This window comes from Silene latifolia, chromosome Y, assembly GCF_048544455.1.
Source record: "Silene latifolia isolate original U9 population chromosome Y, ASM4854445v1, whole genome shotgun sequence".
NCBI lineage: Eukaryota > Viridiplantae > Streptophyta > Magnoliopsida > Caryophyllales > Caryophyllaceae > Silene > Silene latifolia.
Genome location: NC_133538.1, coordinates 89188742 through 89260830, shown reverse-complemented (window position 1 = coordinate 89260830; position 72089 = coordinate 89188742). Strand labels below are relative to the sequence as shown.

General features: G+C 39.3%; 1 protein-coding gene and 1 non-coding gene across 2 annotated transcripts; one reads left to right on the top strand and one right to left on the bottom strand.

Annotated features, from left to right (window-relative positions):
* Positions 1-40778: 40778 nt before the first annotated feature.
* On the bottom strand, positions 40779-43275 carry LOC141628498 (uncharacterized). Its single transcript, XM_074441635.1, has 7 exons — positions 42966-43275; positions 42680-42871; positions 42424-42505; positions 41946-42312; positions 41743-41882; positions 41312-41370; positions 40779-41083 (listed from the first exon to the last, which is right to left on the bottom strand). Exons 1-7 carry the CDS (start codon positions 43273-43275, stop codon positions 40779-40781), a joined length of 1455 nt encoding a protein of 484 aa, XP_074297736.1.
* Positions 43276-65697: 22422 nt separating this feature from the next.
* On the top strand, positions 65698-65804 carry LOC141634840 (small nucleolar RNA R71). The gene has a single exon (XR_012539559.1). It is a non-coding gene; the product is annotated as a small nucleolar RNA R71 (small nucleolar RNA).
* Positions 65805-72089: the final 6285 nt, after the last annotated feature.

The window sequence follows — 72089 nt, the reverse complement described above, 5'->3', positions numbered from 1 at the left end:
CTAATGAATGGATGACCATAGAAACATTACGTCGTTGGTTTTCATGAATCTTTTACGTTTGACAATGTGCCTAGTATGTGATTTTGATTTGGTGTATCCTTAACACCCCCATACTCCAAGTGCATTACCAGGACCACTCAGGTATAAAGATGCCACCATCTCGGTTACCCGAGACATGATATTCATAAGACAATAACGAAACAACTTTAAATAATATAACTTTAGTGAAAAGTACAACTGAAACCAAATCCCAAAAACAGGTACAAGTTCTCAAACCAACTGTCTACTGAGTTAACTGAAATGTTATAAAACTAATAAAACTACAGCGGAAGACTTCTATCGTCAGACGGTGGCACATCCACTATCGCAAAGATGCTCAACTCAAACCTGCTCAATTACTGCTCACCATCCCCGAATGGATCACCACAGGTTTTACAAAACAACAATCGGGTCGAGTACTAATCACACAACTTATATATATATCAACAATACGATAAATGTATAAATGCTTAACCGTCACACATACACACAATCACACCAATCCCATCAATCTCAATCACCGACTATCCACTTTGGACCGCCACGCGTGGGGGACCGCACCCGTTCCCACCTAAGCCCCGCTCATCATACCGAGCGATAACCCTGTCCCTTAATGTGCACATCCCTCCCGTGACGGGTTCCATGAAGCGAAACTAGGGCGTGAAGCCACTCCCGCAAGTGACTTCACTCAGCCGAGAACGCATCTCGAGAACCAGAGACAAACAATCACAATCACAATCACAATCACAGCCGTCACAATACAACTACGATATTAAACAATCAATCTCAACACATCAACAATCATCCCATTATGGGACTAATACTGAGTAGGAAATCCTACCTGGAAAGCACAACTATCAGACGGTCTCTACATCTGTATCAAAAAGCCTCTTCTACAAAACCTCCTCCTATCATACAAACATATAAACACTATCGAATCACCATCTACACAAAAACCCCCAAATCCCCATATTAGGGTTTAACCAACTTAAAGGAAAAGCAGTAAAAAGGGTACATAGATCTTACTCTCGATGCAAGGATCTCAACGGTATAACAAACGATGAAAACCGACCTTCCAAACTCCGGGATTTGCTAACAATGCGATTAAAGGGATGAACGTACTTGCTTTCTCTCTTTGACAGTAATTTAGGTTTTGAAAAGTGTTTAGAATGATGACGGAAAAGATTATATACCTTAATCGCATAATTAACAAAACCCGAGAAATAACTCACCGTTAACCGGCTACTCGATCGAGTAGCTAAGCTACTCGATCGAGTACCCCCTTACTCGATCGAGTATCATAGTTACTCGATCGAGTACCCAACAGGTCAGAAACTATTTTAAAACGCAACTCACCCTTACTCGACAGAGTAAGGCCTACTCGATAGAGTACCCAGAGACTCATAAATACGGAGTATTACAGTCTTCCCTCCTTTAAAAGAACTTCGTCTCCGAAGTTCAAACCACAACCAAACAAAGGTACTCCCACAACACTTCCGACTCAACAACCAAAACAAAACTCAACATACAACATGTTACTAACCTAACTCATCCCGACAAACATACCGACATAACATACAAAAAGGGTATAAAACTCTTAAAAACTCTTTGCGATTATCTCCTACCCCCCTAAAAGAAACAAGGTTACGTCCCTGTAACCATACATACCTGATCAAAAAGAAAAGGGTAACGTTCTTTCATGGCCTCCTTTGGCTCCCATGTAGCTTCCTTGGTCTCCTGGTTAGACCAAAGGATCTTAAGCAAAACTGTCTCACCACTCCTAGTCTTCCTAACCTTTCGGTCAAGAATCTGCTTAGGCACCTCAAGATATGAAAAGGACTCATCTAGCTCTAAGTTCTCTGCCTCTAACACATGTGACGGGTCACTCACATACTTCCGCAGCTGCGATACATGAAACACATTATGCACTCTCTCTAACGCAGCTGGTAAAGACAGACGATATGCAACTTCCCCAGCTCGCTCCAAGATCTCATAAGGCCCGATAAACTTCTGACTCAGCTTGCCTTTCTTCCCAAATCTCATAACCCCACGCATAGGAGACACTTTCAAAAGAACCTTGTCCCCAACCTGAAACTCTATATCCCGGCGATGTAGATCTACATAACTCTTTTGCCTATCCTGAGCTGCTCTCATCCGTTCCCTGATCATCTTAATCTGTTCGACCATCTCATGTACCTTCTCTGGTCCTAAAACTACTGCCTCAGCATTATCGTCCCAACATATTAGACTCCTATATCTCCTCCCATACAAAGCCTCAAACGGTGCCATACCAATACTGGTGTGGTAGCTGTTTTTATAAGAAAACTCTATCAAGTCCAACCTCTGTTCCCAGCTACCACCAAAATCCATCACACAAGCTCGTAGCATATCCTCAAGTGTTTTTATCTTTCTCTCAGTCTGCCCGTCTGTCGCAGGATGAAATGCTGTACTCATCTTCAAAGTTGTTCCCAACGATTCTGCAACTTTTTCCAAAACCTTGATATAAATCTCGAATCTCTGTCAGGCACTATGTCCTTAGGGACTCCATGTAACTTAAGCACGTTCTTTCGATAGGCCATAGCCAATTGTGCTTTAGTCCATGTATCTTTCATTGGAACAAAGTGAGCTGACTTTGTCAGTCGATCCACTATTACCCAAATCATGTTGTTACTCTGTTGACTCTTTGGCAAACCCACGATAAAATCCATGGAAATGGATTCCCACTTCCACTCAGGTACCGTTAAAGACTGAATCTTACCTTGTGGTCGTCGCTGTTCCCCTTTAACTCTCTGGCATGTCAAACAACGGGCCACAAACTCAGCTGTCTCTTTCTTCATCCCAGGCCACCAAAACGTATTCTTTAAATCCTTATATAACTTATCTCCACCTGGATGAACTGAATATGGTGTATTATGTGCCTCTGTCGTGATAGTCTTTTTCAACTCCTCATCTTTAGGGACACACCACCTACCGTCGAACCTCAAACTACCATCTATATGAATAGAGAATCGAGACACTATCCCTTTCTCTACTCCAGCTCTCCACTCTAGTATCTTAGGATCCAACGCCTGTTTACCTCGAATATCATCATAAAGATCAAGCTGCACTGTCAAATCACCCATGGCATCTCCTTTCTACATCACATGTATCCCAAACCTCGCTACCTCATCTCTCAACATCATCAAGGATAGAGCTGTACACAAAGAATGTACAATCTTCCTACTCAAAGCATCTGCAACAACATTGGCCTTCCCTTCATGGTAGATAATTTCCATGTCATAGTCGCCAATCAGCTCCATCCACCTCCTCTGTCTCATGTTCAACTCCTTTTGAGTGAAGATGTACTTGAAACTCTTGTGATCAGAAAATACCTTAAAGATTGCTCCATAAAGGTAATGTCTCCGAATATTGAGAGCAAACACCACTGCACCCAACTCCAGATCATGAGTAGGGTAGTTCTCCTCATAAGGCTTCAATTGCCTAGAAGCATAGGCAATCACCTTACCGTTCTGCATCAACACACATCCCAACCCATTCTTTGAGGCATCCGTATAAACCTCAAAGTTCTCAATACCCTCAGGCAATGCTAAGATAGGAGCTGTGGTCAAACGCTCCTTTAATGTTTGGAACGCCGTCTCACAACTCTCATCCCAACGAAACTTGTTCTCTTTCCTCATCAACGCTGTCATAGGTCTAGCTATCTTGGAGAAAGCTTTCACGAACCGTCTGTAGTATCCAGCTAAACCCAAGAAACTTCTGATCTCAGCAACATTCTTTGGTGCTTCCCACTTTGTCACTGCTTCAATCTTAGCCTAGGATCTGACTACTCCATCCTTAGAGATCACATGCCCCTGAAAAGCAACTTTCGCTAACCAGAACTCACATTTGGATAGCTTAGCATATAACTCATGCTCCCTCAAAGTCTGCAACACAATCCTCAGATGCTCCTCATGCTCCTCCTTAGTCTTAGAGTAGACTAAGATGTCATCGATAAACACCACTACAAACTTGTCCAAAAACTGTCTGAAGATCCTATTCCTCAAATCCATAAACACTGTCGGTGCATTAGACAACCCAAACGGCATCACCACATACTCATAATGGCCATACCTCGACGTGAAAGCTGTCTTTGGTATGTCCATCTCTCTAATATTCACTTGATGATACCCCGACCTCCAATCAATCTTGGAAAAGACTGAGGCACCACTCAACTGATCAAACAAGTCATCTATCCTTGGCAAAGGATACTTGTTCTTCACTGTCACTCGGTTCAGCTCTCTATAGTCAATGCACAACCTCAAACTCCCATCTTTCTTCTTCACAAAAAGAACTGGTCCTCCCCATGGCGATACACTTGGTCTAATGTATCCCTTCTCTATCAGATCATCCAACTGCTTCCTAAGCACCTCCATCTCCTTAGGACCCATCCGGTACGGTGCCTTAGAGATTGGCCCCTTCCCCGGTTTCAACTCAACTGTGAAATCTATCTCTCTCCTCGGTGGCAACCCCAGAATCTCCTCCAGAAACACATCCTCAAACTCTCCCACCACTGGTATCTGATAAACTGTCGTCTCTCTATCCGGTCATCTCTCACATGGCACAAGATCAAAGGACATCCCTTCCTCAGATATGACTTCAAAGTAACAGCTGCAATCAACTTAACTTTGGGTTTGACTAGAAACCCACGATAAGACACACTAACACCCTTAGGACCCCTCAAAGTCACTTTCTTTTGATGACAGTCTATCTTAGCTTTATAATTTCCCAGCCAATCCATCCCAACTATCATCTCAAAACCGTTAAAAGAAGCTCTAGCAAGTCTACAGGTAGATCAACTTGACCAACTATCATAGGTACATCCCTATATAACCTCCCACATGATACAGACTCACCCGAAGGTATAAAAACTTTCTCACTAACAGACTCATATACTCTCAAACCCAACCGTTTAACATGACTCGAAGATACAAACGACTGAGACGCCCCCGAATCAAACAAAACAAAGGTATAAATACCGTTAACAAGAAAAGTACCAGTGATAACGTGTGCATCCTCCTCAGCTGCTTTCTTCTCCATCATGAACAGCTTTCCAATGGTCTTCTGTCCACCTCCCTGGACAATACTGGCTGATGTGGTCTGCTTAGCACCCGACCCTTGATTGTTGTTGTTGTTCATCGGTGGTTTCTGATAAGAATTACCGCCATTGCAGTTACCTCCACTCTGATAGCTCTGATTTCCCCGGTTGGACCATGATCCAGTTGGTCTATTGCTCGCATAGCTCTGCGCAGGTCTCTGGAAAGTTCCCGGTGCACCTGTGCACTCATGTCTCTTATGGCCTACACCACCACAACCGAAGCAGGTCGTTCCCCAACTACCACTAACACTTCCACGGCCACGCCCAAAGGAAGCCCCAGCACTGAACCCTGACCCAAAAGAAAACCCTTTAGATTGATTGTGGTTGCCTTTCTTGTGACTAGATTGGCCACCACCCTCGCTCTCAGACTTCCTTTTCTCAACACCTAACCTCTCTTGAGCAATCTCTACCAACCTCTCAGCTCTCCCAGCCCTCTCATAAGCTTCTTTAACGTCAGTAAGGACTCCCACGGGTAACTTATCCATAATCTTAGGGGTCAAACCCCTCTCAAACCTCAGCGCCAGGTTCTCCTCACTCAAACTCATATCCTCAGCATACCTAGACATCTAATTAAACTGCCTGTAGTATTCGGCCACAGACATGTCAGATGTCATCTTAAAACTGTCAAACTCCTCTCTCAACTTACTCCTCACATGTTCTGGTACAAACTCTTTCCTCATAGCCTTACGAAACTCTTCCCAAGGTAAAGCAGGTAAACCTTGGTTCGCATACAACTCCTTAGCACTCACTTTCACCGTATCCCACCACTTGCCAGCTGCCTCCCTCTGATAGAACGCAGCATGTTCTACTCTCATCTCATCAGGATAGTGAACCAAATCTATTATGTTCTCCATCTCTCTATGCCATTTATCAAGAAGATTAGGCTCCCCAACCCCCTTGTACTCTTTCGGGTTAAACCTCGCTATATAGAGGCTGATTTTAGAATGATCTACCTCCTTCTCCTTATCCTTATCCTTATCCTTTCCCACAGTCTTTAAAGCCTCCGTAAGAGCATCCTGATGCTCCAACATCTTAATGATATCATCTATGTTCATAAGCTCAGCTCTCGCATACAAAGCATTCATCTTGGGCGGCATCTTGAAACTATATTAGAAAAGGGGTGGATATAAACATACGCGCCAAAACCTCAAAACACGAAAACAAGCTGCCCAGGCCCTACTCGATCGAGTGCCTAATGATCGAGTAACAGGCTACTCGATCGAGTGCCCACTATACTCGATCGAGTGCCCCGACTTAAGACTCAAAACAGACCTTCTGATCTCTAACATACTCGACCGAGAAGCCATGCTACTCGATCGAGTGACCCACTACTCGATCGAGTGCCCGAGGTACTCGATCGAGTGCCCAAAAACACGATTCTGGATTCAAATTCGTCAAATACCCACCCGATCAAGTCAGTCCCACTCGATCGAGTCATGCTAACTCAAAAACGCTACCCGCATGTTATATCATATCCCAACATTATAAACTACTTCATAAACTCCAACATTATATCATAACTAGGCATATAATGCTACGCAACTCCTCATATAGCTAACGAAATAACAATATCATGTTATTAAACGCCACATAGTAAAACATTCATCATGTTTCTCATTCCAACAACAGTTCTACATATATCATAAGTCTTTCTTTCACATTGTCAACCTCGTACTTCAAACATTCAACAATTACACACATTTTATCACATTCACACTCAAGCTAACCAAACAACGCATACGACCTTGACATACACCCCCTATTTGACCGGTTCAAAATTGTAGGGCAAGTTCGCGACTTCAGGACATCTCCCAAACCTTTGCATTAGCTCCTACAACCTTTACCGGGGTTTATTTTAATTGACTCCCTATATTCATTAGATTTATTGGTTACAGGTTTCAGGATCGTCGCTCTGATACCATTTGTAACACCCCTCATACTCCAAGTGGCTTACAAGGACCACTCAGGTATAAGGATGCCACCATCTCGGTTACCCGAGGCATGATATTCATAAGATAATAACGAAACAACTTTAAATAATATAACTTTAGTGAAAAGTACAACTGAAACCAAATCCCAAAATACGGGTACAAGTTCTCAAACCAACTGTCTAATGAGCTAACTGAAATGTTATAAAACTAATAAAACTTTAGCATAAGACTTCTATCGTCAGACGGTGGCACATCTCAGCTATCCCAGTACTCAACTCAAACATGCTCACCATCTCCGAATGGATCACCGCAGGTTTTACAAAACAACAACCGGGGTCAGTACTAATCACACAACTTATATATATATCAACAATAAGATAAGCAGACAGCTTAACCGTCACACATACATACAATCACACCAATCCCATCAATCTCAATCACCGATCGTCCCTTTGGACTACCGCGATGGGGACCGCAGCCGTTCCCGCCTAAGCCCCGCTCATCATACCAAATGATAACCCTGTCCATTAATGTGCACATCCCTCCTGTGGCGGGTTCCACAGGAGGCGAAACTAGGGCGTGAAGCCACTCCCGCAAGTGACTCCACTCAGCCGAGAACGCATCTCGAGAAACAGAGACAAACAATCACAATCACAATCATAGCCGTCACAATACAACTACGATATTAAACAATCAATCTCAACACATCAACAATCATCCCATTATGGGACTAATACTGAGTAGGAAATCCTACCTGGAAAGCACAACTATCAGACGGTCTCTCACAATTTGTATCAAAAGCCTCTTCTACAAAACCTCCTCCTATCATACAAACATATAAACACTACCGAATCACAATCTACACAAAAACCCCCAAATCCCCATATTAGGGTTTAACCAACTTAAAGGAAAAGCAGTAAAAAGGGTACATAGATCTTACTCTCGACGCAAGGATCTCAACGGTATAACAAACGATGAAAACCGACCTACCAAACTCCGGGATTTGCTAACATTAGAGGGATGAACGTACTTGCTTTCTCTCTTTGACAGTAATTTAGGTTTTGAAAAGTGTTTAGAATGATGACGGAAAAGATTATATACCTTAATCGCATAATTAACAAAACCCGAGAAATAACTCCCCGTAAACCGGCTACTCGATCGAGTACCCCCTTACTCGATCGAGTATTATAGTTACTCGATCGAGTACCCAACAGGTCAGAAACTATTTTAAAACGCAACTCACCCTTACTCGACAGAGTAAGGCCTACTCGATAGAGTACCTAGAGACTCATAAATACGGAGTATTACAGTATCATCCTTTCAGATGGGCGATTAACATATATTAATATGGCATGAGTAGTAGATAACAAAGATAAAATGATGAACTTGGATGATATACCTTAATTTTGTGATTACACTTAGTAAAATAAAGTGTATGTAGTGTCATGATAGTATAAAGTATTGCCATATTACGTGTGATATATATAACGATTTTCATGCATGATCGAGTCTTTCATGACTATAAGCGGGGATACATGTGTAATCATGCGGTTGATTTTACACGATACATACGTGACATGTTGAATATGAAAAAGTGATATGGGCATAATAAATGATTATTTTAATTGCGTATATATTATTATTTTGAATATGATAGTGAGCAATCTGTTGGAATAGAACCATGAGTTGGGATTACATATGAAATTACGATGTAAGTCTTGAGCTTGACTTGTAGTCTCACCACATGGAGAATCGTACGGTGGAAACCTTACAAGCGATATTACGATATAATGGAAATCATTTTAGGACTCACATATAGTAAGAATTACAATAAAACTCGGAAAAGTGTCATGGTTGATTAGCGGTGAACATCGGGACGAAGTTCTCTTTTAGGGGGAATGAATCTAAAAACTAATAATCAAATAGTGAAACTAAGGGTATGAGAATGACAATGTCAAAGGAACATTGAGTCGGGAAACGGTTGTATGTAAAAGAGTGAACACGGTAGAGACTTGGGAAAGAGAGGTGATTAGAGGGTGTAGATAATGTCAGTAACGGGACAGAGAAAGACGCTTGAGAGAATGGAGGGAAAGTGAGAGGGAGGCGAACTTCGGGGACGAAGTTCATTTTAAGAGGGGAAGATTGTAATACCCGTATATTTTGGGACCCATAGATGTAACTTGGAATGCGTGAGAGGACCATGGGATGAGATAAGATGTACTCAAGAGCAAAAGTATGACCGTACACTAGACTGAGTGAGACCTATACAAGACCTAGTGTGGCTGTAATGGACCGAGTAAGGGATTTTACCCGATCGAGTGTATGTCACTCGATTGAGTGGTCTGACATTCGATCGAGTAGGTGGAACTCAATCGAGTGAGTGAAACTCGAACGAGTGGCGCTGATTCAGAATACTGGATAAGAAATCTCAAACCTTATCTTTATTCATTCTCTCATCTTCCTTCTCACTCGAAATCCTCTCCTTTCTCTCAAAAACACCATAAACACCTTCTTCCAAAGATCTAAGCTTGCTTTAAGGGGTTTCCTGTGTCGATCCATATGATATTTCCGATCATATGGGGAGTAGGCTGAGTACAGGTTTAGTTGGTCTGGCGTGGGAGACGGGACGAGCTTTAAACTTGAAGCCGAGTGCCATCACATTAGAATAGTATAGTAGTCTTGAGTTTTATTATTTATTTCATTTAATCATTTATGGTTATGTAACCCACTAAATACTTTAATTATATTAATTGTTTCTTAATTGAAACTCCGATTTCACCGCCTCGGGAAACCGAGATGGTAACATCTCCCAATTACCTTGGCCGGGTAAGAAGGGGGTGTTAAACTAATCAAGCCAGAGTGGATGGTGAAGCTTGTCACCCTATGCCTAACGCAGTTGAAAAAAAGTTTTGAGATACGCTCCTACAGGGTTCATTCCATCATCAAGTAAATCGTCCGAGGGGCAAGAAAGGGGTGTGTTCAAATCCAATGCATATAAGTTGTTGGCTAAAGCTGGATATGCCTTTGAAAATCCCAATCCAATGGGCAATGTTATCAATATTAAGCCTTATGGCCTGAACGAGACTCAAAAGAAACTCTTTAAGGAAGAGGGGTGCTTTAGTGCTTCCAAGGTTGGTCTAGGCTATGAATCTCCTTCACCTGTAAGGATTGGTGCTCAACAAAAAGTAGACAGATTGTCCTCTCAGTGCATCACACCTGAAGAAGTAGTAGGGGATGAAAGTACAAATGACACTTCATCGCAAACACTCTCCATCTTCGATAGGATTCGACCACCTGCAACAGGAGTGGGTCCTTCTATGTTCGATCGATTAGGGGGCATAGTCGGTTACAATAAGAAATCCCTTAATGAATCGTTTTTCTATCTTCAAGAGATTGGGTGTTCAAGATAATGTCACTATTACTCGCCAATTAAGTGCCTCTTCGCATTTGAAGAAGAAAGGATTAGTACTTAAACGTTTAGGAACATCTTGTTCGATGTTTCATCGCTTAAAAGACCCCAAATGGATTAAAGATCATAAGCAATCACATAAAGCCTCAAAAAGTCAAAGTGAAGATGAGGTGAAAGTTAGTGATGATCTCAGAAGTGTTGTCCTTTCCAATTCTGCCAAGCTCATAGAGGTAGTGGACATAGTGCAAGAGCAACCTCTTAAGGTAAAAAGGCACATTGTGGTCCTTACTAATCAATAGACGTCATCAACTTTCCAATCAAATTGGAAGTCGCGAGTTGGAGAAGCTTCAACAATACCGAGTATGACTAACAAAGAAGTGTTGGAAGATGAAATAATGACATCTTATCACATCACTGCAGAGGAGGTTCCTTATGCTAATGAAGAAGTTGAATCTGATGAAGCTCCAGCATTACTAGAAAATGGAGGGCAATCAACTGTCGATGACCTAAAGTAACTCAATTTAGGGACTTCGCAGAACCCTCGGTCAATATATGTTAGTGCTCTTTTTACAAAGAAGGAGGAGGAGGAATACTTCAGCTTTTAACTGAGTACAAAGATATCTTTGCTTGGAGTTACAAGGAAATGCCAGGATTAAGTCCTAAAGTCGCAATGCATCGTTTGGGAGTTAAGAAAGGTGTAAGTCCTAAGAAGCAACCTCAACAACGTTTCAGGTCAGACTTGATTCCTGAGATTGAGAAAGAATTCAACAAACTCACTGCGACCGGTTTCATTCGAGAGGTAACATACCCAACATGGATTTCTAACATCGTCCCAGTGAGAAAGAAAAATGGCCAGTTACGCGTGTGTGTGGATTTTCGGGATCTCAATGATGCTTGCCCAAAAGACGATTTTGCTTTGCCAGTCAAAGAGCTCATGATTGATGCAACGACCGGATATGAAGCTCTTTCCTTTATGGATTGTATGACAGGATACCCCAATGATGAGTTATGTCTTGACCGTGCCTTCCCCCTCCCCCTAGCTCACACCCGTGTCACATGGTTAGCACTTGTGACACCGAGAGGACCGTAGGCTAGACCTAGTCCTCGACTTAACTACTCAAATATGAGGATTAGAGCCTCCTAGGGTCGGTACATTCATACCCGACCCCCACTTAGGATTGTGAGTAGGTCTCCTCGCGAGACGTGTTATGTCTAGACGCATAAGTATGTCATTCCGTCTTTAGACCAAGAGTTGCTTTTCTTTTATGCACATCTTATGAAACGAATTTGTTTACATATACTTGAGCCTTACATAGCCTAAATAAGCCTTGTTTCGACCTTTGCATTAGTTCCTCTTTTGATTCACCCCTTTTGAGCCTTAGCCTATTTCACTTGGCATAACCACAAAATGAACTACATCCTATAAACGACCTTTCTTGATCAAGAATGAGTCATGTTTATAGTAGTGAGCTAGGTTGTGTCTTGGGTCCTATTGGGTCGGAGTATTGGTTTCTTTTGGCATTTGCACATAAATAAGAGGTTTTGGAAAACAAATGAAAAATAAAAGAGAAAATTAGAAAAGTTTTGAATAATTTCAAAAAAAAGGTTAGTTTGTGATTGTAAATATTTGTTCTAGAAATAAATAAAGAGCAAGCAGCACCCCCTACTCATCATTTATGGGGGTAGAAAAAGCCGTTGCTAGAATAAGAGGTCTTATGATGTTTTTCCAAGTGAGTCAGGTTTACACAATTTTTGCATGAATTTGGAATACAAATTCTTTGTTAGGGTGTAGACGTTATTCATTGTGTTCAAATAAGGGCCGAGTTGAATGGTTTGTATAAGGGTTCTAACATTTTTCCAATTTGAGTCGGGTTTATGCAATTTTTGCATAGTCTTGGGTAATCAATTCTATGTTACGGTATAGACGTGTCTCATGTGTTGCAATAAGAGATTGAAAAAGCGGTATTTCGGCTATTCTTGATTTGAACCTCACGTAACTAAATGTTGCTTGCAACAATCCTGTTTCGTCCTTCTCCCTAGCCCCGATACAATCCTTATTTCATATTATATGCATTTCCCCCTTTTTGCATCTCACTTGGTCATAGGATTGTCTAACACTCTAGATTGCGGACACGTTCTCACGAGTGGTAGTAGTTGAGTGTTTCGAGTACTTTTTGTACACATAAAAACAACCTTTCTTTAAATGAGTGACGAGTGAAATCTGTGAGGTTGTCGATGGTCTAAGTCCTCTTAGCCATGGCTTCCTTTTGGTTGAATCTTGTGCGTGTCATGTCATTCTTGGAGGACTAGCCTTGCTTTCCCTTTTCTCCGCCTTAGAATGTGTTTCTTTGGCTTGTGTGAACATATTTGGGTTGCTTGTGTGACGTTTAGGGAGTTGGCACCTCGTTGAGGTTTTGAGACGGGTTCACCTAACTTAGACCTTTCAATTTTGAAGCAAAACCCCGCGTAGATGAGAAAAGTGGGTGACTTTTTGTTAGATGCATTCTATTACTTGCATATGTGCTAACATGTTGGATGCATCGCTATTTTGGCAAGACCCCACTTGCCTTGCAAAGGGGCACTTTGCCTCATAAGTGTCTTGTTGTGAGTTGAAGGGACGGAGAAGGCCCGTTAATTGCCTTTCATCGGATATTATTAGTTTATCTAGTCTTTTATATTATAGGTCTCGATTTAGTTTAAATGAGCTTACTCGAGGACGTGTAAGGTTTAAGTGTGGGGAGAATTGATGAGTAGCATTTTAGTCATATTTTACCCATACTTTTACCCCTATTCAACTCGATTTTGTGTGCATTAAATGACTTAATAGCTCATTTATTTACTAATTTATAATATTTAGTTGCATTAGTTATATTTAATATTTAATCTATTTTATATAATATTAGTATTATTATTATTACTATTTTATTATTTTAATTCAATGTGTAGGTTAAACCGGAAAGCAAGACCGAGTTTGAGAAGTTAATCGGATCAAGGCGGAAATTAACACGGATTTAAATATAGAACAAAAGATGGTGAATCAAATGATAAGCAAAGTCAAAGCCAATTTTAACTTCAACAAGCAGTGTTCAATTGTTCATATCCCAAATCCGTTTTACCAGTTCACCTGCCATCTCCATTCATTCATCATCATCAATTCAACATTCATTCACCTTCATCTCTACCTCAGCATCAAACCCAACAGCAGTCCCATCATCACAATTCACGCATATCACCATCACCAACCTCTGTCGAGCTTACCTGCAACCTGCAACCACCAGTACGACACCTCCATCACTCCTCTGCATCAACCCGACACCATGGCTCCCTTGTAACAATCATCACCACCATTCTAATCACCTGCATCATCGATCTTCAACAACAGCAGCAACGATTCCGAACTCGGAATTAAAACCTGCGTCAGTTTTCCAATCACCAGCAGCAACAACCATGCTCACTACCATCCATCATCATCATCATACTTCATTCGTCCCAAATCAACCACCTCAGCTGCTTCTCCGATGCATCACCAATGGTTCCTAGACGGCCCACCGGTGGCCGCGTCACCGGCTCCCAACCCACAACAAAATTCAAAATGGCTCTCAGCCGGTCAACCGTCTTCCGACACCCTCACCGGCTCTAAATCCCATCATTTTCACATCAAAGTTACAGAGGGTTTTGCGCCGGTGAATAGCCGGCGGCCGGTGAGCCGGCTGAGACCCATGTCGCTGCGATCTTTGCGTGATTGTCTTGTTTTGTCCCCTTTCCCCTTTTGATTGCTTTTGTTTTTGGCGTTTTATTTTGTGTCGTATGTTTGGTAATGTGAAGTTAGATTAACATTATGTTTATTATTGTTATTTGTATTATTATTATTATTATTATTATTAGAATATTAGTTGGATTATTATTTAGACTAGTATAAAAAGGTGACCACATTAGACATTTGGGGCACCACTACCTAAGCCTAGATTAGAATTAGGCTAGAAGAGAATTAGTCTCTCTATTTTTCCTCTCTCAATATTTTAAAACCGTAGAAATTATTTTCATCTCTCAATTTTTCTCTTATCAAAGTTGTAATCTTTTTTTAATTAGACTTTAATTACTCATCAAATTAGTGTAGATCTAGTTCTAGTCTTAGTTATTTGGGTTGTATTTTGAAGATTTGAAGAAATTCATTCTTCTATTATTATCCAAGCTTATTCATTTCCTCTTGGTTGGTACAATTCTCATCTTTTATTTACATTTATTTTCATTTGTTTACATTTATGTTCTTTGCTTAATGTTTTCATTCAAAGTTTCTATCTTTATTATGTTTAGCATGTTTGTGTGTGTATTGTTCCATGTTATTGTTAGTTTTTCATCCTTAAACATGTGTGAGTAGTTCTCCTTTAGGGCTTAGAGGGATCTCGGGTCTATAATGGGTACGATTTTGGGTTAGAATTATAAGGAATTGGGTGTTTTATTGGTTGTCACTTTCTTGCACATTAAGTGTTTGTAGAATTGCTCCTATGAAAGTTTGATTATTTTCTCACATGTTTAGTTGTCTTGGTATCTATACTAGTGGATGAACAATCTTAGTGTGTAGACTATTGGATGATCTTTGTGTATGTGTGTGACGGGTTTTAGTTAATCATACGATAGTGGGTTAACGAATTCTAGGTGTCTTAAGACATTAGGCATAATTCCTTGACTAATTGAACCACCTATTCCCCATATTTTCCTTGTTTCATGCCCAATTACCCGAGTGAACCCGAAAGCTCTAGTCTTTCTCATATTGATCAATTACAATTTTATTTAGTTAAATTTTATATTTATTTGCATCTTAGCTTTTAATCAACCAACCTTATTCTTATTAGGCTAAATTGGGACTAAAACGGACTAAGAATCTAACCTCCGCCATCTTTGTGTTCGACACCCGACTAAATACTACTTTTAATTGGGTTCTTTATAAATTGTTTTTGGTACCGGAAGTGACGGCAAAACCCGGTCATCAAAATGGCGCCGTTGCTGGGGATGGCGTTAGGTTGAAGTTTCTGGGGATGGCTTAGTTAGTTGAAGTTTCTAAGTTTAGTCTTTACTTGTTGTTTGCTTGTTTGAGTAGTTACTTGTTTCTTGTAGAGTGAGTGTGTTATTGTTTACCCCTAGTGCCTAAAAACACTAGGAGACTCACGGTTTGTTGAAGTATATGACTAGAGGAAACGGTAATCTTTTGCTTAGTGACCCGGAATCGAAGAGGCTCTTTAGAGCTTTAAGAAGAAGGACCTTAGCAAGGATTGAGAATTCCGACTTGGCAACTTTAAACCAAACTAGCAGATCCACCCAATTGCACCAAGCAACCTTTACCAAAGAACAACCAAACAACACAATTTATCCCTTCTTAAAAAATGAAGAAACACCAAAAATATGTATTTAATTTCCGAATTTCCTCCACATATTTATTTCCCTTGAAAATATCTAAATAAATAAGTGTGGGGAGGAAATTCTATTATTAGAAAAATACAAAAACATGTTATTTCTTTTAAAAATATTTAAAATCCAAAAATATGTTATTTCATTTTCACAAAAATTTGAAAAATACAAAGATATGTTCTTTTAGTTTCCTTTTTTCTCCGTATACTATGTTCCATTGAGGACAATGTAAATTTCAAGTGTGGAGAGGCAAATATCACTTTGTGAATATTTTTTATATTTGTACATATACATATATACTTGTTAATTTGAAAAAAATTACAAAAATGCCTAAAAAATCGATAAAATTCAAAAAAACCCAAAAATATTGCATTGTTTATATATGTTTAGCTAACCTTTGGCATATGCATTGACCATTTGAGGCAAAAAGGAGCTAAAAGTCGCTTTGTAAACTCATTCTAATCTCTTACTCCTTTACCGTTTTTTTTATATATCTTGCATATTTGAAGGAGGATGGGAAATTTTGTGCCTTGGATGTTCCTTTGGGGAACTTTTGGATTGTTGGTGTTGATGTGTTGCTAGGATTAGTCAAACTTGTTTCACGTTTCAATTCATGTTTGTTTAATTTCCGCATGTATTGTATCTTGTATATATTAGTTTGTGCTTAATTTCCGTTTGCATTGAGTTTGTGAATACATGTTTTGAACAAAAAATGTGGTCTACAGAGGGATTATGATACCCCAATGATGAGTTATGTCTTCACCGTGCCTTCCCCCTCCCCATGGCTCACACCCGTGTCACATGGTTAACATATGGAAAAATGGCATGTCCACCAATTTTGGCCGCCTTGTGAGACCGAGAAGACCGTAGGCTAGACCTAAACCTCGACTTAACTACTCAAATGTGAGGATTAGAGCCTCCTAGGGTCGGTACATTCATACCCGACCCCCACTTAGGATTGTGAGTAGGTCTCCTCACGAGACGTGTTATGTCTAGACGCATAAGTTTGTCATTCCGTCCTTAGACCATGAGTTGCTTTCCTTTTATGCACATCTTATGAAACGAATTTGTTTACATATACTTGAGGCTTACATAGCCTAAATAAGCCTTGTTTCGACCTTTGCATTAGTTTCATTTTTGATTCACCCCTTTTGAGTCGTAGCCTATTTCACTTGGCATAACCACAAAATGAACTACATCCTATAAACGACCTTCCTTGATCAAGAATGAGTCATGTTTATAGTAGTGAGCTAGGTGGTGTCTTGGGTCCTAATGGGTTGGAGTATTGGTTTCTTTTGGCATTTGCACATAAATAAGAGGTTTTGGAAAACAAATGAAAAATGAAAATTTTTGAATAATTCCAAAAAAAAAAGGTTAGTTTCTGATTGTAAATATTTGTTCTAGAAAGAAAGAAAGAGCAAGCAACACACCCTACTCATCATTTATGGGGGTAGAAAAATTCGTTGCTAGAATAAGAGGTCTTATGATGTTTTTCCAAGTGAGTCAGGTTTACACAATTTTTGCATGAATTTGGAATACAAATTCTATGTTAGGGAGTAGACGTTATTCATTGTGTTCAAATAAGGGCCGAGTTGAAAGGTTTGTATAAGGGTTCTAAAATTTTTCCAATTTGAGTCGGGTTTATGCAATTTTTGCATAGTCTTGGGTAATCAATTCTATGTTACGGTATAGACGTGTCTCATGTGTTGCAATAAGAGATGGAAAAAGCCGTATTTCGGCTATTATTGATTTGAACCTCACGTAACCAAATGTTGCTTGCAACAATCCTGTTTCGTCGTTCTCCCTAGCCCCGATACAATCCTTATTTCATATTATGTGCATTTCCTCCTTTTTGCATCTCACTTGGCCATAGGACTGTCTAACACTCTAGATTGCGGACACGTTCTCATGAGTCGTAGTAGTTGAGTGTTTCGAGTACTTTTTTACACAAAAAACCACCCGTTCTTTAAATGAGTGACGAGTGAAATCTTTGAGGTTGTCGATGGTCTAAGTCCCCTTAGCCATGGGTCTATTTTGGTTGAATCTTGCGCGTGTCATGTCATTGTTGGAGTACTAGCCTTGATTTACCTTTTCCCCGCCTTAGAATGTGTTTCCTTGGCTTGTGTGAACATATTTGGGTTGCTTGTGCGACGTTTAGGGAGTTGGCACGTCGTTGAGGTTTTGAGACGGGTTCACCTAACCTAGACCTTTGAATTTTGAAGCAAAACCCCGCTTAGATGAGGAAAGTGGGTGACTTTTTGTTAGATGCATTAAATTACTTGCATATGTGCTTACATGTTGGATGCTTCGCCATTTTGGCGAGACCCCACATGCCTTGCAAAGGGGCACTTTACCTCATAAGTGTCTCGTTGTAAGTTGAAGGGACGGAGAAGGCCCGGTAATTGCCTTTCATCGGATATTATTAGTTTATCCAGTCTTTTATATTAGGGGTCTCGGTTTAGTTTAAATGAGCTTACTCGAGGACGAGTAAGGTTTAAGTGTGGGGAGAATTGATGAGTAGCATTTTAGTCGTATTTTACCCATACTTTTACTCTTATTCAACTCGATTTTGTGTGCGTTAAATGACTTAATAGCTCATTTATTTACTAATTTATAATAATTAGTTGCATTAGTTATATTTAATATTTAATCGGTTTTATATAATATTAGTATTATTATTATTACTATTTTATTATTTTAATTCAATGTGTAGGTGAAACAGGAAAGCAAGATGGAGTTTGAGAAGTTAATCGGATCAATGCGGAAATTAACACGTATTTAAATATAGAAGAAAAGATGGTGAATCAAACGATAAGTAAAGCCAAAGCCAATTTTGACTTCAACAAGCAGTGTTCAATTGTTCATATCCCAAATCCGTTTTACCAGTTCACCTGCCATCTCCATTCATTCATCATCATCAATTCAACATTCATTCACCTTCATCTCTACCTCAGCATCAAACCCAAGAGCAGCCCCATCATCACAATTCACGTATATTACCATCACCAGCCTCTGTCGAGCTCACCTGCGACCTGCAACCACCAGCACGACACCTCCATCATTCCTATGCATTAACACGACACCATGACTCCCCTGCAACAATCATCACCACCATTCTAATCACCTGCATCATCGATCAGCAACAACGGCAGGAACGATTCCGAACTCGGAATTAAAACCCGAGTAAGCTTTCCAATCACCAGCAGCAACAACCATGCTCACTACCATCCATCAGCATCGTCATACTTCATTCGTCCCAAATCAACCACCTCAGCTGCTTCTATGACGCATCACCAATGGTTCCTAGATGGCCCACCGGCGGTCGCCTCACCGGCTCCCAACCCGCAACAAAATTCAAAATGGCTCTCAGTCGGTTAACCGTCTGCCGACACCCTCACCGGCTCAAAATCCCATCACTTTCACCTCAAAGTTACAGAGGGTTTTGCGCCGGTGAATAGCCGGCGGCCGGTGAGCCGGCCGAGACCCATGTCGCTGCGATCTTTGCGTGATTGTCTTGTTTTGTCCCCTTTCCCATTTTGATTGCTTTTGTTTTTGGCGTTTTATTTTGTGTCGTATGTTTGGTAATGTGAAGTTAGATTAACATTATGTTTATTATTGTTATTTGTATTATTATTATTATTATTATTATTATTATTATTATTATTATTATTATTATTATTATTATTATTATTATTATTATTATTATTATTATTATTATTATTATTATTATTATTATTATTATTATTAGAATATTAGTTGGATTATTATTTAGACTAGTGTAAAAAGGAGACCACATTAGACATTTGGGGCACCACTACCTAAGCCTAGATTAGAGTTAGGCTAGAAGAGAATTAGTGATACGTGCCTAATATATAGTCTTTTTAGCCTATTTCAGCACGTATTTCTATGCATTTTTATACTGTTCTTATAGTATTTTGCCCCGAATTGGCTACTTTGGTTCGTTTTGTCCATTTTGTAGAAATGAACGCGAAAGTAGTGGAATCGTACCCTTTTTCGTCCTTTTTGCATGCATTTAGAGGAGACGAGATACTGCATTTGGAAGCGTCGTGGCACGCATTACGAGGCATTTAGGCGAGGACTTGAGCTGAAATGAAGTCAAAGTACTCGATCGAGCTATTTTACCACTGCAGCCCCAATGTTTCTAGTTTGAGCTGCAGGGACAGTTTTTGCTCCAGCTAGCTCAGCTGCTAGCCCAGTTCAGGCTACCTCTTCCTCTACGGTCACCACCACAGCTAGCACTGCTGCTAGTTCCTCTTCAGCGGTGACCACAGTAGCCACTACCTCTGCACTTTTTGACCCCCGCTTTTACGCATGTGGCGGACTCGCCGCGATCGCAGTGCCTTGAGCGACCACAGTTCCTCACACCGTCGCTTCATGAGCTTCGCTTTGAGTTCCGAGGCCGGGGTCGAGATGGGGATCTCAAGCTACGCCGGACTCTGTTATCTCTACTTCCGCTCCTAGCACTTCTACATCCGTCGCTTCGCTTCTACTTACTACATCGCATTATAGTTCGAGGGGACACCTCCCTCGATCCTCACCCAGATTATCCGCAGGTATTATTCGTCAACGCTTTACACCGTACGAAATTCTATAACCTGCTAAATTGTGTACATGTACCTTCCCGTTTTCTAGAGAAAACGGCACTAGATAGACTCGGCATTTACGAGTCGGTATGTGACTTACTCGGGCCACGGGGATGCCTGGCCTCATCACTATGAGAGGCCGTGCCTTTTTAGAGCTGAGCCTTGAGTTTCTCAGCTCTTTTACTCTCTCCCCCGGGTTACACGAGGCTGCCCCCGATAGTTCTTCAGTGTCCTTCCGGTTGTTTAACCAGACCTTTCCGATGACACTAGGGGAGTTTGGTAGGTTACTTGACCTTTCCTCTACGGGCTTGACTGCTGCCCTGAGGAAGGTCTACCGTCAGCTTTGGCGGTGTCTGGCCCAGACCACTTTCAGGGAGCGAAAGCTCCATCAGGTCCACCTACCCCCTGTCCGTGTTTTCCTTAGACTGATGGGGAGCACTATCTTCGTCCGAAAGGAGCCGAACAACATGACCAACAACGAGCTCTCCATCCTGAGCGGTTACCTAAACATTGACTGCGAGGGTCCCTTCACCCTCAACATAGCTTACTTGACCGCCCAGTACCTTCAGAGCCAGGGGCTGACAGAGATGGGAACCATTGCCTGCGGTGGCATAGCCACCATTCTTGCCCGTCGCCTTTTCCCCGTTTGGCCTCGTGACTTGCAGTACCTCGCTAGAGAGAGGCTACTGAGTCTGGACGCCATGCTCTCTCAGCATTGGCTTACCCCAGACTACCAGACTTGGAAGATAGACGGCTCCTTGTCTGTTGACTTACCTTGTGAGACTCTCCCCCGTCTTGAGCCCTTGGCTACTGTTGCAAAGGGCCACCGTCTGCCACCACTACCTCACCTTCTCCTTCCACCCAAACCTACTCCTGCTGCACCCGCAGCCAAGAAGCGGCGACTTCAGACGGGAGAGGGGTCCACACCTTCAGGGAGTACCCAGCCTTCCATGGCTACTCCTGATCCGACCCCTACTCCCACTACTACTACCACTCCTACTCCTACTCCACCTCCCACTGACCAGACAGAGTCTGAGCCGATCTTATCGGCAACTTACGTACCACCTCCTCCTTTTGTGGCGCCCGCGGTCCTGGACCAAGGGGGCACCGTTTACAGTTTGTTGCGTGAGATTGCAGAGCATCAGGCTCGTATGGAGAGGGATATGGCTCTTGCCTTAAACCCTCTGTACGAGTACCACTTGCGGCGACACAGACCGATCCCGGAGGGTTAGCCACACCCTTCCTTCTTCCAGTACCCACCTGAGGGGTACCCGGTTTCTGACGAGGAGGAGGACGAGGACCCAGAGGTGGCAGTGGAGAGAGCCCGCGCTGAGGAGCGGAGGAGGAGAGAGGAGGAGAGAGACCTGGAGTACCGGGTGGTGGAGGAGATCCGTGACAGCAATGACGACGACGACGATGAGTAGCTACTGGTCTACTCACTTCCCTAGTTTTCTGGCTGGTTTGGGGAATTTCGTATTTTGTATGTATCTTTTACTCGTTTATTTTGTCTCCTTTATTTTATTGTTTTTATTTTGTTGGTTGTATATTCCCGTTCCCCTGTATATATCTGCTGGTGTATGCTGGAGGACAACGAGGGCGTTGTCCGTTTTGGTTTGAGGAGGGTATTGCATCCTTTAGAGTCTGCATTTGCATTTGTTTTTGCATTCACGTTTCTTTTTTAGCTTGCATTGTTCTTTATTTTCACAAAAAAATCAAAAAAATGAGAAAAATTTCAAAAATTTCAAAAAATTCATGTTTATTTTTGCATATAGGTTGAGTCGGAACAGTAGATTTCCATGATGACAATGCACTATAACTTGTCGTTTTACTTGAGCCTTGCACTTCTTTTGATAGTTATTAGCTTTGTCATACGCATAGTCTACGAGTTTTTGTTCAAATATAGCTGACTGTTTAGACTTGACCTGATAAATTGGCAAAGTACTTAAAAATTATGAGATATTAGAGCCCATAACTGGTGACATTCATGACCAGTTCATTAGGAATTTTGAGTAGTACTCCTTGCATAGCATGTTCGTCTATTTTGCACATTTATGACATTCAATTTCTCGTCAAATGCATATATTCGGGTTTTTGGTTGGTGTCACATGCAGGGAGGTGCTTGCAAATTTCCCTTTCCATATATTTTTCACCCATTTAGCTCCACATTAGCCAAATTTGCCTTTTTGACCCATCAGCTACATCCCAAAGTAAGCCTGCCTAGTCAAGCTAGTTAGTATGTTCTTTTGTGTTATGATCTTCCATTGCAGTTTGGTCCGTATTTCTTGTTATGGAGTTGGTGTAAAAATTGAGGAAGGAGAAAAAAAAGGAAAAAAAAGAAAGACGTGAAAGGAAGAAAGAAAAGAAAAAAAAAGCTTGAAAACGTGAACAGAAGAAGAAAAAGAAAGAAAAGTTTGAAAAAAAAAGTTTTTGTTTCAGTTGGTTATTTCAGACGGTGTCTAAAAAAGGGAAGTTTGTGACCGTCTGACTCCTCCGTTCTATCCCATATTTTTGAGGAGATTGTGTTTGAGTTTAGTGAGTTGTGTGCCAAATGAAGGGCACTTGTACTTAGTTTTTCAGTCAGTTGAGATTCGGATGGTTTCATTATGGTCCTGTTAGGAACTAGCTTGACGCTTTTACCTCCACATTTCCATAACATGTTTTGCCTTTTCTCACCTGAACCTCACTTTTCCAAAACTATTTGTAAGTCCTCGGCTGTGACGGACATTGTTGGTTGGAGTGTGTGCATTACTACTTGAATTGTCTTTCATTTTTATTGCATGCATGCTATGTAGGTCGCAGTTAGGTGAGTGACTGTCTTTTCTTCTCTCTTTTACATATAACATTCACCCCTTGCTTCATGAGAGAAGAGTGACCACGAGAGAGTCCGATTTTATTGGTCTTGCAAGGTCGATAGGCAAGCTATATTTCTGAACAGCTTATAACTCGTTTGCGTATTGACTTCTTAGCTTTAACTGTTAGTTTTTGTTGCATTAAATTGGTTCAAGTAGCCAAGTTAAGCTAGCTCTGAGTTATGGTTTCCGTTCCATTAGTTTAGTTTTGAGTTTACTCGAGGACGAGTAAAGGTTTGGTTTGGGGAGGTTTGATACGTGCCTAATATATAGTCTTTTTAGCCTATTTCAGCACGTATTTCTATGCATTTTTATACTGTTCTTATAGTATTTTGCCCCGAATTGGCTACTTTGGTTCATTTTGTCCATTTTGTAGAAATGAACGCGAAAGTTGTGGAATCGTACCCTTTTTCGTCCTTTTTGCATGCATTTAGAGGAGACGGGATTTTCCTGAGTGAGATACTGCATTTGGAAGCGTCGTGGCATGCATTACGAGGCATTTAGGCGAGGACTTGAGCTGAAATGACGTCAAAGTACTCGATCGAGCTGTTTTATCACTCGATCGAGTGGTTTCTACATCCCAGAGTGGTCGATCGAGCACTTTGTACTCGACCCTTAACTTGCAGAAAGATCATCTACTCGATCGAGTGACTTTCTGGTCGATCGAGTAGATTTGGCTGAGGATTTGGTCGATCGAGTAGTTTTAATCCACTCAATCGAGTGGTTTTGATGGTTATGGGCTTTAATCAGCCTGTGTGAATGTTTATTTCGCTAAACTCTTTTACTTTGCTATTTAAGCACGCTTTAATAGTTCATTAGGACTATCTAGCTTTTATCTTAGTCAGTTTACATAAAACTTTTACTGCGTACTTCATCCTTCTCCACTGTAACCTTGTTTTGGGATTATTATTGCTCGGATTCGATTGTTCTCTACGCCGGATTCGCATTGATTGTAATTCCTTCTCTTCCTTTAATAATAATTAACCTTTTGTTTGCTTTAATTCTTTGTTTGTCTCATTATTTCTTCTGCCCTAATTTCTCTTTTATGCAATTTATTGTTTATTTCATAATGTTTATTGCTGAGAATTTAATTGCTGTTAGTTTAATTAGCGATATGAGTAGCTAAACCCCTTTCATGTTGGGATTAGGGGATCTGCGGTAGAAATGTGACGATGTAGTGAATGAATTAGATGAATTAATTGTGAGACCCTGTCACCATAGCAATTTAATTGTATTTATTCGACTTAGTTGAGTGCACGCTTCTATGTCATCCTTTAATCTGGCTAAAATTAATCCTATATCGAAAGATTGGACTAAATAGGCCTGCTATGAACAGTAGACTACCCTAATGAGAATGAAAGTTAAGTTAGTGGTAATTTAGGATAGAAAGTGGACCGAAAGGACCTTTCAACATCTGTCTTACATTAATTTGTCTGAGTCATTTACAGCTGAGTCACTAGACTACCGTAGTGAACCGAATTCCCGACATGTCCCTTCTCTCTTGATAGTTTAAACTTATTTCCTTGCTTTTAGTGCTCTTTACTTTATTCCTCTTCTTTTAAATCTCGTAGTTTAGCAACCAATTCAAACAACTCCCATTTGTTACCTTAAGATTAGAATTAGGCAACTGATAATTACACCGCCTCCCTGTGGATTCGATACTCGACTGCCTCTACTACATTTTAGTTGAGACCGTTAGGTTTTATCTTTGATAGGGTACACGATAGCTGTGTCAAATTTTGGCGCCGTTGCCGGGGAGGCAATTGTTTAAATTAATAGTTGTTTTATTTTTAGTCTTTCTTTTAGTTTAAGGGGCATCCGTTCCTTAAACTATTCTTATATTCTATTTGTAGTTTCTTCTTATGTGCAGGTCACGGGGTGGTGAACTACTACCGATCAATCCTGAGATTGAGAAGACTTTGCGTGAGTTGAGGCGATTATCTAGGATATTGCCGATAGAGGAAGAGCTGAGTACTCTGTCTAGTTATTACGAGAACGCTCTGTTTGAGGAGGATCCACCTTCATCTCCTATTTCTAATTTATCAGTTGAGACTGTCACTTCTCCGGACTTTCTAGAAATGGCCGAAGAAGCTACTAATGCCAGTCACTCTGAGCCGACAGCTGCGAATCTCTATAAGGGATTTACATTACCTGGGGAGGCGAGAAAATTCGAGCCGAAGCCGTCCTATATCAATTTGGTTGAGAGAAACCAATTCGGGGGAGCTGCAAACGAAGATGCAGCCAATCATATGGAGACTTTCATTGATTACTGTTGTTCCATACCCCCACCAGCAGCCGTGACCCCGGATCAGATAAAAGAAACCATGTTTATTTTCTCACTCCGCAATGCTGGAAGGGAGTGGTATAGGGATCTGGTCCGAGCTGCTCATGGGATAACTTTCATGAGGCATGGGTCCTGATGAGAACTTCTCTGCCATGATGCTGGAAGTCGCTGGCTTTAGCATTTTACAAGAAGTACTTCTCTGCCTTGAAGACTAATGCCATTAGAGCTCAGATCACGACCTTTAAACAGGGTCCTGATGAGAACTTTCATGAGGCATGGGTCTGTTTCAAGAAGTTGGTGCGAACCATTCCGCACCATGGTTTCAAAAAGTGGAGTTTATGCAATCAGTTCTATAACGGGCTGTATGACGATCATAGGGCTATCTTGGATGCTGCAGCTAGTGGCTGATTTGCTGAGAACATGGGAGAGACTAAGTGGTGGAAGATCATTGATGACTTAGCCACCCATAAAGCTGAGTATGGGAATTCCAGAGGGAATCAAAAGAGGAGTGCTGAATCTCCTTCTGTAGCTGCATTGGAGGCTCTCACGGCGAGATTCGATAAGTATGAGTTGGGAGGAGCCTCGAAAGGAGGAATCTACCATGTGAATGCTGTTTCAGACGGTCCTTTCGTCTGTAAGAGATGTGGAGGAGAGGGACATGTTTCAGATAATTGTCCACATTCTTATGAGTCTTGTGCTGCCTTTTAACATTACAGGCAGACAAACACCTATTATGAGCCGAACGTCCACCCCAATTTGAGGTGGAGTAGTCAAAATGTGCTCAATCCTACTCCTCCTCCACACCAGCAGCAGCCGTATGTCCCTCCACACAAGAATCAACAAGGCTTTCAGAAGCCTCCTTCTTTCACTCCTTCTAATCAAGGTGCATCATCTTCCGGTGGGGTGAGTGAAATAAGTGAGATAAAGTCTATGTTGCAATCCATTACAAAGCAGTTGCAGCTGAGTGATCAACAGAAAGACGCGTCTATTAAGGCACTTGAAACTCAAGTTACCCAACTAGCCGCGAATCAATCCTCGAGAAAGCAGGGTCATTTACCGACTCAAAATGAGAAAAATCCACATGAGACGGTAAATCTGATAAATTTGAGAAGCGGTCTTTCTTATGAGGGACCAGAAGTGTTGAAATCAGAGCCGAGGAAGGCTAAAACTGATGGTGAACAGTGTTCTGTCAAAGAAAATAAGCTCACGGCAAAGCAAGTGCTCGATCGACTGATTACAGGTGGTCGATCGAGCAGAACTGGAGATGAAAGTGCTCGATCGAGTGAACAGGAAGAGCAGACTGGTCAATCGAGTAGTTATTCTACTCGATCGAGTGAAGCAGAAATTGGAGTTGCTCGATCGAGTGAAAATTTCACTCGATCGACTGATATTGATGAGGAAACTACTCAATCGAATGAGGAATTTGGTCCATCGAGTAGTTTTGATGACGGGAAGCTTATTCGAGAGCCTGCTAGTGCTCGATTAAGCGAGGAATCACTGGAAAGAACTCGTTCGAGAGGTAAGAAGTGTCCAAAGGATACAGAACTTCCACCGGAAGATACATTGGAAGCGAGAACAAGGGACTCGAGATACCCATCATAGTTCCCTTCCCGAGGCGGCTGCAGAATACAAAGGCCAATCAACAATTCGGCAAATTTGTCGAACTTCTGAAAAGCTTGGAAGTCACTGTGTCGTTCACTGAATTGCTGACGAAGGTACCCTCTTATCTTAATTTTATGAAAGAAATTTTATCGCGTAAGAGGACTATTAGTGATAGTGAGACCGTAGCTTTGACTGAGGTGGGGTCAGCCCTATTTCAAAATAAGTTACCTCCTAAGCAGTCAGATCTGAGTAGTTTTTCGATCCCTTGTCATATCGGTATCCATTTGATTGATATCGCGTTATACGATATAGGCGCTAGCGTGAGTGTCTTACCATTGTCTCTAGCTAAGAGATTTGGTTTGACAAAGCTGAGTTGCACTAACATGACTGTCCAGATGGTCGACCGTAGTTTATCACGGCCATTAAGTGTAGTAGAAGACGTACCTGTCCAAATCGGGAAGTTCTTTATTCCCGTTGATGTTGTTGTCTTAGACATCCCCGAAGATGCACACACCACTATCATTTTAGGGAGACCATTTTTGTCTACTGCCCGTGCAGTTATAGACGTCGGGGGAAAGACTTTGACTTTTCAGGTAGGGGACGAGGAGCTGATTTTTCATCAGTCTAAGTTCCGGAGAGCTCCCATGCAAGCCCAGCCTTGCAATGCTCTCTCTTCTATTGATCCTATTATTGACACTCCAGATGAAAATTTGGAGAATTGCGCTGCTATTGTTACCCCTCCGCCTCAGACTGAGAGCAAAAAGGAGGAAAGTTCGTCTGTTTTCCTTGCTGCATGTACAGATGAAAGCAATGAAGGAGCTGTCAAAGGGAATGGTGCAATTAAAGTCGATCAGATTGAAGATGATGACGCTACAGCTGGTGATAAAGGAGCAAAGACGAGGAAGGTTCGTGCTTATATGGATGTGAACTACTCCCCTCCCACCGTTTCAAATGATAATTCATGCTCATGGAAGTTGAAGAGGACAATCAACGTTGCTGAGATGACGTCCTCCAGTCAGGAGCCCACCGAGGGGCTACTGAATTGCATTGGGAATTGAGCGGGGAAATGCCCCGTGTAACACTTTGTAATAGATAATTTTTGAATTTCCGTTGAATTTGTTTTATTGCTTTTATTAGGACAATTAGTTTTAGACGGTTTTAGCGTAGACGTAAGACTATATTTGTTCTTATGCGTATTTGGTATTTTGGGAAATTTTTGCACGTGTTTTTATTCAGGTTTGGGGAAGTTTTACGCATTCCAAGGAAGAAATGACGAAAATTAAAGAGCTTACGCGAGAAAAGTCCTCGATCGAGTACTTTTTGTACTCGATCGAGTGAAAACTGGTCGATCGAGCACCTTTTTCTACTCGATCGAGTAACACAAAAAGGGGAACTGGTCGATCGAGTAAAAATCTACTCGACCAAGCAGCTGGACCATCAAAGTCCTCGATTGAGTGGTTTAAAACCACTTGATCGAGTGAAATGAACAGGACACAGGGAGTTTTTTGCCTTAAACTCTTTTGTTTTGTTTTTACATTCATTTTTTCGTCTTTCACCCCTTATTGCGATTAAAATCAACCCCAAATCCCCATTTTTTCTTGCCCAATCTCCAATCCGCCACCTGCAATCTCTTGCTTGCATTTTAATCTTTCAAAGCCCCTTAAATTCCCCCTCGATTGTGTTCGTTTTCTTGGTTTTAAAAGGGTTTTAGGGTTTGCGATTTTTTCGATCAAAAATCGCCTTTTTCTCTTGTTCTTTGAAGATTAATTGCTTATTGTAGGTTCATTACCATCAAGTAAGTGATTTCTTTAACCTCTTTGCATTTTAATTTCGATTTTTTTCGAATTTTATGAGGAAAAATTGAATTAGGGTTTGAAAATCCCTGTTTAGTCGAATCATTCGACTTAATTTGTGTTTGTATGCCCTTAATTATCTTGCTTGATGATCATAATTCCCCTTCCTTGCTGTTTTGCATGCTTAATTCGAATTCTACATGAATTTTTTGCGATTTGGACTCAGGATAGTCGAATTTTCGACTGTAACTTGGCTTATTGCTGCTGTAATCTGTCTAAATTAGCTTCCTTATCGCTTAATTGCTGCTATTTGAGACTGTTATCACACCATGTCGATGCCTAACATGCTTCCTTTCAAATTTTGTGCAAAAATCTCGCGATTAGGGCTGTCTCAGTCGAATTTTCGACTGTCTGACGGGTTATATGCTGCCTTGACCTAATTAACCTCAGTGTTGCTTACTTGCCACTGCTGTTAACTGTTTTTCCCATTCCCTATCGCCATTACATGCTGAAATTCGGAAATTTTGAGGAATTGTTGGGAATTGTTTGCTGTAAAGTCGAATTTTTCGACTAGTAGGGGATTCATATGCTGTCACATGCTGGTTTTACATGCTGTTTTAGCCACGGTTAGCATCTATTTTCTCATCATACCCCTGGTCTCCCTTAATTTCTGTTAGCAGGATGGATTCTAGTTCTTTACCATCCACTAGTTCGTCCTCCAGTCCGTCTTCGAGTGAGAGAGTGGCCCCAACTGTTGCCACTGTCTCAACTTTAGTGACCACTGCAGCCCCAGTGTTTCTAGTTTCAGCTGCAGAGACAGTTTTTGCTCCAGCTAGCTCAGCTGCTAGCCCAGTTCAGGCTAGCTCTTCCTCTACGGTCACCACCACAGCTAGCACTGCTGCTAGTTCCTCTTCAGCGGTGACCACAGTAGCCACTACCTCTGCACCAGCCCCTGCTTTTACACATGTGGCGGACTCGCCTTAGATCGCATGTTTGCCTTGAGCGACCCTAGTTCCTCACACCGTCGCTTCACGAGCTTCTGCTTTGAGTTCCAGAGGCCGGGGTCGTAGACAGTCTCGAGCTACGCCAGCTCCTGTTACCTCTACTTCCGCTCCTAGCACTTCTACAGCTGCTGCTTCTGCTTCTACTTCTGGCACTGTTATAGTTCGAGGGGACACCTCCCTTGACCCTAACCCAGATTATCCGCAGGTATTATTCGTCAACACTTTACACCGTACGAAATTCTATAACCTGCTAAAGTATGTACATGTACCTTCCCGTTTTCTAGAGAAAACGGCACTAGATAGACTCGGCATTTACGAGTCGGTATGTGACTTACTACGGGCCATGGGGATGCCTGGCCTCATCACTATGAGAGGCCGTACCTTTTTAGAGCGGAGCCTCGAGTTTCTCAGCTCTTTTACCTTCTCCCCCGTGGCACACGAGGCTGCCCCCGAGAGTTCTTCAGTGTCCTTCCAGTTGTTTAACCAGACCTTTCCGATGACACTAGGGGAGTTTGGTAGGTTACTTGACCTTTCCTCTACGGGCTTGATCGCCGCCCGAGGAAGGTCTACCGTCGCTTTGGCGGTGTCCGGCCCGGACCACTTTCGGGAGCGAAAGCTCCATCAGGTCCACCTACCCTCTGTCCGTGTTTTCCTTAGACTGATGGGGAGCACTATCTTCGGCCGAAAGGAGCCGAACAACATGACCAACACCGAGCTCTCCATCCTGGGCGGTTACCTAAACATTGACTGCAAGGGTCCCTTCACCCTAAACATAGCTTACTTGACCGCCCAGTACCTTCGGAGCCTGGGGCTGAAGGAGACGGGAACCATTGCCTACGGTGGCATAGCCACCATTCTTGCCTGTCGCCTTTTCCCCGTTTGGCCTTGTGACTTGCAGACATCGGCCGGAGAGAGGCTGCGAGTCCGGACGCCATGCTCTCTCGGCATTGGCTTACCCAGGACTACCAAACTTGGAAGATAGACGGCTCCTTGTCTCGTTGACTTACCTTGTGAGACTCTGGCCCGTCTTGAGCCCTTGCCTACTGTTGCAAAGGGCCACCGTCTGCCACCACTACCTCACCTTCTCCTTCCACCCAGACCTACTCCTGCTGCACCCGCCGCCAAGAAGCGGCGACTTCAGACTAGAGAGGGGTCCACACCTTCAGGGAGTACCCAGCCTTCCACGGCTACTCCCGATCCGACCCCTACTCCCACTACTACTACCACTCCTACGCCTACTCCTCCTCCCACTGACAAGACACAGTCTGAGCCGATCTTATCGGCTACTTACGTACCACCTCCTCCTTTTGTGGCGCCCGCAGTCCTGGACCAAGGGGGCGTCGTTTACGGTTTGTTGCGTGAGATTGCAGAGCGTCAGGCTCATATGGAGAGGGACATGGCTCTTACCTTACACCCTCTGTACGAGTATCACTTGCGGCGACACAGACCGATCCCGGAGGGTTGGCCACGCCCTTCCTTCTTCCGGTACCCACCTGAGGGGTACCCGGTTTCTGACGAGGAGGAGGAGGAGGACGAGGACCCAGAGGTGTCAATGGAGAGAGCCCGCGCGGAGGAGCGGAGGAGGAGAGAGGAGGAGATAGACCCGGAGTACCGGGTGGTGGAGGAGATCCGTGACAGCAGTGACGACGACGACGAGTAGCTATTGGTCTACTCACTTCCCCAGTTTTCTGGCTGGTTTGGGGAAGTTCGTATTTCGTATGTATCTCTTACTCTTTTATTTTGTCTCATTTATTTTATTGTTTTTATTTTGTTGGTTGTATATTCCCGTTCCCCTGTATATATCTGTTGGTGTATACTGGAGGACAACGAGGGCGTTGTCCGTTTTGGTTTGGGGAGGGTATTGCATCCTTTTGAGTCTGCATTTGCATTTGTTTTTGCATTCACGTTTCTTTTTCAGCTTGCATTGTTCTTTATTTTCACAAAAAAATTTTAAAAATTTCAAAAATTTCAAAAAATTCATGTTTATTTTTGCATATAGGTTGAGTCGGAACGGTAGATTTCCATGATGACAATGCACTATAACTTGTCATTTTACTTGAGCCTTGCATTTCTTTTGATAGGTATTAGCTTTGTCATACGCATAGTCTACGAGTTTTTGTTCAAATATAGCTGACTGTTTAGACTTGACCTGATAAATTGGCAAAGTACTTAAAAATTCTGAGATATTAGAGCCCATAACTGGTGACATTCATGACCAGTTCATTAGGAATTTTGAGTAGTACTCCTTGCATAGCATGTTCGTCTATTTTGCACATTTATGACATTCAATTTCTCGTCAAATGCATATATTCGGGTTTGTGGTTGGTGTCACATGCAGAGAGGTGCTTGCAAATTTCCTTTTCCTTATATTTTTCACCCATTTAGCTCCACATTAGCCAAATTTGTCTTTTTGACCCATCAGCTACATCCCAAACTAAGCCTGCCTAGTCAAGTTAGTTAGTATGTTCTTTTGTGGTATGATCTTCCATTGCAGTTTGGTCCGTATTTCTTGTTATGGAGTTGGTGTAAAAATTGAGGAAGGAGAAAAAGAAAGAAAAAAAAGAAAGACGTGAAAGGAAGAAAGAAAAGAAAAAAAAAGCTTGAAAACGTGAACAGAAGAAGAAAAAGAAAGAAAAGTTTGAAAAAAAAAAAAGTTTTTGTTTCAGTTGGTTATTTCAGACGGTGTCTAAAAAAGAGAAGTTTGTGACCGTCTGACTCCTCCGTTCTATCCCATATTTTTGAGGAGATTGTGTTTGAGTTTAGTGAGTTGTGTGCCAAATGAAGGGCACTTGTACTTAGTTTTTCAGTCTGTTGAGATTCGGATGGTTTCATTATGGTCCTGTTAGGAACTAGCTTGACGATTTTACCTCCACATTTCCATAACATGTTTTGCCTTTTCTCACCTGAACCTCACTTTTCCCAAACTATTTGTAAGCCCTCGGCTGTGACGGACATTATTGGTTGGAGTGTGTGCATTAGTACTTGAATTGTCTTTCATTTTTATTGCATGCATGCTATGTAGGTCGCAGTTAGGTGAGTGACTGTCTTTTCTTCTCTCTTTTACATATAACATTCACCCCTTGCTTCATGAGAGAAGAGTGACCACGAGAGAGTCCGATTTTATTGGTCTTGCAAGGTCAATAGGCTAGCTATATTTCTGAACAGCTTATAACTCGTTTGCGTATTGACTGCTTAGCTTTAACTGTTAGTTTTTGTTGCATTAAATTGGTTCAAGTAGACAAGTTAAGCTAGCTCTGAGTTATCGTTTCCGTTTCATTAGTTTAGTTTTGAGTTTACTCGAGGACGAGTAAAGGTTTGGTTTGGGGAGGTTTGATACATGCCTAATATATAGTATTTTGCCCCGAATTGGCTACTTTGGTTCGTTTTGTCCATTTTATAGAAATGAACGCGAAAGTAGTGGAATCGTACCCTTTTTCGTGCTTTTTGCATGCATTTAGAGGAGACGGGATTTTCCTGAGTGAGATACTGCATTTGGAAGAGTCGTGGCATGCATTACGAGGCATTTAGGCGAGGACTTGTGCTAAAATGAAGTCAAAGTACTCGATCGAGCTGTTTTACCACTCGATCGAGTGGTTTCTACATCCCAGAGTGGTCGATCGAGCACTTTGTACTCGACCCTTAACTTGCAGAAAGACCATCTACTCGATCGAGTGACTTTCTGGTCGATCGAGTAGATTTGGCTGAGGATTTGGTCGATCGAGTAGTTTTAATCCACTCGATCGAGTGGTTTTGATGGTTATGGGCTTTAATCAGCCCGTGTGAATGTTTATTTCGCTAAACTCTTTTACTTTGCTATTGAAGCACGCTTTACTAGGTCATTAGGACTATCTAGCTTTTATCTTAGTCAGTTTACATAAAACTTTTACTGCGTACTTCATCCTTCTCCACTGTAACCTTGTTTTGGGATTATTATTGCTCGGATTCGATTATTCTCTACGCCGGATTCGCATTGATTGTAATTCCTTCTTTTCCTTTAATAATAATTAACCTTTTGTTTGCTTTAATTCTTTGTTTATCTCATTATTTCTTCTGCCCTAATTTCTCTTTTATGCAATTTATTGTTTATTTCATAATGTTTATTGCTGGGAATTTAATTGTTGTTAGTTTAATTAGCAATATGAGTAGCTAAACCCCTTTCATGTTGGGATTAGGGGATCTGCGGTAGAAATGTGACGATGTAGTGAATGAATTAGATGAATTAATTGTGAGACCCTGTCACCATAGCAATTTAATTGTATTTATTCGACTTAGTTGAGTGCACGCTTCTATGTCATCCTTTAATCTGGCTAAAATTAATCCTAGATCGAAAGATTGGACTAAATAGGCCTGCTATGAACAGTAGACTACCCTAATGAGAATGAAAGTTAAGTTAGTGGTAATTTAGGATAGAAAGTGGACCGAAAGGACCTTTCAACATCCGTCTTACATTAATTTGTCTGAGTCATTTACAGCTGAGTCACTAGACTACCGTAGTGAGCCGAATTCCCGACATGTCCTTTCTCTCTTGATAGTTTAAACTTATTTCCTTGCTTTTACTGCTCTTTACTTTATTCCTCCTCTTTTAAATGTCGTAGTTTAGCAACCAATTCAAACAACCCCCATTTGTTACCTTAAGATTAGAATTAGGCGACTGATAATTGCACCGCCTCCCTGTGGATTCGATACCCGACTGCCTCTACTACATTTTAGTTGAGACCGTTAGGTTTTATCTTTGACAGGGTACACGATAGCCGTGTCAATTAGTCTCTCTATTTTTCCTCTCTCAATATTTTAGAACCCTAGAAATTATTTTCATCTCTCAATTTTTTTCTTATCAAAGTTGTAATCTTTTTTTAATTAGACTTTAATTACTCATCAAATTAGTGTAGATCTAGTTCTAGTCTTAGTTATTTGGGCTGTATTTTGAAGATTTGAAGAAATTCATTCTTCCATTATTATCCAAGCTTGTTCATTTCCCCTTTGTTGGTACAATTCCCATCTTTTATTTACATTTATTTTCATTTTCATTTGTTTACATTTATGTTCTTTACTTAATGTTTTCATTCAAAGTTTCTATCTTTATTATGTTTAGCATGTTTGTGTGTGTATTGTTCCATGTTATTGTTAGTTTTTCATTCTTAAACATGTGTGAGTAATTCTCCTCTAGGGCTTAGGGGGATCTCGGGTCTATAATGGGTACGATTTTGGGTTAGAATTATAAGGAATTGGGTGTTTTATTGGTTGTCACTTTCTTGCATATGAAGTGTGTGTAGAATTGCTCTTATGAAAGTTTGAGTATTTTCTCACATGTTTAGTTGTCTGGGTGTCTATACTAGTGGATGAACAATCTTAGTGTGTACACTATTGGATGATCTTTGTGTATGTGTGTGACCGGTTTTAGTTAATCATACGATAGTGAGTTATAGAATTCTAGGTGTCCTAAGACATTCGGCATAATTCCTTGACTAATTGAACCACCTATTCCCCATATTTGCCTTGTTTCATGCCCAATGACCCGAGTGAACCCGAAAGCTCTAGTCTTTCTCATATTGATCAATTATAATTTCATTTAGTTAAACTTTATATTTATTTGCATCTTAGTTTTTATTCAACCAACCTTATTCTTATTAGGCTAAATTGGGACTAAAACGGACTAAGCATCTAACCCCCGCCATCTTTGTGTTCAACACCCGACTAAATACTACTTTTAATTGGGTTCTTTATAAATTGTTTTTGGTACCGGAAGTGACGGCAAAACCCAGTCACCAATTACCTAAGTCGAACTTTGGTGGGAGCAGAATTGAATTAATCTCCAATCGAAAGATATGCTTGGCTTTGGTCTTCGTAATTCAAAAACTGAGACACTATATCAGGCACATACTTTCCATGTAGTTTCAAAGGATGATCCTATCAAGTACATACTCTTAAGGCAAGACTTGTCTGGTCGTCTAGCAATGTGGGTGGTTCTACTCAAACAGTATGACTTAGTCCGTATGCCTCAAAAGGCAATCAAAGGTCGAGCTTTAGCTGACTTTCTTGCTGATCACCCAGTCCCCGCGAATTGAGAACTTTAGAATGATCTTCCAGGTGAGGAGATATTCTATGTGGATGTGCTTCCGCCATGGAAAATGTACTTTGATGGTGCAACAAGACGTGATGGATCTAGAGCTGGTGTTATAATCTTGTCTTCCGAAGGTCATGTGTTGCCTTACTCCTTTGTGCTCACTAAACTATGCTCAAAACAATGTGGCCGAGTATCAAGCTCTAATCTTAGGCCTTCAAATGAAGATTGAAATAGGGATAAAGATTTGGACATCTATGGTGATTACTTGTTGGTGGTGAACCAAAGTCCTTGATGAATTCGAAGTAAAGAAGGATGATCTCATTCCCTAACATCAATATGGAATCCAGTTACTTAACAAGCTGGATTGTGTTCATATCGGACATGTGACAAGGAGTGCCAGTAAGTTTGCTGATGCGCTTGCTAATCTTGCAGCCACTTTGACACTGGGGGCAGAGGAAGTCACGACAATTCCAGTTTGCAACCATTGGGTAGTACCGCCGCTAGAAGGAGGAGAAATTGCAGAGTCATCTAACATGATTAGTGTCTACCAAGTCGATAATGATGATTGGCGGAAACCTATCATCGATTTCTTGGAACATCAAAAGCTACCTGATGACCTTAGACATAAAGTACAGATTCGTCGTCGTGCACTAAGGTTCATATATTATAAGGGAACACTTTACAGACGATCTTTCCTTTGGCAATGGCTAAGATGTCTTGGTGAAAGTGAAGCTTCTGAAGCCATATACGAAGCTCATTCGAGTGTGTGTGGCGCTCATCAATCCTGTCCAAAGCTTCATGACCGTGTGAAAAGAATGAGGTACTATTAGCCAACCGTGGTGCAAGATTGCATGGACTTTGCGAAGAAGTGTGATGCTTGTCAGTTCAATGTAAAGTTCATACATCAACCTTCAGAGCCCTTACATCCTACCATTTCGTCATGGCCCTTTGAAATGTGGGCACTAGGTGTTGTAGGACACATCACTCCAAAAGCATCAAATGGCATGAATACATCCTAGTTGCAACGGATTATTTCTCAAAGTGGGCTGAAGCCATCAGTGTGCATGAGGTTAAGAAGAAAACTGTTTTTGATTTTATTCGCACTCAAATTATCTTTCGGTAAAGTGTACCACAACGCATCACAACTGATAATGGCAAGCAGTTCTTTAACAAGTTAATGACAAGTCTGGGTGAAAAATTCAAGTTTAAACAAGACAAGTCTTCCATGTAAAATGCTCTTGCAAATGGCTTAGCTGAGGCTTTTAACAAGACATTATGTAACTTGTTGAGGAAAGCAAAGGCAAAGTCAAAGCATGATTGGCATGAGATAATTGGCGAGGCGTTATGGGACTATCGTACCACACATAAGACACCCACTCAAGCGACCCCTAGGTGTTGGTGTATGGAGTTGAAGCAATTTTGCCATTAGAACTTCAAATTCAATCCTTAAGAGATGCCATTTAGGAAGAGCTTACAAGTGATGACAATGGTAAGTTACGCTTGGTTGAGTTGGAAGCTCTAGATGAGAAAAGGTTGCCAACACAACAGAAGCTACAATGTTATCAAGCACGGTTGTTGCACGCATTCAACAAAAAGGTGCGCCCTCGATCTTTTCAGGCAGGAGACTTGGTGCTCGCGGTAAGAAGGCCGATCATTACTTCTCACAAACCTAGAGGCAAGTTCACTTCTAAGTGGGATGGGTTATACATTGTGCAAGAAGTATACACTAATGGTGCTTATATGATGGTGTTCTTGTAGGACCGATCAACGGAAAATTCTTGAAGCGCTACTACTCCTAAGTATGAGCCTAAACTACAAAAACTCCTAAGCATGAGACTAAACTACATACTAAATAAAAAACTCAAAAAAAAAAACACAAAAAAAATCCCCCAAAAAAAATCCTTCTCTGAACTACGTAGGCTTGATCTTGTAAAGTGCTGCTTTGTTGCTTTATGAGTACGTAGGCAACTTGAGTAGGCCATTTACTTAGGTACAACCACACCCCAAACAAAAACAAAAACCTTTAACGAACTACATTGGCTTTATCTTGCTTTTGTCCTCCATGGTCACTTCGCGAGTACGTAGGCAATTTGAACAAACACTTTGCTCAAGTGCAGCCACACCAAAATTATAAACCTCTCAAAAAATCGCTCCTGGTCCGCAAAAGCTTAAATTGTGCACGGCTTAATAAACTTCAAATTGGTCAGTCATTAAGGACATGGACAATCTTAATCACTGACGGATTTTACCTCAGGGAAAAAAATGCTATCGTATCTTCTAGATCTCCAAGTGCCTTGCCTTCCTCCGAACAAGTGTAGACCATGAGTAGTTGACGGTGATCCTCCAGTTATGCATGATTGTCGATCAAGCAATCTTCAAGGAACATCGTTCATTCTCTTTTTGCTATCTAAATCCTTCAAGTTCCTCTTCATATGGGTCATCGCACTCCTTCCTCCACATGGACATAAAGAGCCTTGCAAAGACCTTCGAACAAATCTAGTTCGCACTACGTAACGAACTGATGAGAGTTCCTCATGCGGTGCACTGGTTGAGAGATTATTGATGTGTTCTGCCTCGAATTCCTCGGCATCTCTCGCGGTCGACAAGTCGGGTACATTGCATAACACCCCGAAGAGAGTCGAAATGATCTGACTTGGAGTATCTTGAAATCCTCATGCGGTCATCTGGTCAAGCGAATATCGAAATGATCTACCTCGGATTCCTCGTCGTCTCTCTCAAACAAGTCAGGGAAGGCTTCAAATTCTCAAAACATCATCGGGCAGGTTCATTGCTTCTTGATAACATGGGAAAGAATCGAACTTATGCTCCCAATTCAAAATTTCTCGCGGTCCTTGTAGTGACTTGAAGTATCCTAGCGATCCATGCTTAAGTATCGGAATGATCCACCCGGGATGCCTCAAATGCTTTAGTGGCCAACGGGACATGTTGCTTGCTTCATAACTTGGAAGAGAACTTAAACAGCCCAACTCGGAGTAGCTTTAAATCCTCGTACGCCCGACTAGATAAGTACGTTCCTTGATGGAAATCGAAATGAGCCATCTTGAAAGTTTCAAATTCTCCCATGGTCACCTCAAAAGGGTATCAAAATGATCAGACTTGGACTTCCATAGTGGACGGGCAAGATCTTTACATGGGAGCCTCAAATAAGAGATGAAATGACTCATCTGAAACGCCTCAAATTCTCCAGCTGTCGACGGGACAAGTTCTTTGCATGTTAGCTTAAAAGTGTGTTGAAATGAGTTGACTTGAACTTCTTCACGATCTCCGATGGTGATGATTGATTTCATTTCATGATAACTCGAACGATAATCGAAAAGACCTATCCGATTATATCTCTAGCAATTGGCTGGTCAAGTTCGTGATACTCAAAAGAAAATAGGATCCAGTAGCTCCATCTGCCCAAAACAAAGAGAAAGAAAACAAGTGGATATGGTCAAGGTCAGCATTCTAAATGTGAAAGAAGTGAAAAATGGTATGGGAAGTGCTGAAAAGGTACAAGCCTGATAAAGAAGAAGGCTCGACTTCTGCAAATTTCAATTTTCCTGTGAAAAAAAATGATTTGAAAAAAAAAACAAGGAGTTCCGTCCTAACTTCCTCCACTCTCCCTTAAGTTTATCATTGTCACATTCTTTACCATATCCATAGCATTTTCACTAGCCACATCATCTCATCCTCAGACGACTTGCATCTCCAATATCTACGTTCTTCGCCAATGTGTCCTTACCTTAGCCACTCCATGGCGTTGTATCCAGCTTTCCATGAATCTTTGACTCTTGGTGGAGTTTACGGTCACGGTGTTCATCATTCATTCACGCTTTTCGCACCAAGTATCACCTTAAAAAGAAAGAGGTAAAGCAACAAAGAGCAAAATGCTACTAGAAGTCGTACTGGTCATAAATTGTTAACAAACACTATAGAGCTTCGACTCCCGCAAGAATACAAATGTTGTCCAGAAGGTGAAAAAAAAAAGACAAACGGGAAATGAAAAGGAGAAATTGTAATACTATGGTTTTATGTGTTGTTGGGTAGTTTATCGAGTAAGGCTTACTCTGTCGAGTAAGTGAGTTTTGCATACAAAACAGTGTTCTGTCTTATAGGTACTCGATCGAGTAGGGGCCACTCGATCAAGTAAGTCACTTACTCGATCGAGTAAGTTGGTTTTTACGGGTTATTTGTCGGGTTTTGATAGCAACGTGAGAATGATATAAAAACACTTTTCGTCAGTTGCGTTTCACTTTTTACCCTATTCTAAGTTTCACAAAAGAGAAAAATAAGTTACGTTGCTCTCATCTATCTCATTGCTATGAAATCCCAAGGCTTGTGTCGTCGAAATCCAGAGTTCTTTACGCCGTTGAGACCGTCGCGTTGTGGGTAAGATCCTAGTACAGTTTTTGTATAGATTGGGGGTTTTGGGAGTATTGTTGGTTTAGATGGTGATTGTATGATTGATAGGATGTGATTTCATAGAGGAACGTTTCTGATTCGCTATTGTGATGATCGTGCTAATTGCATTTCCAGGTAGGGTTTCCTACTTAGTTATTGTTTTTTGTAAAATGTGAGCATTTTCATTCATAAAACAAATAGGCAATCAGTACAATGTTTTCGATCTTATAACCTTATAAACAGACTAAGCAAACATCAAACAATAGGGATATCTAAGTCACTTAGCCATTGTCTATCACTACTCAATACACGCCGAGAGATCAGTTGCTGCAATCTTCCCTGCACCTGTTTCTTCACTTCAGTAACAATTAGCATAGGCCTCCTTAAGTTCAGCTCTAGACGACATCTATTCCTTTCATGCCAAATATGGTACCAATAGGCCAGCTTGACCATTCTGCAAGTTTTCTTCTTTACCTTAGAACAACTGTTAAGTTGAACTGCAAGCTTCAGTTTCAGCCACGGCTCAACTCTTGCTATAATCTGAGAGCTGTAGTCACACTCTGAGAAAAGAGAGCATGATATTCCACTTCTTTTTCATAGAGCACACACTGATCAGATAGATAAAATCCCAGATGAAACAATTTTGCTCTAGTATTAAGAGCTTCCCTCTGAATCAACCAACCAATAAAGGCATGCTTAGGAATGTTCCACCTATCCCAAATAGTCTTATACCACTGATAGGGGGTGTGGACCCCTAAGCCATTGATAGCCTGAACTGATAGAATAACCTCTGGTGGCAGCCACCCACTGATTATTCTGAAACCCTTTTACCAAAGCATCCTTCACTCTACAAACATTTCTCCAGTTCCAATTGGAATCTAGAGAAGGTTGATAAGCATTCAAGTCTCCTCCTTTTAAGTAAATATGATCTATCCAAAGGACCCGTAAACGGTCTGCTTTTGGATAGATCTAATTAACCAATTTCCCAATAGTAGCTATATTTCACACCTCTACTTCATGAATGCCCAGTCCACCCTCTTGCTTACTACAACAGACTTTATCTCATGCTACAAGAGGTGTCCTGTGATATACCTCATCACTACTACACAGAAAATTTCTACAAATAACCTCAATTCTTTTGATAACTCCTTTTGGAATGAGAAAGATAGAGGACCAATAATTGTGCAGTGTATTGAGCACATAATTAATAAGGACTAACCTTCCAGCATAGCTTAATTTTTTTGCTCCTATTCCTCTGACCTTGACAACAATTTTTAAAAACAAAATGTTGCAATCATGTTTAGATAATTTACCAGGTTGTACTGGCACACCCAGGTACTTAAATGGAAGGGTACCTTCCTGATACCCAGAGATTTATGTTATATCATTCTTTAAACAGTCAGGGACCCCATTAAAAACCACCTCAGACTTTTCAGCATTAACCTTAAGACCTGAAGCAGCCCTAAATATAGCCAAAGCCCTGAGAATCAACATGATTGACCTAACATCTCCTCTACAAAACATTAAAAGATCATCAGCAAACAATAAATGAGTCAATCCCATACTCTTACACAGAGAATGAAATCTTAAAAACCACTTCATAACAGCAAACTCCATAATTCTAGACAAGTACTCCATGCAGACACAAAAGAGAAGTGGAGAGATTGGGTCTCCCTGTCTTAAACCCCTCCTCCCTTGAAAATATCCAAATTGTGATCCATTCAGGTTAAGGGAATAAGAAGTGGTAGTGACACAGGTCATTACCATCCTTCTGAAATGCTCAGGGAACCTTAAAGCAAGTAGCATTTGATCCAGGAACTAACACTCAATGGAATCGTATACTTTTTGTAAATCCAGTTTAAACATGCATCTTGGGGAGGCCATACCCCTATTATAATACCTAACTAAATCCTGACAAATCAAAATATTTTCCAAAATACTCCTGCCTTTCACAAACTCCCCCTGAGTCCTAATGATAAGGTCTGGTAATATTAAAGCCAATATAATGCATATGATTTAAGATATAGCTTTATATATCACATTGCAACAAGAGATAGGTCTAAAGTGTTTCACACTAGTTGGCCTATCTATTTTTGGAATTAAGGTGACTACAGTGGTGTTCACTTGAGCCAACAACTAATTAGTATCAAAGAAACTCATAATGGAAGCAAAAGTCTCATCACCAATAACCTCCAAACCATCTTTGTAAAATTGGGTATTATAGCCATCTGGTCTTAGAGACTTATTCTTTGGGATTCTAAAGATACTCTGCATGACTTCAGCTGTTGTCACAAGTCTGGCAAGTATAGCCCAATGCTCCTCTTTACAACAGATACCCCTTCTGACCACTGCTTGATTAACACAGGCAATATAAGTCTGAGTCCCTATTAGATCTTTATAGTAATTTAGGAACGCATTTCCTGATAGTGCCCTCTTCAGTACAAACTATTCCTCTATGGTCCTCAATTTGAAATACTTTATTTAGCATATTTCTCTTTTTAATAGCATGACGGAAGTAAGATGTATTCAAATCACCCTCTAAAGACCATTGAACCTTAGCCTTTTGAGCAGACAGCTCCATCTCCTGCTGAATCAGATCAGCATCCCCTGGTCTGTCCACAAGATCCTTCTGTATTTTCTCTGACAGTGTACTAGCAATACTAGTACTATTCTCAATATCAGAAAAACAAGATTTATTCAACTGCTTGAGTACATGCTTCAATGCTTTCAGCTTCTTGACCACAGCAAACATTTTAGTTCCTCTATACTGTCTGTGCCAAACACCACTCACTTCCTCTTTAAAATTCCCAGCAGATCCTCACATATTAAAGTACTTAAAACTTCTCTTTCCTCCTAAGTCTGTCTTCATATCCACCAGGGTACAAGGGCAATGGTCAAATAAACCCTCAGGATGAAAATGAGGCACATAATCACCAAACAGTTCCATCCATTCATGATTCCCCATTGCTCTATCAAGTCTGCTGTAAACCCTATCAACTAGTTCCTGTTTATTTGACCAGGTGAATAAGGCTCCAGTAGCAGGTAGGTCCTCAATACAACATAATGACACACACTCTTGGAAATGCTCCATTTTAGCATCAGTAGTTGTACCACCCAATCTTTCTATAGGAGAGAGTACAGTATTAAAATCACCCATCCATAACCAAGGTACAGTTTAAGATTGAGCCACTTCCTTCAGAAAACTCCATAAGCTCGTCCTCTCATTTAAACCATTAAATCATAAATCATAGTGAGATAGAACTGTTTCCCATTTATTTTGGAAGTAACTAACATATGAATATATTGAGCTTCATAAGCCAAAAATCTAAGATCAAAACAATTACGTTTCTACATAATCCATATCCTTCCACCCTTATGCCAACTATAGTTAGTGGTGACACTCCAAACATCACAAATAGAGGTATCTTTTTTAAGCAAATTACTTGGTTTGATCTTTGTTTCTAGCAGATCAAACAACCCACCCCATTGTTGTGCATAAACCATTTCACCGGCCACCTTCTGCTTATTCAGGTCATTTAGACCCCTAACATTCCAAAAACCAATATTATGCATGATTAGGTACCTCAGGGGGATCCATTCCACTCTCTATCATACTCCCCCTAGGAGTAACAAAGTTATTTAAAGCATCCATAAAAGAGTATTGGCCAAACTTGCCAGATAACCTCACCCCCACCATGCCTTCTTGCCTAGTAATTCTCATAATATGCTTGGCAGGTGTGGTTTTAACTGTAGACCTCGCACTGGAAAGTGGAGGAAAGATAGCAGGGGTAAACACATGAGGGTCCACAGTAGTAGCAGACGCATTAACAGATTTGGTGACAGGCCTCCAGACCTGTGTCTGCTGAGGCGTAGTATGCACTACAGGAGCCTGCCCCTTCTTCCTAACTGTAGGCTTCTTTCATTTATTACACTGAGAAGTATCATGTCCCATGCCTTTGCAACTTGCACAAGAAATTGGTCTCCATTCATATTTAACTTTCACCTGAACCAGATTGCCACAATCATCCAAGAACTTCACAGTTTCAGGCAATTTCTGATCCATTTGCAATTCTACCTAAACATTAGCATAACTGAGTCTCGCCTTATCATAAGTATCCTTATCTTTCTGAACAAATTTATGAACAAGTCCTGCTATCTTTGACAAGCAATCCCCCCAAAATTTTAAAGGAATACCAGCCATTCTAATCCACACAGGAACAACATCCACCTTCTCTCTAACTAAATCCATATCCATAACCCAAGGCTTAATAACAACTGGTTTATTGTCAAACAAGTAATACCCAACTTTTAGTAAAGCTTCCCTGTTTTCATATTTGGTAAATCTGACAATAAACATCCCATTATCAAGGAAGGAAACCCTATCAATTCCAAATTCCTCCCACACATGATATACATAGCTTTTAATAACCTCCCATGAAGGGTTAGCACCCAAAATGTAACAGAACACAAAGTTATTCCAGAAATCTACCTCACGTTTGATGTTCTCAGATGTAAATTGGAGAAGATACACCACCTCTTCCTCCTCTTTAATCGTATGTAGGACAGGAACGTCCCTACCATCACGCCTAAGCAGCCACCCTTCATCATTCGATGCTCCATTATCATCTTTCAGGTCCAATACCGGTATTCCATGAATCTCCTTGAGGGACTTCATCTTACGTGCATCCGCCATCGAAGGTCGTTGAAAGTTCCCTGCTTTTCCATTACTTTTAGACGTACTAGATCCAGCTAACTCAATACTGTTTTTGTGATGAGATTTAGTTGTAGAAAGCAAAGTAGAAAATCGATTGTTAATGATTTTCATTGCTGTCATTGAAACCCTAACTTCTATGCTAATATTTTAGATCATTTTTTCTCTATTTTCTCTCTCTTCGTTTTTAATTTTCATGGCAGTCATGGATGTATGTAAAAATTCTTCCTACTTAGTTACTGTTACATAATGCGAGATGGTTGATTGGTTGTTGATTGGTGATTGGTGATTGATAGCATTTGTCTATATCGTATTGGAACTGGTAATTATTGATGTTGTACTTGGTAGTGGAGGTTTGTCTGTGGTTCGCGAGGTGCGCCCTCAGCTGAGTGGAGTCACTTGCGAAAGTGGCTTCACGCCCTTGATTTGCCCCTTGTGGAACTCGCCACAAGAGGGGATGTGCATATTCATGGGTTTGCGCTTGGAATAGATGAGCGGGGCTTAGGTGGGAACGACTACGGTCCCCCACTGGCGGCGTGGATTACTAGTTGCGGCCGTAATCTGGCAGGACTAGAACTTCAGGCTAGTCAGGATATTGGTGATGTGACGGTGTTGGGGGATTGTATGTATTGTTATTGTTGCATTATTGTATATTATGTAATCTGTAACTGAGCCCATTTAATTGTTTTAAAAACTGTGGTGATTCATTCGGGGATGATGAGCAGTTATTGAGCAGGTATGATATGGATGTGCGAGGGATAGCTGGGATTGCGTCATCACGAGTCGTTTAGAGTCTTCCGCTTTGTTGTCAAACTTTACATTTACTTTAGTTGGTTTTGGATTTGGAACATTTGTATTTCTTTTGACAGTTTTGGATTTTGTTATGTATCACTTTAAACTTATTTATTAAAGTACGTTCTTTTATGGTCATTTTGATATACATGGCTCGGGTAACCGAGATGGTAGCACTTTCATGCATTAGGTGGTCTTGGTAAGTCACCTTTGTGTATAGGGGTGTTACAAAGTGGTATCAGAGCGACGATTTTGGAACCTGTAACTAATGAATCTAATGAACTTAGAGAGTCAAACTAAAATGAACTCGGGTAGGAGTTGTTGGGAGCTAATGCAAAGACTCGAGAGATGTCTTAAAGTCGCGAACTCGCTCTACAACTTTGAACCGGTCACTAAGGGGGTGTCATGGGATTGCTATGTGTTTACTAATGTTATATGAATATGTTGGATGAATGATTGTGGTGGAAAGGAGAATGTGGTGGAAAAAGGTGAGTCGGTGAATATGACAATATGTGTGATTAAGCATGTTGCATGATGGATGATTTATAATGTGGCGATTATAGTAACATGGGAATAGGAATGTTTGTGTTGTATATGTATATCTTTTGTTATGAAAAGTTATTAAGTTAAGGGATGCGGGTAGCTAGAAAAGTCAGCATTACTCGATCTAGTGGGGGTAACTCGATTGAGTAGGGTGGACTCGATCGAGTGGGCTGAGCTCAATCGAGTGGGTATATGACAACGTTTAGCAGTAGCTGTTGTTTTGAGCAACTCGATCGAGTAAGAAGAGTACTCGATCGAGTGAGGGCTACTCGATCGAGTACGTATGTGACTCGATCGAGTACGTTTTTGTGTTTGTTCTGGTCAGGTTCTGGAGTTGAGGTACTCGATCGAGTAAGTAGGCAACTCGATCGAGAGACATCTAATCGATCGAGTGGGTGTAGTTACTCGATCAAGTGTTGTACAGGTCATATATGGTTTGCGTCGTAGGCTATGTGTTAAAATTCATTAATCTCATTAATTTACATATTCATATATGAGATAATTTATTTAGTCATAAAATAAATTCTAGATCTTATGCATGCAAACTAAAAAAAGATAAGAGAAGAAATCGTCTATCCTACATTGGGATTTCGGATTAAAGGGCACCAACAAATTCACCTATTTGTTAGTTCTTGATCTTCCTTATTATGGATGAACAAAGGTCCAAACTAGATCCTCTCCCAAAAGTATATACCCGAGGAAACCTCTTAATAACTAATATTATTATAATCTAGTAATAATATAAGTCTTGCTATAAAAATTGACACAAAAATATTTTGTATTTTCTCTTGAATATTTCGGTCAAGATAGGAGATTTTGTGAGGTTTTTATTTCTCTAAGTTTTCACAAATTGTAGAGAGAATAACAATTTCTTACACTACAAATTATATTATGAAAGAGTGAATAATAATGGAGAAAAACACTTAGTATTTCTCATCAAAAAACCGGTTGGAAGGGGAAGGAGAGGCCAATGCATGGTCTTGTCTTCTTCTTAAAATAAGACTAGGCATGCATGGCTAGTCATTACGCTTAATCATTGTGTTTTCTCTTATTAAAATAATCAACACAATTTATCCACTAATACTCCCTCCAATTTTTCGGCACATATACATATAATGGAAGATCCATTTTATTTTGTCATTTGTCAATTTTGTCATGTGTCACATGTTACATGACATGTTACACCATAATGTATTTTTAACATATTAAAAATAAACATATTAATAAAATATGTCACATACAAAATTCACTAGTAATTCGTAATCACTTGTACCAAAATGGTTTATCAAATTATAAATTATAACGTCTTGTATTTATAATAAATTATTCATTCAATTTCAATTTCAATTGTTTCGTAAACAATAATTTTATCTAAGTAATAAAACAATTCGATTACTTAGACTGTAACTCATTTATTCAAATTACAATAAGACACGTTAACTTTACTCACAAAATCACCCGTCAATTTTAAGCAATTTAATTAACTCGTATCGGCATACGATTAATTAAATAATCAATTAAGAGTATTTCCCTATAGGTATGACCTAAGGGGATCAACTGATCACCACCGTCGCACGACAGTAATGTCAAACTCTAGTCAGCCAATCTATAGCGATATGTGTTGATCAGTTGACTGTAAAATATTACATCCCACATGTATTCTTAAAATGAGATTTAAACATGTGATCATCATGATCAACAGTTGTGATCGCATTATTGTCGGAGGACACTTATTCCAACAATCTCCCACTTGTCCTCGACAAGTGTGCGTCACCAATTCTCTTGTCCTATTACTATCTCCCACTCAATGCAAGGTGTCTTTCAGGTCGTACTTGCAAGTGATCATATCGAGAGTGGTTTCCTCGATCTGGAGAATAACTGATTGACCGGAGTTATCTACCATAGATACCCTCCGAGCGTGGCCACGCATTTCCTGTTCATTAATCCTCGAGTGGCCCTGAGATATTGTTTTAACCCTGACAAGGGGGTGGACAATTCCTATCGCACTATTCCTTTCGACTAGCCACAACCATCATAACCCAAAATATGCCCATTTGACCTCATTTACGAAGGTCGTAGTAACATAAATCAAAGTTAATCTGAAACTGTGCCACCTTAGGCGAACAGTCTTCAGTCAAAAGAATCGACTCATTAGAATACTATAGTAGCTCTCGCCACGACCAGGCTATATAAATTTGCCAGAACACTATAAGCGGTCATCAGGCCCGACAAAGTGTTCCTAACAGTCTGCCTATGTGATCGACTAGTCATCTCACATGACTCTATGGCACTTTAACTTGCCATCAATTGCATCACACTGTAGTCACTTTGAGACGTCACCTCATACAAGTGACTATGGGCGAATACCATGTTAATCCGGGTTCACTTTAACGGGGTTCAATATTGTCTCTACAACCCGTTTGGATGTAACAAAGTATAAAAGGAGTTTTCAGATTTTAAAAACTCGAACGACAAATGTGATTATCACATATGAATAGTCAATACCTGATTACTACTTCATATTTTTATAAGCAATTTTCATCTTATATGTAGTTGTTCATCTCAATGCAATTGAAATGACATATGACATGACTCATCATGTTAAGCCTATGAGAAGGCTTTGGTTAGAAGGTTTTATCAACTTCTTGTACCTTACTCAACCTTACTACATTCTCGTTTTCTTTTGTAATGTATACATTTGCATTACAAAACTTTCTGAGTACGTGTCTAGATCCAATCCCGACATAAGCTCTCTAGCCTTAGAATAGCTCGCACTGTTTTCACAGTGTGCGGGATCCATCCTCTTGCACATCTCATGATTGCAAGTGTACTCAATTTCCGTTGTAATCATCTCTCATTGTTCTTTATTGCCTAGAACAATTCTAGCAAATCCACTTCTTAAATAACATAGCCACAATGGTTCCTTAACCATCTTTAGGTGTTTTGAATACGGTTTTTGTCCGAAACCTTATACAATCTCAACAGTCATTAGTGTAAGCCCTTACACAAACTTGTGAATTGCAAAAACACTTAACTTTGCATCTTTAATGCTTCTTCAAGCACTTAAGAATAATCAATATGGCTATTTGGTAACTATTACTTAAATTCGATTTGAAACAATTCATCATACTCAAAGTATATGAAGTAGTATACATCATTACTCATTTAATTGATCCGGGAACAGAAGCAAATAGAACCAATCAAATATGTTCAACTCGATTGAACTAATCATGAATCTTATCAACGTAAGACTTCTTATTTGACGCTAATATCATGTAGATTTATCTCCATAAATCCGCATATTAAAAATGTATTATAATACTCCAAAAGTCTTAAATCATTCCCAATTATCAATATGTCATCCACATATAAGACTAATTAAAATTACCGTAACTCCCACTAAACTCGATGTATAAACACAACTTCTCGACTTAATGAGAAGAGTTTTATAACATGATAAAATGTTGACTCCAACTCATTGATGTCCTACTTAAGACCCTCTCTTAAGTTTCATATTATCTTAGGATTGCAAGAATCTACAAAACTCAAGATATGTATTGAATACATACTTTCTAATTGAAGAAGTGGGTTTTAGATTCACTCGCTATATATCTCATAATGAAACACAATCCCTAAGAAAATCCAAATAGACTTAAGCATATCAACTAGTGCAAAACCCTTTGCCACCAATCAAGCTTTGATATCTAACAATTCACTTGGAATTTATTTCGGATTTTCATGGCTCTAAGCCTTGTGTTGAGTTGTGACTTAAACACTCTCATGTAAGTCATATATTCATTACTTTCCAGAAGTAACTTGAATCAAACAATTTCTTTGTAAGTTGTAAGCTCTTTACTTTCTTAAAAGTAACATGAATTCATCATCTTTAACAAGTGATGAATTTAACCTCCTAGGTTTCAAAGAAACAACGTCATGTAGCCAAGAAAATACAGTTTCTTGGGACATACAATTTTTGACACAATTCTTTTGTGGCTCTTGAATATTTTCTCCCACTCTGTCTTCTAGAAATAAACTTGTATTCTAGAAAGACAGCCTCACGAGCCACAAACACGTTGTACTCGTGATTATTGTAAGGAAAAATGAGCATTTGCTTCTTGTGAAAATTTACAAGCATGGTACCCTACCATATCATATCTCATATGATTCGTTTTAGATTTAGTGGAAAAATACTTTAGACAAAATGATAAAATCCCCAAAAGGATCAAGTAACTCTAGGTAACTTGATTATAGTGCAAACCATATCGAATAGCGTTTGATATCTTATCCAACCACACATTATCCCATAATGCGTGCTAAGAGAGATTAACTTGTGATACTATATCACATTTCCTTTGGCTTATATCAATGTCTTCACTTTGATAGTCCCATCACAACTAAATCGTGATTCCTGGAAGTCTTTGAATTTCTTCAAAGATTTATCAATTTACCTTATTAAGTGAACACATTAGTGTCAACTTAAATCATTGGTAAAAGAAAATGATCAACCTATTTTTGGATCAATGATTTAAAACCTCGATCTCCTTTTCAACCAAAAAGCACGAGACATCTTGCTTTGAATACAAGATACGCATATACCATAAGATTAACAATCTAATGGTTCCAAAAGTACTCGATAACTCTTTACGTTCATCATTCCAGAATTTAAGGTTTAATCTTGGGTTACCAATTTGAGTCTTGAATCATCTACATGATATGTCATTCTAGTTTGGTTTAGAATATAATCACCTTGATAATGGGCTAGCCATACATCAAATCATGGTGTATAGGGTCACAAAATTGAAACCTCTTTTGTATCTTAACAAGTTTATATTCTTATTTAGAGTTTACGCACTTAATAGTCACAATTAAGTACAACTTTAAACCCAAAAACTAGATTGAGTACACAATGACTCTATCTCTCAACATCATTGTTGCTAGTCGTCATATTCTAATCATTCTATATATCAAATACAATGATGAAAACAACCATCGGTTTCTAATATTGACGAAGTAGTATTAGCAAAATTTATGTCAATCAAATAAACATTTAAAGAAGAAGGTCCCATTAGATGTCCCACAACTAACTTGTTGATTCTTCAATAATTCGGGGTAGTTTCCTTTCTAGCGTCCAACAATTAAGACAATGGAAACTTTATCGGTCGGGATTGATAGGTTTAGTATTGTTATTCTCAATAACGTTACTTTTAACATTACCTTGTATAAATTCCATTCTAATTTTACTTCTTTGAACCTCGTCCTTTTCTTAACGGTTTAAGAGAATGCTCTCAGTCATTTCAATGAGTCTTTGCTAAGAGAAGCAAAATTGAATTTCATGAAGACTACTATTCAATTCATCCGTTTAGTCTTAAAACTTTCATTGAAGTGGTTGCGGTATTTTGGTCAATTTTGATTTCCTACAAATCTAGTTACCAAAATGATTTAACGTTTCAAAGTACTTAACTTAATTATGCATATGAGAAACAATTCATTGTAAAGAGATATGTTAGTCAAGAATCAAAAACCCTTTTGATCATGAATAACTTTTATCTATACTCTTCACAAGAGATCCTTCCAATGGATAACATGAGGTTTTAGAAGAAAATTCATATTTGTCTTTAGTTACGATGTTTTAATGGAGATTTGAATTAAAATCGAAATGATATCGTATATAATTTGAGGTAAGGAATTAGAACAATATGATTAACGGAATAATGAAAACAAAAAATATTCATCGTTATAATAATACTTGTGAACAAGTAAAACATTTACATAGTGACCTCTACCCAACTATGATAAATGATTCCAAGATCCAAATTCATATTAACTTGGGCATGGTGTGGCCGATTCATCCCTTATCAATATAACTCGGTGGATTAACTTCTTAATCAATTCTACTTTTAGAACTCTTGGTCGATAAAATTACATTAATATTTATCTTTAGCCCAAAACACATCCAGCTATGGTCGAGAATACTTTTGTTAAGTTCAACCCAAATTTCGAATAAATGTGTCCATGATCCAAATCCACATCAACTTGGGCACGGTGTAGCCGATTCATCCCTTATCAACATGAATTCGGTGGATAGACATTTATCACCCACTTCCCCTATGTAACAAGGTTTGTACCCCGGTGTGGCCGAGCGCACTCCCTCACGAAATAGGTTTTCTGGTTTCTACTTTTTGGTAAGGCTAAGTCTCAATTGTTTATTTTAGCGAGAGGTCATGTCAATTTATTATCAATCACGTTTTAAGTGAACAAAAGCGGTGAACTACGATAATTGTAATTGACACGATCGATAAACTCGATTTAAAAATGCATGTTTAGTTATGGCGATTTAGCGATGCATGCAACATATAAATAAAATGCAAAGCATAAAAAATAAAATCCTAGTAAGGCCTTCCTAAAATAGTAAATCTAATATACTATTACAAATTCGGAAACCAACTCCTTTGGTCCCTTGAACTTCGGACTTGGCACGCACTCCAAGGCAAAACTTTCCTTGATGGATCGCCTTCTCGAATGGCACCGTCTTCAATGAACTCCGGAATAATTAAATTACAAAATGAATTACATAATTTCCTATTATACATTTGTAATTAAAAATAAATCTATTAAATTACAAAACGGTGATAAGAGATCACAAAAATTACAACCGAATCGATATTCCCATACATTTCTGGTAATACCAATTAAAACTAAGGCCATACTAAGTAAAATTACATAATTCAAAAATTACATAAAAGTAAAAATATGACAATCATAAATAAAATGCAGCAGTATAATATGTATGAACATGCTAGATTTTATGCTAAATCGCCTTTTAAGAGCCAATATCATATATTTATCAGTTTTCATGGATTTGCGTGATTATAACTTGTTAAAATCACAATAATTACATAAATTCATATTTATGTACAAGTTAATTACCCTAACCATCTTAGGACTCAAAAATTAGTCTCCAATAACATTTTAACCATAATTAAACTTGATATGTTAATATTGTTCATAAATAGACCCAAAAATACAAAATTGTGCTATAAACTTCAAATTAAATTATAAAAATTTCAAATAATTACAAAATTTGAAATTTAAACTCATAACCATTCTGGAAAAATACCATGACACTCATAATGTTCAAAACTTAGGTTAAAAATTTCGAAAATTTATCGAGAAAAACAATGTTCCGGTTTATCGGTTTTAACAATTATGACCATAAAAATTTGAGAAAAAATTATTTTCATCAACTTTTCACTTTTAGATCTAAAATATATGATAAAATGAAACATGTGACGTTTTTCCCTTAGTCATGAAGTATGTTTTAGCATTATTACTAATTTTAGTCACTATTTATGTGATTTTTCATCCAAAAATTCATAAATCATGCATAAAGACTTCATTATAGCCAAATATTTTACACACATCTTATAAAATTTCATGTGACAACATACTAAATTTCCATGACCAGATTCGAAATATAACTCATATTAACCTATTTACCCATTTAAATACGATTTTAAATTATAAAATTCATATTTCGAGCAAAACAACTTATTTTAACATCAAAATTTACAGGCCATCAGTAGATAATATATGTCAAAACATATCCAAAAAACATTGAAAAGTTCAAAGTTTAGCTATTTTTCGTCCAAAAATGACATTTTTATCATAAAAATCACATTTTAATGCCAATAATATATAAAATGAACAATAAAATCCATAAATAAACCAAAATGTCCTAAAAATCACTTAGGACCGGAAACTTTTAACATGAAAAGTTATTTTTAGGTTTATCTTCATAAATCCAAATTAATTAGTTTTGTATGTTAATCTTATAACTCGGAAAAACCATAAACCGATTTGCATGCAAACAACCTAAGGCTCTTGATACCGCTTGTTAAAATTCATTAATCTCATTAATTTACATATTCATATATGAGATAATTTATTTAGTCATAAAATAAATTCTAGATATTATGCATGCAAACTAAAACAAGATAAGAGAAGAAATCGCCTATCTTACATTGGGATTTCGGATTAAAGGGCACCAACAAATTCACCTATTTGTTAGTTCTTGAGCATCCTTATTATGGATGAACAAAGGTCCAAACTAGAACCTCTCCCAAAAGTATATACCCAAGGAAACCTCTTAATAACTAATATTATTATGATCTAGTAATAATATAAGTCTTGCTATAAAAATTGACACAAAAATATTTTGTATTTTCTCTTGAATATTTCGGTCAAGAGAGGAGCTTTTGTGAGGTTATTATTTCTCTAAGTTTTCACAAATTGTTGAGAGAATGACAATTTCTTACACTACAAATTATATTATGAAAGAGTGAATAATAATGGAGAAAAACACTTAGTATTTCTCATCAAAAAACAGGTTGGAGGGGGAAGGAGAGGCCAATGCATGGTCTTGTGTTCTTCTCAAGATAAGACTAGGCATGCATGGCTAGTCATTAGGCTTAATCATTGTGTTTTCTCTTATTAAAATAATCAACACAATTTATCCACTAATACTCCCTCCAATTTTTCGGCACATATACATAAAATGGAAGATCCATTTTATTTTGTCATTTGTCAATTTTGTCATGTGTCACATGTTACATGACATGTTACACCATAATGTATTTTTAACATATTAAAAATCAACATATTAATAAAATATGTCACATATAAAATTCACTAGTAATTCGTAATCACTTGTACCAAAATGGTTTATCAAATTATAAATTACAACGTCTTGTATTTATAATAAATTATTCATTCAATTTCAATTTCAATTGTTTCGTAAACAATAATTTTATCTAAGTAATAAAACAATTCGATTACTTAGACCGTATCTCATTTAATCAAATTACAATAAGACACGTTAACTTTACTCACAAAATCACCCGTCAGTTTTAAGCAATTTAATTAACTTGTATCAGCATACGATTAATTAAATAATCATTTAAGATTATTTCCCTTTAGGTATGACCTAAGGGGATCAACTGATCACCACCGTCGCACGACAGTAATGTCAAACACTAGTCAGCCAATCGTTACCGATATATGTGGACCAGTTGACTGTAAAATATTACATCCCACATGTATTCTTAAAATGAGATTTAAACATGTGATCATCATGATCGACAGTTGTGATCGCATTATTGTCGGAGGACACTTATTCCAACATTATGGGCTTACGTTTATTCTCCTCTTATAGCTCAAATATATGCCGCCAAAGAGGTATGCCATGTATGCTAGGGCTCATGAGATAAGTGTGGGCGATATTGCCAAGATGCTTGAGCATCAAGATGCACTTACCGAGGAGCTAAAGAGGTTTGGGAAAGACAAAGATGCCGGGGTACACTTTGCCAAGATGAGCACTACGATATCCCGCTTCAACCCAAAGGAATACATGGGTACTGGTGCACCAATTTTGCTTGACAATTGGCATAGGGAGATGGAGAATATATTGGGGGTGGTTCATTGTCCAGAGGATTTCAAGTTGGACGAAAGTTAGAGTACTTGCCTTGAGTGCGGTAATTTTGACTATTTGGAGGACGAGTTGAGTGAAATGTTAAATTACTCATTTCATGTTCATTCCATCCATCACATCTCTTATGATTTTTGTCATAGTGTTCTTAACATGATTGTTCGGTCTATTACTTGGGCATTTTTCAATTGCATAATCTTGTGTTGTTGTCCATGCCTATTTATATCTCACTCCCAAAAATTTGACCGACTTCTATGTGCTTTGAGTGCCAGTGATAATTTTATATGAAATTATTTACTGACAGTCTTTGGTTTGGAGTTCCTCAATAACCCTTAACTTGTATATATGCATTTAGTGTAAATTTGCATTAATTTAGTAAAATGCATGAGAGATAAAAGGGAGGGATCTCATATTTTAATTGAGCTTTTTGAAGGAAATTGATGAAAATGAGAAGGTAGCAAAAGTAAAGAAATGAAGAAAATGGAGATTTTGGGCTTGTGCGCATCTTTCTTATCATTAAAAAGGTGTTGGGTCAAATTTGCTTGAAATCCGTGGCGCCCGACCTCAACTTGTGCGAGTTAAAACCAAAGGAAAGAAGGATTTTTCACTGCCTTAAGATCTGGGCGATTTTTGGAGAAGACTGGCGTCCCAAATCTTCAACCCGCGCGGGTAAAAAATGAATCGAGTGAGTCAAGCCCCAATTCTAGAGAGTTGAAAACAACTCGAGCGGGTTGACCCAAAAATCACTTTTTCTCTCATTTGGATCGTGACATTGCTATGTATACATCCTATCTATTATCTTCATCTCCTACAATGATTGTAAGAACCCTTTCTTTCCCTAATGTATAGTTGCATTTGTATAGTTACCTCATGATTAAACCCCTTCTTCCTACATTAGCAATGGTGTTTAAAATCGGTTTGGGGAGGTTAAACCATGAAGTGACATACATCTTAGTTGATCATTTAGAATAGACTTACATTTGTAAAATATTTCATATCACCCTTGCATATTAGTTAGTTCATAGAGTATAGTTTGCATTGTAATATATCTCACATGTTTCATATAGTTAGTTGCATATGGACTTGCATTCGTGCATAGTCACTAATGACCAAACTGGTCGACGTCGAAGCTATATTCTATTTTTTGGAACAATTGTCGTTGGAAGCACCTAGACCAAAACACAATTTATAGCTTCACAAACAACTCTACAATTATTAAAGAGGCAAGTAAAGGTCGGATCCCAAGGGACGGGAATTGAAATGAGATTTCTATTAAGACTAGTGTTGTCTTAGGGGTGTCACAATTTGGGTTGATGTAGAAGATCACTAAACTAAATAACAATGAAAGTAAACAAGCAAGATGAATTGAAAGAGTTGTAAACAATTGATAAAAAGCACTAGGGTGTCATGGGGTCATAGGGGATTCATGGGAATTGATCATACAAACATGTTCTCAAATTAAAAGCAAGCAATTATTGTTGTGATGGATTGGGTTGGGTTATATCTTACAATCCTAGGAAAGTTTGGGTCCCGGAGCCGAATCGATTAGATTGTACAACACCTACAAGTCGACTTAGTCTTCCCTACTCAACAACATGCATGGTCTAATGAGACTCGAGTTGGTTTATGTCTTACAAGTCTCATTGAAAAGATAAGTGATGGTTGTAAATGCAAGGATTCATAGGCTTAGCATTTCATCAAACATAACATGTGCATGAGTTGAGATCAAAACAAGCAAGCAAATAAACTATGAAAGCATATTAATATAAGCATGAATCATTCCCCATGTTGGTTTCCCCTAATTACCCATTAACCCTAGCTATGGAACTACTCTCTCATTATCATGTTGAACATGCTAGGAAGGTTGTCCATCATACCAACAAAGTGAAACATGATGAACAAATGAAAGTAATTAGCAATAATTAAAAAGGATTAAGAGAATTATACCTACTAATGATTCCAATAATAAAGCAAAGAATAATAGAAGTACTTGATGCTTGATTGAGAGGTTGTCAATCTCCCAATAATAACCCAAATAATCTTCAATTACCCAAAATAAAGGATGAACAAAAGAGAGATTAAGGAAATAAAACTTGTATTTAAACTTGATTAATTGTTGATTACAAAACTAAAGAGAGATTTGATTGATATTAACTACTCTAAGAATTGATAAGAAGAACATGCTCTTCTAATTAGACTAATGGGGTATTTATAGTGGAAATTAGGTGGATGCATTAGGGTTAACTAAGGGCTTAAATGACGATTAAGTCCCTACTTAGGGAAACGCCGGTATTTTCCGAAGGAAGGACATCTTTCTTGAAGCTTGAAGAGACGAATTTGCGGTGTCATGGAATCCGTGCGTCTTAGGCACGGGACGACCGGATTCCTGTGTCTCTGCCCGGGTGTCTTTGGGAGAAGACGGGCGTCTTCTGGGTGCTGCTGCTCGGGCGTCTTTGATGGAAGACGCACAGATTGTGGTCCTGGGGACGGGCGTCTTCAGGTCAATCTGCATGGATTGCTGCTCAGCCTTGTTTCTTCTTCTTTTCTTCCCTTTTCTTCATAAAATCCTTGGGGATTTCCTTGGGGATGCAAGGATCTTTCCTCATCATTGCCCAACTACTATAATATGTACAAAGGCCTTCTAATCTTGTCTCTCCTTGATACTTGGTCATTGGATTCAATCAATTTAGTCTCATTTTTCCATGAACATGCAAGGTTTGCACTCCTTTCCTACCAAGGACACAAAACCTCAAAGAATATGCAAAACAAAGAACTAAAGACAATAAATGACCCAAATATGCACTAAAAAGCATGGGAACAAGGCTAATTCGGGGACTAAATGTGCGCTAATTATGGTCACATCAAATATCCTCAAACCGAACCTTTGCTCGTCCCGAGTAAAGAGGTGACAAAGACTAGGACCATTATTTAAACTAACCTAATAACATAGCCGACAAGAGACAATTAGCGGGTCTTACTCCGCTCCTTCAACTCACAACAAGACAACCATGAGGTAGGATGCCTTCTTGCAAGGCAAGGTGGGTCTTGCCAAAATGGCGACACATCCAAACATTAAGCACACAAAATCAAATAATGGATGCATCTACAAAAGGAATAACCACTTCCTCATCAAGTGGCGGAGGCAACTAAAAGAGAACAAATTTAAGAGAATATATTCCGTCACAAATACTAGTTCAACAAATTACTAAGGCTAAGAGGATGGCACTAAATCACCTCCAAATGGTGTTAAACTAGACTACTTTCGTCCTCAATTTCCAAATACTTTCGTCAAGAGCGATCGGATGGTATGGAATGATGATCCCCATGATGCTAGTAGCATATGACATGACAAGTCTCGAGTTCTCTACAAAAGTAAAGGTCATGGATCGTCCTAAGCTCGACACAGTGGCTTGACAAAAGGGCTTTTTGGGAATGAAATGCTCAAATCATTATAAACAAGGGTGGATATGACTAGCATTCAAAATTTGACCTCATTCAACTTTCACATTTCAAAAATTAGAGATGGGGTTTGTCCCTTCCGTGCTAATGTCCTTTGCTTTCGCCAATCGCTTATTAGGCAACCGGTTAACCTCTAGACAATAGCTTTTCGGGGTGATAGTGACTCTGTCTCTGGGCGGTTGAATTCACAACCGTGTAAGGGCCCAATTCAATGGATCCCTCTCCAAAGCACATCGAAGTGGTACGCCTCCATCAAAACAACTAAAATTCTCAATATTTCAACATTTCATAACATTTGAGGTTTCCTTGGCAATAAAACGTTTCCACATACAAAATCTTTGAAATGAGCACTTCAAACTTATTGATAGAAAGTATTTTTGGGTTGCCGTACCACAAGGTCAATCAAGGTCACCTAGACAATTTAACCAAGTCCACATCGCATCACGGGGTTGGATAGGTGACTCACATGCAAACCCTTGACTAGGCCTTGGGTCATGGGTCGAAAGACACTAGTATGACACAATCTAGGGTGTTTTACAACCATTCTAGAAGGCGAAGTCTTAAGTTGAAAAAGTATTTGTAATGGCTTAGTTGCTCTTGTCAAAGTTCTCAATTAGGCACTTTTCAAAATATTTCATCTAAATGTAACTAAATGCCATGATGCAACTATTATATACATCCTAATGCAAGTGATTCTACCAACTAATATGACATATAAACTAAATGCAAGTCCTAAGTTCACATTGTTATACCGCATCAATCAAAATAAAGCCACATAGTCATTAACATAAAGAGGAAAAAGGGGATTGGAAAGATCATACCATGCGGTCTTCAATATCCTCATGTCTCGGATGTGGCGTAGTCGATCAATGTGAACAAGGATAGAACAAACACAATATATAGAATAATTTATACATGACTACACTACAAAGGAAAAGAACTTGTTTTTGGTTTTTCAATTTTTTTTGGATTTTTGAATAAAAGTTAGGTTAGAATTCCCCATCCCCACACTAATATGGGCATTGTCCTCAATGGCCAAAATGATGGGAAATTATGCAAACATGATGCATGATTTCTACACTAAATGCAAGCTACACTAATCTACACTACATGATGCATGGTTTTTGTTTACGATGGATAGGATAATTTAGATTACCTCCCATTGTGTATGTATGTACTTCCCCAAACCGAGTTAGACATTATTGCTAATGTCCTAAGGTTGGGTGTAGTTCATGCACACACTATGCAATGCATGAAACTAAATTTGTCATTTTGGATTTTTAAAAGGTGGGAACAATAAAATGAGAACACCTCAATGGGGCAGAGGTGTTAGTCCTTTATGGTGCTAGGACTACTCCAACAATGATCAAGATTAATAAAATACAACAAAGAGAGAGGTAGAGAAACCTTAAGAGGGTAGGAGCCTCCATAATTTGCTAATCTTCCATCATATCATCACTATCATCATCTTCCTCACTAGAAGTGGACTTATCACCACTTCCCTCTTCACTTTCTTGTTCACCTTGCTCATCATCCTCTTCTCCTTCTTCACTAGCTTCTTCATTAATGTTATCATCAACCTCTTCATCACCGACAACCTCATTATCACCCGGAAACTCACCCCTAGATGTACTCGGAACGAAAACTTCCCTATCCGCCCAACTAGGCAAAGGACATGAAGGGTCAAGTAGTCCTTGCCTAGCTAAGTGAAGGAGGGGTGCATATTGGGCTAAGTAAGCATCTTCCCGGTCCTTGAAGGCTTTCTTGTGCATCTCTTGCATAAGAAGAGTCATATAATCTTTGCTTGCTTCAACACCTTCGGGCTTGAACTCTTGGTACTTGAAAGGATAGGGTGGTGTGACAATGGAAGAGGAGGGCATTTCAATTTAACCCTTTTGTTGTCGGATAATGTATTCGGCCTCTTTTGAAAGGGGAAGGATATATTTGGTCCGGTGGACACTTAAACGACAAATCTTCGAAGGCAAAGTAAAAGATCTAGCCTCACTAGTGAGCCACCCATACTTGGTGTCAAGAGGGTTATGAGAGACCCACTTGTACTTGTTTATCATAGTATCAATATCAATGAGATGACCACCCTTCTTTGCCTCATACTTGCTATCCTTGTTGAAGTTAGGATCAAAGTATTTAGCCAAAAGAGTGACTAGACCTCCATTCACAATAGCGGTAGTGCCTTGCTTCCCACAATCAACGTTTAGCCATCTATCAACCAAAAGTCTTAGGGAGTTGAAAGGCTTGGTGAATTCGCTTCCAATTTCCAAGGCCGACTCAAGAAGAACAAAATCGAGTTTGGTGAAATGGTTGGTGTCTTTTCTTGCAATGATGGTGTTCCCTACAACCTTGTGCCACACTCTAATGGCCGGATGGTGGACTAATAGAGCGCGACTAGCATGAAAGCTCTCGAATTTCCTTCCGGAAATCGCCTCCCAAAGGGGTTCGGGATCATATTTGCCAACATTCTTGAAATAACTCGGTGAATCACTAAGACCCAAAGCTTTACCCATTTCCTAAAAGGAGATGCGCCTACTAACATTAGCTAGGCGAAACTCGATGGTTTCCATAGTCTCAACCTTGTTAACTTTCAAAGAACTCAAAAATTCTAAGGTAAGGGAGGGGTATGTCAATTCTTTTGTTGTAAACAATTTCTCCAACCCCATGGCTTTAAAGAAGGCTCTAGTTTGCTCAAGGACACCCAACTTATCTAAGGCATCTTCACAAATAAACTTGGTGCATAGAAATGATTTACTAGCAAACTTGGCAAAAGTGTCCCTATGGGATTTGGAAATGAAAATTACCTCCGGATAATTCGAAAGTTGAGCAATTTCCGGAGTAGTAGATGTTGTTGCTTCCATGGGAGGTTGTTGTTGTTGCACCTCCAAGTTTGGGCTAACCACCACCATAGCCAATGCTTTCTTTGCTTGAAGACTCTTATGTCTTGATGAGAGTGTCTTTGTCTTTGGTGCCTTTGCCTTTGTTGCTTTTGTTGCTCCCTTTGTCTTTGCCATTGATGAATAAACCAAAAAGAGTCAAAAATCTTCAGTTTCTAGTGCACCCAAATCGATTTAAAGATGAAAGGCTTTGCCTTTATGAATTCAAAAATCGACTCAAAGGTTGATGATTTTGTGCTTGGTTTTGATTGTTGTTGAAAGAGGAGTGATTAATTTGTTGTTAAAAGGATGTTTTGATGTGATTATGGTGAATGTTGTTGAGGAATCTTGTTTTTGTAATGGAGAGGATGAGGGTTTTGGAGTTATGGGGTTTATGGGTAGTGTTTTGAATGAAGGAATGAGAAAATGAATCTGAGATGGGGTTTATAATAAACCCAAAAAATTTGAAATGCAGGGGGAAGACGGGCGGCTTTCCTTCGGGACGCCCGGATTCTGCCTGTTCTGGGTTAGGAAATTCTCGCCTAAAAACGGGCGGATTGCAGCAAAGTCGGGCGGATTTGAAAACACGGGACGGGCGTCTTTCAGAGAAGACGGGCGGATTCCTTTCCAGGGATTTTTCTCGTTTTTCAAAGCCAAAAGACGGGTGTCTTCTCTTTCAGGACGGGCGTCTTTATGAAGACGGGCAGATTCTACTGCAGGACGCCCGGATTCGTTAACAGTCACAAAATTTCAGAAATTCAGCTCAGAAGGACGGGCGTCTTCTGCCCAATATGCCCGGATTGTCTGAAGACGGGCGGATTCTCTTGAAACCGCTCGGGTTCTACCCCTTTTACCCGGATTCAGTTCCATCCGTGTACCTTGCATATCCCTTGTCATTTTTCATTCTTCAAAATCTCGTGTTCTTCATTGTGGGGGCACTACTAAGGCATGAATAGCCTAGGCATTTGCTATCCCCACACTAAGCTAAAGCACTACACATCAATTGAAATTATTAGTCCCTCCCTCACTTCTCTCAAACATGATAATTATCTTGATCAAGGCATAAAAAATTCAAAAATGACAAAAATGCAAATTAAGAATTAAAATGCGAGTTAGGGAGTTAGAAATATTTACAAATGGTGGTTTAGGGAGGACTCCACCAAACTCTCATTCTTGATGAGATGTCAAGGGGGAATGTCCAAGGTGTTGTTGATGTTGCTCAACACCTTGAAAAAGTAATCAAAAGCTTTTTCATTGTCGTGATAAAGTTCTTCAATAGATCTTTGTCCTTGTTGTCGGTCTTGATCGATAGCATTACCAATGTAGGGATTGAAAATCCGTTCAAACTCATCGTCCCAAAGACCACAAACTTCATCTACTTGATCACTAAAGATCTCTTGAGTTGATAGAGACAACTCTCCCATTGTCTTGCTTTGGCCAATGAGGCCATCTTCTTCATTGCTTGACTTTGGTGAGCTTTGCAAGCTCTCTTTGTTACAATTCACTTGCTCTTTGAATGGAGCATCTTCAATTTTCTTCTTCCATTGGAGTTCCGACTTCTTCCTATTATCCTTCCGGCTAGAATGATCAATCATGAAACATGGTTCATGTAAACGGGGAGCTCTCACAGTTTTGTCAAGATTAAAAGTTATACTCTCATCTCCCACTTCTAGAGTGAGCTCTCCATGTTTCACATCAATCACCGCACCCGCGGTATGTAAGAAAGGTCTTCCTAGAATGATTGGAATGTTGGAATCTTCTTCCATATCAACAATGACAAAGTCCACCGGGATGAAAAATTTCCCAATTCGTACGGGAACATCTTCCCATATCCCTAATGGTGTCTTCGTCGATCTATCGGCCATTTGGAGTGTGATATTGGTGCATTTAAGCTCTCCCATCCCCAACCTTTTACTCACCGAGTATGGCATAACACTCACACTAGCCCCTAGATCACACAAGGCTTTGTTGATCGTGGTGTCGCCAATGGTACACGGTATTGAGAAGCTTCCCGGATCCTTGAGTTTTGGAGGTGAACTCCCTTGAAGTATTGCACTACTCACCTTAGTGAAGGCGATAGTCTCAAGCTTCCGGATCGACTTCTTCTTTGTGAGGATGTCTTTCATGTATTTCGCATAGGCCGACACGTGATTGATTAATTCCGTGAAAGGAATTGAGACTTCCAAATTCTTCACAATTTTCATAAACTTTCCAAGTTGGTCATCAAATTTGGGCTTGGCTTGACGACTTGGAAAAGGAAGTCTAATCACAATGGGCTCCTTCTCCTTGACCTTATCTTCATTTTTCTTTGAAATTTCTTCTTTTGATGATTCTCCATCTTTGGAGTTTTGCACAATTTCTTCCTTATCACTAGCTTCCACAACTTTATCCTCAACTTGATTCTTCGGTGCTTCATACCTTGTACCACTTCTCAAGTGAATGGCACTAACCGTTTCATGTCTTGGGGGATTACTTTGAGGTGGTAATTGTCCCTTTTGTCTTTGTGAGCTTGAAGATGCTAGTTGAGTCAATTGGTTTTCCAACATTTTGGTGTGAGCTAGGATGTTGTTGATGGTGGCTTCCTTTGCTTGAATATCTTTTTGCATTTGAGTGAAAAATTCTTATTGATTCTTTTGCATTTGAAGGACCGCTTTTCGAACATCAAAACCTTGGTCATTTTGTTGATTGTATGGATTTTGATTTTGGTAACCTTGGTTTTGGTTGTAAAAGGGTCTTTGATTTTGGTTTCTCATGGGAGGTGGGGTGTATGTTGTTTGAGGGTTTTGAACATTTTAGCTTTTGTATGAGAGATTTGGATGGAATTTGGTGTTTTCATTGTAATAGTTAGAATAAGGGGTACCACTCTTGTATGCTTGGAAAGCATTCACTTGTTCATTTGTTCCCCTACATTCACTTGAGTCATGTCCCAAAGTTCCACAATTCTCACATATCCCACTTGGGATTGATGAGGATGCCTTCATGGCATTAACATGATGCTTTGGTGATTTCGAGGCTTATTCAAGTCTAGCCATAGCTTTTTCAAACTTCAAATTGATGGTATCAATGTGAGAACTAAGTTGAGCACTCAATTGAGTAACGGAGTCCACTTCATGCTTTCCTCCTCTAGTAGCCTTGCGAGGTCTACTATATTGTGAGTTATGGACCGCCATTTCCTCAATTTTGTTCCAAGTTTGATTGTCATCAACTTTGGTGAACATTCCATTTGATCCCATGTTGAGAATGTTCCTTGAATCTTCATATAGACCGTTCCAAAATTGTTATACCAAGAACCACTCGCTAAGTCCATGGTGAGGACATGAGCGACAAATTCCCTTGAACTGCTCCCAAGCTTCATACAAATATTCTTCATCCCTATGCTTGAAACCCGTAATTTGAGCTCTTAGCATGTTAGTCTTTTCCGGTGGGTAGAATTTTTTGTAGAAAGCTAGAGCCAACTTCTTCTAAGAATCAATTCCGAGAGTGGCCTTATCAAGGCCCTTCAACCATTGTTTCGCGGTGCTAATTAGAGAAAAAGGAAATAAGACCCATCGAATTTGGTCTTGAGTTACACCGGTTTGAGAAATCGCATCACAATAGTCACAAAAGGTCTCCATATGAGAATGAGGGTCTTCACTAGGCATCCCCCCAAATTGGCTCCTTTCGACTAATTGGATAAATGCGGATTTAGCAATGAAATTTCCGGTCAAATGTTGTGGTGTGGGAGTACCATTGGGTAGGTTCTCCTCGGTGGGTACGGAATGTGACGAAAACATAGGCATTGTAGGTTGATTTTGTGTTGTATTTTGTGTTGGGTTCTCCTCACCTTCTCTTGCAAAAGGGTTGATGAACTCAATAGTTGGTTGAATATCTACAACCTCACTAATACCTCTCAAATTTCTCCTAGCAAGTCTTCTATTGGTTGTCAAAGTTCTTTCAATTTCACGATCAAAAGGTAACAAATCACCTTGTGACCTTCTAGACATGCAAAATATCAAACAACTCGAAAACAATTAGAACAAACCTTGAGGAGTTTTACTTCCTCAAGGCAAAGAAAGACACAACTAATAACAATATAAGAAAATCTAAATCAAGATAACATCGTCCCCGACAACGGCGCCATTTTTGGTCGACGTCGGAGCTATATTCTATTTTTCGGAACAATTGTCGTTGGAAGCACCTAGACCAAAACACAATTTATAGTTTCACAAACAACTCTACAATTAGTAAAGAGGCAAGTAAAGGTCGGATCCCAAGGGACGGGAATTGAAATGAGATTTCTATTGAGACTAGTGGTGTCTTAGGGGTGTCACAATTTGGGTTGATGTAGAAGATCACTAAACTAAATAGCAATGAAAGTAAACAAGCAAGATGAATTGAAAGGGTTGTAAACAATTGATTAAAAGCACTAGGGTGTCATGGGGTCATAGGGGATTCATGGGAATTGATCGTACAAACATGTTCTCAAATTATAAGCAAGCAATTATTGTTGTGATGGATTGAGTTGGGTTATATCTTACAATCCTAGGAAAGTTTGGGTCCCGGAGCCGAATCGATTAGATTATACAACACCTACAAGTCGACTTAGTCTTCCCTACTCAACAACATGCATGGTCTAATGAGACTTGAGTTGGTTTATGTCTTACAAGTCTCATTGAAAAGATAAGTGATGGTTGTAAATGCAAGGATTCATAGGCTTAGCATTTCATCAAACATAACATGTGCATGAGTTGAGATCAAAACAAGCAAGCAAATAAACTATGAAAGCATTATAATTTAAGCATGAATCATTCCCCATGTTGGTTTCCCCTAATTACCCATTAACCCTAGCTATGGAACTACTCACTCATTATCATGTTGAACATGCTAGCAAGGTTGTAAATCATACCAACAAAGTGAAACATGATGAACAAATGAAAGTAATTAGCAATAATTAAAAAAGGATTAAGAGAATTATACCTACTAATGATTCCAATAATAAAGCAAAGAATAATAGAAGTACTTGATGCTTGATTGAGAGGTTGTCAATCTCCCAATAATAACCCAAATAATCTTCAATTACCCAAAATAAAGGATGAACAAAAGAGAGATTAAGGAATTAAAACTTATATTAAAACTTGATTAATTGTTGATTACAAAACTAAAGAGAGATTTGATTGATATTAACTACTCTAAGAATTGATAAGAAGAACATGCTCTTCTAATTAGACTAATGGGGTATTTATAGTGGAAATTAGGTGGATGCATTAGGGTTAACTAAGGGCTTAAATGACGATTAAGTCCCTACTTAGGGAAACGCCGGTATTTTCTGAAGAAAGGGCATCTTTCTTGAAGCTTGAAGAGACGAATTTGCGCTGTCTTGGAATCCGTGCGTCTTAGGCACGGGATGGCCGGATTCTTGTGTCTCTGCCCAGGCGTCTTTGGGAGAAGACGACCGTCTTCTGGGTGCTGCTGCCCGGGCGTCTTTGATGGAAGACGCACGGATTGTGGTCCTGGGGACGGGCGTCTTCAGATCAATCCGCACGGATCGCTGCTCAGCCTTGTTTCTTCTTCTTTTCTTCCCTTTTCTTCATAAAATCCTTGGGGATGCAAGAACCTTTCCTCATCATTGTCCAACTACTATAATATGTACAAAGGCCTTCTAATCTTGTCTCTCCTTGATGCTTGGTCATTGGATTCAATCAATTTAGTCTCATTTTGCCATGAAAATGTAAGGTTTGCACTCCTTTCCTACCAAGGACACAAAACCTCAAAGAATATGCAAAACAAAGAACTAAAGACAATGAATGACCCAAATATGCACTAAAAAGCATGGGAACAAGGCTAATTCGGGGACTAAATGTGCGCTAATTATGGTCACATCACAAACATATTCCTTTCTGCACTAGAAAGAGTGCTTAAATCGGTTTGGGGAGGTTTGATCATAGGTGACCATAGCTTAATAGAGACCATGCATCATCTAGTATAGTTTAGATTACATTCATTTGTTATATATGTCATATAGAATTGCATTTAGTTAGAGCATACATTCATTCATATCATATAATTTCATTTGTACTTCAATTTCCATAAAACTTTAAAAATCCAAAAACATGTATTTCTTTTTCATTCCTACTCCTACATGTACATTGAGGACAATGTCCAAAATAAAGTGGGAAATGGGAATTTATATTCCAAAATACATAAAAATTGAAAAAATTCAAAATACTCAAAAATATGTTCTTTAATTTTATAAAAACAAAACCCATAAAAATTCGAAAATTTCAAAAATCAAAAACATGTTCTTTCCTTTATAGTGTAGAATTGTATATATTTGTTTTTTTTGTCACTCTTATCATATTGGGTCGACTACGCCACATTCGAGACACGAAGGAAATAGAAGACCGCATGGTATAATCTTTCTAAATCTCCTTCCTCCTTTTTATATGTTAATGACAATGTGGCTATATTTTGATTGATGCGGTATGAACCAATGTGTTGCTAAGAGTTTGCATCTAGATTATATGACATTTTAGTTGATAGAAGTATATACATTAGAGTTGTATATATGTTAGTTGAATCATGGCATGTAGTTTGCATATTAGAAAAATTTTGTGAAAATGTCTAGTTGGGAAGCTTGACAAGTGTATATAAGGCCCTTGTAGATAATTTTTCTCCTTGAGACTTTGTTTGCTAGAATACCTTCCAGACACCCTAGGATGTGTCATACTAGTATCTTTTAACCCATGGACTAAGGCCTAGTCAAGAGTACCTTGTGGTGTGATAACTCCTTGGCTTAACGTTTATTCCAAGGTGACCTTTGAAGACATGCAACCATTCTTACACTTCTATCATCATATTTTGTCAATAAAATGGGAATGGGCACAAAAACGTTAAATTGAGTTCAAGTACCAAATCGAAATCAAATGTTTTCAAATTGCATCAAATGAAATGAGGAGCAAAAATAGACTCCTATGCTTTAATAGACATACCCTTGCTACAAATGGGGTTACTTTGAAAAATGTTCAAAAATGCAAAATTGAAATTGACAAGTATCAAAATGCCAAACATCAAAAGTGGCAAGAAATGTTCTTAATTGTAAAATGCTACAAAAATGGGGGGAAGAATAAACCCAAAAGCAAACTACCATCATGAAACTCATACACTTTGAATCCCTTTTATCCATTGATGGTCCTACTTTTGTTGCATGGTGGAGAGGGGACGACCCTTCTTCTTGTATAGGCAAGAGGGGAAATTCCGCGATCCTACAGTGTTTTCTACCACTATAGGTACTTCGCTCTTGACAAAAGCATTTAGCAATTGTGGACAAAGGTAACCTAGTTTAACACAACTTGGAGGTGACTTGTTTGTATCCTCTTGGACTTAGTAACTAGGAGAACTAATATATATGATGGAGTGTGTACCCTTAAATTATTTCCCTTGTAGATGATTTCCGCCACTTAGATGAGAAAAGTGGCTATTCTTTTGTAGATACATCCTTTAACTTGTTTTTATGTGCTTAATGTTAGGATGCATCGCCATTTTGGCAAGCCCCATCTTGCCTTAAAAAAAGGCATCTTACCTCATAGGTGTCTTGTTGTGAGTTGAAGGGGCAAAGTGAGACCCGCTAATTGTCTCACATCGGCTAGTAGTATTAATAAAAGTCATAGTTTTGGTCACCTCTTTACTTGGGACGAGCAAAGGTTCGGTTTGGGGATATTTTATGTGGCTCGTATTTACACACATTTAGTCCCCTAACTAGCCTCGTTTCCATGCTTTCTTGTGCTTATTAGGGTCGTTTCTATCTTATGTTCCCTATTTTGCACTTTCTATGAGGTTTTAGTGCCCTTTGTAGGGGAGGATGCTAAGCCTTGATCATATTGAAGCCAAAGCGGAGCTAAATTTATCGCACTTAACGATCAAGCAACAAAGAGGATGCTAATACTAAAGGCCTAAGTTAATAAACCAAGAAAAATGTGCAATGATGAAGACCCCCATGACTTCTCAATGATCCCAACGGTTCTTGGGGCAGTCAATAAGAAGAGAAGGCAAGCTGTGAAACAATCCAGGCGAACCGACCTCGCGACCCGAGGCTAAATCCAGGCGTCTCATGCCTGAGACGGGCGAATCCTCAAGCAGCATGGGCGTCTAACATGGGCAGGTCGTGGGGTTCCTCCCGGGACATGCAAGGTTCTAATCCTCTTTCAAGGAGCTTAATCGTCATTTAAGCCCTTAGTTAACCTAATCCTCGTACTACTATATATACCCCTCTTGTATTTAGAAGAGATTAGGCTTCCTTAGTTTACATTAAGCTTTTATTAGCACTAGATTAGAATAGATTAGCATTTAATCTTTTCACAAATTACACATTAATCTTTTCTTAATTATTGTTTAAGATTTCTTGTTGGGTAATTGAAGATTATTGGGTTATTATTTGGAGAATTGACAACTCTTCATCAATCAATCAAGTTCTCTTCTATTATTCTTTCCTTTCCATTTGTTCATCTTAATGTTGGGAAATGTGTCCTCAACAATAGTGCGATCACATGATTTAAATATTATTATTAAATCCCATATAAAGAATACGTAAGGGATGATTCATTATATTGTCAACTGATCAACATAAATCGGTAACGATTGGCTTGCTAGAGTTTGACGTTACTGTCGTGGGACGGTGGTGGTCAGTTGATCCCTTAAGGTCACACCTAAAGGATGATGCCCTTATCCGTAACGCTGATTGATTGTATGACGATACAAGTTAATCAATTCCTTAAAATTGAACAATTCAATTTGTGAGAGAGAATATTGATATCTTATTGTAATGGGATTAAATAAGATTTATTTTAGTGATAAAATGCTTTATTACTAAAATTGTTTATTGTTTGAGAAACAATAAAGATAAGAATGAATGGTTGATTATAATTACAAGATATTGTGAATTATAATTACATGACCCATTTTGTTTATGTGATCAACTATCACTAGTCAATTTATTGGATGTAATTTAATTAATTCATGAAATGATATTTATGTGATAAATATGCATTAAATTAATAAATAACATGTAATGTATTACATGAGACATATTGTGTGACAAATGACAAATTGACAAAATAAAATGGTAGTCCATATTATGGAGGATGGACCGAATGGAGGGAGTTGTGATGGTGTAAGATTGATTTATTTTATGATAAATAATCATAGGCCTTGCTTTTGTAGCCTTACACCTATCCTACTTTGTCTTACACACCTACACATTGTGAAGACAAAAAGAAAGGAAAAGATGCTTTCCTTGTCTCCTTCCCACCGGTGGCATGCATTAGAAATGAGAACTTTTGTTCTCATTTTTGATTACTAATTCATTCTCTTCATGCATGAAAAAGCTACACATGCATTCTTCTCTCTATCTTCATCATCTTTCTCAAAAACTTGAGATTTTTGATTCTAATTGTTCCAAAAGGATTACTAAAATTATTAATGTAATATATGAGTGTTAGTAATCAATTTTAAGGTAAACTACTAAACTAATATCAATATTATTTAGTGGGGATAAGGGATAGTCTTGGGTGCAATCAAGAGGAGAATCTCTACTTTGGGATTTTTGAATGTTCATCCTCATAAATGGATATCTCAAGAACTAACAAGAAGGAGATCTTGTTGGTGCCCATTTGACCGAAATTTATTTGGTGAGAAATTGATTTTCTTATCTTTTTGTT

What these genes read in the sequence shown, in the direction of transcription:
- LOC141628498 (XM_074441635.1), bottom strand. Translation starts at nt 43,275, where the DNA reads ATGTTTGCTGTGGTCAAGAAGCTGAAAGCATTGAAGCATGTACTCAAG. An exon ending in GACTTTTGCTTCCATTATGA is followed by an intron (nt 42,506 to 42,679) that starts GTTTCTTTGATA and finishes TAATATTACCAG; the next exon opens with ACCTTATCATTAGGACTCAG. An exon ending in ATTTGTCAGGATTTAGTTAG is followed by an intron (nt 42,313 to 42,423) that starts GTATTATAATAG and finishes ACTTGCTTTAAG; the next exon opens with GTTCCCTGAGCATTTCAGAA.